Below are 70,849 nucleotides of genomic sequence, written 5' to 3' on the forward strand. Positions count from 1 at the left end.
CTACTCACAGAATGGACTAGAGTTCAATTTAAATCAGTCAATGGACAGAAAGACCAAGTAACACCGGGAGAAAAAGCACACAGTGAAAAGTCAGTTTAATAAAATCTTGTATGACAAATTATAGCAATTATCATAACTGGAATTCCTAAAACTAGAGAAGATTATGGGAAACATGGTAATTTTTGAAATGCGTAACATGTTTCTAAAAAGTAAATAAACCGTTTTATACACTCACTGGGAGAGCAAGAGACCAGTTGAACTGCAGAATGGGATGTGTTAGGAGCAGTCATTTAATGGCAGTAATACCCAAGCAATGGCATCAATTGAGACTTCAGGGAACAAAGAGGAGCCATTACAAAGTTGGACGGTTTTTATTCCTGCAGGCTTCTAACCATCTGGTCACCTCCCACCCTAGTTCTAGTGCAGGATGGCTGAGGACTCATTTATTGAGATAATTTCCTGCCCTGTCTTTTCTAAAGCGATGAACCAGGAACTGGACTCCCGAAAGATGTTGTTATGACAACATTCTCTTACCTTAATGTTTGTGTTTCCTGTGGGTGCCTTTTTTTTTTCATTTTTTGCCATTTTATGGCTAAGAGGCTTAGCTCTGGTTTCGGTGACATCACCATTCTAACAACATTTTCATGGAATCACAGAGCACGATGAGTTGCAAGGGACCCATCGGGATCATCAAATTAAGCACCTGGCCCTGCACAGGGCACCCCACCCTATGACTGAGAGCACTGTCCAAATCCTTGAATTCAGGTTGGTGCTGTGACCACTGCCCTGAGAAGCCCATTCCAGTTCAAAAATCACTCTGGGTGAAAAGCTTCCTGATATCCAAGCTAAACCTCCCCTGACTCAGCTTCATGATCTTTTCTCAAGCTCTGTCATTGGTCATCAGTGTACAGACTGGTACCTTCCCCTAACCTCCCCTCGAGAGGCTGAAGATTGCATTGAGATCTACCCTTAGTTTCTCCTTCTCCAGGCTGAACAAACAGAGTGCCCTCAGCAGCTCCTCATACACCTTCCCCTCTAGACCCTTCCCCATCCTTGTGGCCCTTCTTTGGACACTCCTCTACTAGCTCAATGTCTTTTTTATACTGTGGTGCCCAAAACTGCCCCCAGGACTTAAGGTGACGCTACCCCAGTACAGAGCAGAGCGACACAATCCCCTCCCTCACCCAGATGGCCTGATGCCCCCCATGGACATGGTTGGCCATCGTGGTTGCCAGAGTACACTGTTGAGTCATCAGCAAGCATGCTCAACTTTACTACACTCTTCAGTATTTTTTTTCCACTTGGAAACCTGAAAGGCTGTACCTGTGTGGGTTAGCAGCCAACAGGCTATAAGGAATTGTCAAAACCACACAAAAGTTAACAAGAGGCTTAAGGGGAAAGATGGAGCATAAGCACGATCAAGGGGAAGATTGCTGTAAGGCAGCAGAGCTGGTCACCATTACCCTCCCCTCGAACAGCCGCTGCTTGGTACAGGAAACACAACGCAGGGCTCAGGGTGTTTTGTTTGCTTGCTTGCTGACACAGGTTTTAATGTAATTCCCATGTACATTTTGATATGACAGTCTTACATAGATCTTTTGAGATACATGGGCATTATCCAGTTTTGCCTGTCACTGGCTTACTAAAGGCTTAAAGCAGAGAGCTAAGTCAGGGTTTTGCTTTGGCTAACTGTATCTTGCTGGGCAGGGCCTGAACTCAACCCACTGCCAATTCTGTTGGGATGCACAGCAACACAATTCTGTTGGGATGCACAGCAACATTTCTGCCTTCACTATAAACATTTATGCAAAGCTTCTAGCTAAAAATAAAATCTACATCAGTAAATAGTTGCCAAAATTTTTAGAAAGCTGTAGGTGATTGTGTACCATCAAACCCCAAAGCAAGCATGCTTATTCAATATTTCTGAATCTTCATGCACCATTGTTTGCATTTTAGGTAAAACACTTCAAAGTGAGACTCAGCATGGACGCCATAGAGCCTTGGACCAGGAAACAATGCCTGTTTTCACAAAAGTAGGTGTGCGGGCCAAGATACCTTATTATTTTCCTTAGGAACAAGCTGCCGACAAGAAACAGCTTTATGGTGCAAGGGTTTTTGAAAAGAGTAGTTTAAATCCGAGTATCTCAACAATGTAAAAAGATCCCAGATCCAAAATGCAGATCACTTACTCTAAAGTCCCCAGACTTGTGATGCAGAAACAATTGTGTGGTGGGTACTAAGAAATCTGCCATGCTCCTGTAGAAGCATGCCAAGAGTAGGGGGCGCAGCAACAGGTCTGTTCATTGATAAAACCCCCATAACCCTAAGGAGGAAAAAAGAAAACCAAATGCAAGAAGGCATGAGCAGACAATCCAGAGAGCTCAAGATGCAGTGGCACAGCTTATCATTAGCCCTTTTCAATTTCCACAAAAGCAATCACAGATGTTCCTTCAACTGGCTATCAGGAAAAGGGAAAGCACCGTCTGCCCCAACAGCATCAGTCTTCAGTGATGATTAACAACAGAACACAGGGGAAAACTTGTTCTTGACTGCCAGTGAAAAGTGTGTTTCATTAAAATAGAAGCAATATGGACTGTTTTACTATTTGAATACTAAATTTCAAAGTTGATTTTGTGCTATAGCCTGGGTTTCTGTTTTCAATTCATGCTACGTCAAATGCTTCTTCCCCTTTCATTTTCTTTTAGGTGATGCCATTTTAGATTGTTAACCTACAAAAGAGCAAGTATGCAAGTCAGAAATTATCTATCAGCAAACTATTTATAAAGGAAACAGAACAATTTGGGGAATTTAAAGTGAAAGTGACCTGGTGACTACCAAATTCCAACCTTGCTGAACAAGAATATACCATATGTTTCAATAAGAAAATAAAACTCAACTTTCACATAAAAGGCTCAAATGATTAAAAAACATCCAAAGCAAAAAAAAAAAAAAAACAAAAAAAAAAAAACAAACAAAAAAAACCACCCAAAAAAAAAAAACAAACCCCAAAACAAAAACAAACCACCAAAAAAAAGAGTTATGGTTACAGTAGGAGTATTTCAGAATTGCACACAGAAAACCACATTTTTGCTTTTATTTGTGGTGGAACAGAATACAATAACCTTCAGCCCAAACTACTCAAGGCTGGGAGTATTACCTTTTTCTTCATGCTGCAAGACTTCAGGAAATGGAGCAGGGACAGGAAGTGTTTTGAAGTTAAATTTTCTATTTAAGGCCATTAATTCAGCAAGATTTTTAAAAAATGTCCTCAACTTTAAGCATGAAGAGTTGCATTGACTTCAGTAAGATTATTCACATACAGTTAAGTCACGCAAGTGCTTAAATGGCTTGTTGAATCAAGCCATTAAATGAGAGCTGCTTTATTATACAGATTTATTTTAATGGCTGGCAGAACTCATTACATGAGCCTATTTTATTCTTCCAAGGGCTAACAGCTGTTTTGTCATTAACTTTTCTGAAGGTGTAACCTGTATGCCTCCTGCACTTTACTGTAGCCACAGAAACAAAAATTTTTAAGAAAAATTGTATGCAACATCTATTATATATAGTGGCTTAGCTCTCCCTTAAATAGTAACAGAAAAGAACAGTACAAAACAATAGTTTCACTTTTTTTAACACACAAGAGCATCTTATTGAAAAACTAAAATAAAAAAGTCTCACCACAATATAAATCCCCAAAAAATAATAATGAAATGGGAAGAAAAAAGGAGTTAGCAAAACGTCCTGCAGACTTTAAAGTCTCTTATCGCATTAAAAAAGCTTTTCTGGTGAACCACAATGTTTTGTTTCTTTCTGTTTACAAACCCACTAGACAGCAAACAATGGTGTCCACATCCACAACCTATGCTGGGATTAAATGGTAAAAACATAACCTGCCCCATCTAAAGTCCAAAAAGAACAAAGGGCAGCCAGTGAGCACAGGAGCTAGTGAGGACCGGGTTTCCCTGTGTAAAGGGGAGTAGGGGTTATAAAAGCAGAATTCAAGTTGGAACCATGTCAAAAAGTTCTATCTTGGAGACCTGCAAGACATGAACTATTGAAGAAACAGCCAAAAGGTCCCAATGAAAAGCTGTGACAAGCTGTAATGTGCCATTTTAATTACAAGGAAGAGGGGAAATGGTTGGGGGTGGTTGCATTTTATGTTTATGTTGTTTTGGGGTTGGATTTTTTTTTTTTTTTGCTCATCAATATGATGAGCTTTCAACGTCCCAAACCACATTCAGGTAGTTTCCAAGTCTGCTATTTTTTGTGTGGAATCTACTGATCCAGACCAAAAACCCATACAAACAGAACAGAGATGCACAGTTCTTAAGTCCTGGAGCTTTCTAAACCGCCTGAAAGAATTGCTGGCCTGGGGTATCCAGAGATGCCTGCAAGATGGTGTTCATAGCAGCCTTGCAAGCAGATTGGCTCACATCTGCTATGTGCTGCCAACGTTCTGCCCATCACCTTCATCATTAGGACCTGAAACAATAAAAGTAGTTCTTGGTCATAAGAAATATCTTTTGTTTCTTGCCTTGCAGTAAGAGACTCATCCCAAGTAGCCTACGTAAGTCTCAGATTCAGGTGTTCAATGAGAGATGAAAACTGTAGAATTCCTCCTCTCCCACCTTGCATATGGCCTTCTCCAGACTAAGATCTGTCTACTGTAGAATTTTATGTTCTTGACTAATCTAGTTCAGGAATCCCAGCAGCACCCAAAAACCTAAAAGCTCAGTTTCCAAGCTCTTCAATCTTCCCACTGCTTTTGTTCATATTCATTCCTCCCTTTTCCCCCTTCTTTGAATCAGGATGGAGGACTGTCAAAGGCTCTATGTTCTCAGCCACAAGAAAGCAAAGTACAGATGACTTCAAGTTGAGAGTACCAAAGGAAGCCTTCCTCAAACTGAGGACTAGTATTTTTCTTAAATTATGATCTCCTCATGCACAATAAAAAGCATTACACTCCTTCCATGCCCCTTTGTAAACCTTTTGCTTTCCAAACAGCTCCCTACTGAAAGGTCATTCTGGATGCTGTCTACTGATTCTGACTCAACTCAGGTTTCATGTGCAACTCCTGGCCATGAGTAAGGTAAAAATGAAACTCAGAACTACACTTAGAAAATGTAAATGATAAAAAGCACAGAAAACCTCTGCTAAACTGTGGCATATAACTCACAGGCAGCACAGGGGCCTTTTACCAGTTTGGAGAAGAAAAAAGGAGTAGTTGTGCTCAAAAAGGAAAGCCATGCAATAGTCCTACTCCATAGACATGCACAAAGAGCACAGACTGCCTTAAGAAATGACACAGAAGAATGCATGGTAAACAGGAAACACCATTGTCTTTTCTACTTACCACTTCCAACTGATCCTGAAGGTGCAATAACATCATCATCATCACTGTCTTCCTCATTTGACTGCGTTACCTCTGGCTCAGGGGCTACATTCTTGACTTCTTGCTCTTGTTCCACTCTACTGCGCAAGGCCAAGATCCGATGGTGCAATGCAGCATACAACTGCCCTGTATCTTTAGAGCTTGCCTGCATTTTTTAATATTCAGAAATAAGAAAAAGGTGCATGGAATTATAACACAATAAAACACTGCTGACATAATACTCAGCAGTCATGCCAAATTTCACAATATACTTTTTAGTTCTCTCATAAAGTATTTTTCAAACCAGTCAGAATGGGCTGTGCTACATGCAGCAGGACATTAGATATACAGAACTCTGGTGGTGAGAGTATATTCCTCAGCTTAGTTCCAACTTTCTTTGGCTAACATACCCAGTATTTGCTGATCTCATATAGCCTTCTTCACACAGAAATCACATAGCTTTCCTGACAGCTCCCAAAAGCTCATATTAAGAAGACCTTCAATTAAAATCTCGCAGATTTTTGCTGGCCTGTCAATAATTCAACTTCACACATTAGTTAATCATAATTAAGCCAACTGTTTCATAAGGAACTGGCATAAAATATCAATATGAGATATAATGAGAAAACTCAATGAACAGACAGGCAATTACTCAAAAATTTTTGAACAGTCTGTTTCAGAGGGAAGCATTTTTGACAACCTGACAAATTCTTTCATAAGAAATAGTTTCCCCAAATTCTTTAATAAAAAATAGCTTCCATCCACCCCACGTGACACTTGAATGTGTCAACTCTGTATCTGCAAAATTCCCCTGCAATAAACTGAAATGAAAAAGTAATTCCAAACAAGATACTTTCTATCAATACTAAAATCAAGAGTGAGTAACCTGATGACAGAAACTCAAAACTTTCAAAACTAGAAAAATATGGAGAAAAACTTACCCAATAATTTCATTTATTTTTCTTCATCAATGCATATTTGGTATCATTAAGTTCAATTCTGGGACTACAGATCCCAGGCCTACAAACCTAATGTCACAGGGAAAGCTGACCATTTGCTGATGCCCTCAGTTTCTGATCCCTAGGAACACTAATTCTTTTGCAAGACACTTGCTTTCTTACATCTTGTGTAAAATCAGTCTAAATCAAAAGAATGTTCTCAGACCTCCAAATAGGTTAGTGCTTCAGCAGGCATTAGGGAATGACCTTTCTCCCGTGCTGACTGTACGACCAGAGCTCAAGTGTTTTAGTAATTCTGATTGCGACTGCTGTTCCCCATTTAGTAAGCACAGAAACTACTTTCACTGTCCTGCTACTGCTTTAATACACTGCATCAAAGGAAAATCAAAGTTTAAATGTGTAAACCTTAAGTACTAATATATTGTTCTTTAGTGTTTCCTTTTCAGTGGGCACCTATTAATCCTCCCACAATGCAGACAATGACAGTTTTCCTGTGCTGAAAGTTCCACTAGATCTAATTTTAGTTAAACTACTGCATAAAATCTATTAAATAATGCCAATTTTTTTTTTAAATCAGAAAAGAATCTGCATGAAACACTAGAGTCTCAGTATGTGCGAAGCAGATCCCCATGACTCCATGGGCAATGCTTTGAACAACATGGCTTCCTAGGGCAGCCTTTGATGTGGCATTTGTTCACAGCCTGCAAGACTTTCTAGACAAGCAAATCTGCCAAGTGTCTTGCCTTTGGGGCAAGGGTGATGTTAAGACAGTGTAGGGTGCAAACAAAAATGGAATGCTACCTCAGCTACAGTTTAAGTGAGCACCAACTTTAGTATGATGGTTAAGACATAAACAGTACTCACTGATATAAGAAAAACTTTAACTCCTTGGTCCTCTGTATCCATGGCGGTGATCCGGATGCTCTTCTCACTGGCTTTATCGATCTGCATCTGAGCCCAGAGCTTGGTATTTAAGATTAACCTGAGACTCCCCTGAGTCCTCATCACTAAAGCCAAGTTAGAAGATCAGTTAGGTGGAAAAAGTCACATCAGGAAGTTCAAAACAGCCAAGACACTTATTACTGTACAAAGGTTTCAGTCTTTTTACAAATAAGCCCTCTTAGGCTTTTGTCACAACTGTAAATGAGAAGAATGTAGGCTTTGTGTGGGTTTTGGATGGGGTAGAGTTAACTTTCTTTCCAGTCACTGGTATGGAGCTTTATTTTGGGTTTGTGCTGAACATACAGTTGATATTATAGAGGTATTTTTGTTATTGCTGAGCAGTGCTTGCACAGAGCTAAGGTCTTTTCTGCTTTTCATACTACTACACTGATGAGGAGGATGGGAGTATGTAACACATTATGCTCACAGGTTGGAGACAGGTACAACAGAAATTACCGATGATCATGTGACAAATAGCTCGGTTTATTGTTCGGCGTCCCCTCTCACAGGGGGCTCCCACGCTTGGACAACGGACTGGTCGGGATCTCTGCACTGCCACTGCCTAGCTCCCTGACCAATTACATGTCTGCACTCAGGATTGAATGGCACTGGCTGGGATTTTTTGTTTGAGTTCAAATCTATCCTATCACTGCTCACCTAGGGATTTCTTTTCTCTAACCAACCAGTCAAGCTGAATTGAATCTCTGTTTATGGCCAGATTTATCAGTCCAGCTACATATCAGCTGTGACAGGTAGGTGGGAGGTTATGAGCAGGCACAGCTGGGACAGGTGACCCAAACTAACTAAAGGGATATTCCAGACCACAAAACACCATGCTCAGGATATAAAGCAGGGGGAAGAGGAGGAAGGGAGGATGTTTGGAGTGATGGTGTTTATCCTCCCAAGTCACCATTACACATGATGGGGTCCTGCTGCCCTGGAGATGGATGAACACCTGCTTGCCCACAGGAAGCAGTGAATTAATTTGTTTTGTTTGCAAATTGCATGCACCGCTTTTGCTTTCTTTTTTGAACTGCCTTTATCTCAACCCAGGAGTTTTCTAACTTCTATACACTTCCAGTTCTCTCCCTGATCCTGTTGGAAAGAGTGAGCAAGCAGCTGCAAGAGGCTTGGCTGCTGGCTGGGCTTAAACTGCAACAAGGCTATTGAAGATTATGAGTCATATCTAAAGCGATTTAGTCTGAAGCCTTATATGTTAATACATTAAAGTTCAGCAGTGGTATCTGAGCAGATAATCTCAGGCTAATGCACATTCCTGCCAGCCTGAACAATTGTGCACTATTCAAACAGACTTCCCTCATCACAAGCAACCCATCCAAAACAGCCAGATCTGAATGATGTTACCATAAATTTCCAGGAAAATATTCTAGTTACTAAATATGGCTTGCTTTTACTGGGGAAAAAGTAACTGGAACATCTGCTGCAATAGAAGGGTATGAAGATACTCTCTTTGGAGGCAGTATTCACTAACTGAAGCAAAAGAAAAGGTCCAAACTGCTTCTGAGTTTCTGGAGCTAATAGAAACTTAAATGAATGTTGCTGTGTGTCAAGGAAGAACCTTATGAAAATAGGATGACTGTCATCCAGTATCTCATTTCCCCTGGTTCCTCTTACCCAGCCGAGACTGTAATGTTCCATCATCTGTTGAGGCCATATCATTGAGTCTCAGGAGTCCTCGACCTCTTTCCACCCAAGACTGAGAGCTTTTATCAAATACAAACAGCTTGCACTGAATCTGTAACAGAAAATATGTCTATGGCATAGTGGTTGATTGAAGTAATAATATATTTCTTAGTCACCTACAGTTGAGTAAAAGATATTCAGATTTCATACTGGAATTTTTAATTGTTTATAGCTGTGGAAATCAAAAAAGTCATCCTCTCTTTTGCAATAAATTTCTCAAAATATGCTGTCTGTTTTCATCAAGTTTTACTAAAAGAAGTTATGTATTCTTAAAGAATAAGAGGGTTCAAGATCAAAACAACAAGTAATTTTCAGGTAATATATAAATTTTCACAGAGGAAACTTAATGTCATAGGAGACTGCCTTATATCAGTTAATTCTTTTAAAAGCCTTAGGTACACACTGCACCACTGAATATGTTATTTGTTGCTGGGAAGACTCAGTAAATATAATGAAAGCAAAGCAAAATTCTTCCTGTAAGGAAGCAAAGGATGGACAAACATGCTAGCTCATTATCGATTCATTATCAAAGCCTGAACAACACAAAGTCATTAATAACTGAGATTATTAACTGAGGGTTCAGACGTTATAAAATTCAAAAGGTCTATGTATTTTTTCCAACAGTAGGAATACTGAAGGATCTTGACATACAAGCTCCCTTTTTCTTCCATGCCAAACATCTCTATATCGCCCTCTCTAATCCAATTTTACTGTTACTGCTGAGGCTTTGTACCTCAAACCATCACTCCTCAAGCTCCCCACAGATGAGCATGCACTAAGTGGAAAAGATACTTCCATTTTCATTCCTTTCATTTCTCATCTTCTTCATGCCAAAACATCTAGCTCTTTATGTTTCTGCAACATTAACATAGTTCTGTCTGTACAAGTCCCATTTGGAATTTTAATGCATTACAATTCACAAGAAAAAAAGAATTAAAGTTAAGCAAGAGATCTGTTAAATTACAACATATTCAGGCAAGTCAGTCCTCTATTAAGTATGCAGCTGCCAAAAGTTGTAGTTTTTCTAAGTGAAACAGGATTCTTATCTCTTCAGTGTCTTGTTCAATTACATGAAGCACCCAGACATTTCTGAATTAAATAGAAACAGAGATGTACCAGAAGAACATTTAAAGACCATTTATGTCTGGTAAAAAGAAGTCCAAGAAGGTAAACATTATAGAGTACCATTTTTAAGGTAATACAAGATAGGCATTAGATACTGATAGTGCAACTGTTTGGTCTCAGAAGAATAGGGCATTGTGTCTGTAAGAATAAAAAAGTTATCCTTGAAAATAACACAATTCAAATGCTGAGAAACACACTATCTCAAGGAAAAAACTAAACTATAATTGGAGGACAAAGAGAGATGGGAAAAAATACATACACCACTTCATTTTATATGAAAACCCTGCATGTTTTTCTTAAGGATACACTAGAGTTAGTAAGTATAAAGTTAATTAATAACCACAATGTTAAATATATCTCTATTAAAATCAGCAGTCTAAGTCATGACCAAATATCCTTCTACAACATCACTAATTCAATTAACTATCTCAAATCAAATTCCTGAGTGTTTGTGATACAGTTTCTATTTCGCAAGAAACTAGACTGCTGGCATAAATAGTCCATTCCAAATTTTAGAAAATCTTCAGTAGTACAACAATTAAAGAACTTAAAATATTTAATTAATTTAAATTTTCTTCAAATAATTGTCTCACAGAAAATAGAAGCTTCTATGTGATGGATTCAGGAAAGTATGCTTAAGATACACCTGGATGGCCTATATGCTAAAATTTATTCATAAAGAAGAAATTAAAAAACAATGGATAACAAGTTAATAAATAAGGATCTGATATAAATATCTAAAGTTTGCATTTTAACACAAGAAAATACATTAGAGATATAGAGGAAGGCTGAATTGTAGGGAATCAGATGGTGTGCATTCACTGGACATCTGTTACGTGGGGTCAGAGACAGGGATGACACAAACTCTCAGAGATCCAGGAAACAACAGCAATGGTTTATTATGGAGGCCTGCTGATATAGGGGGTTTGAAACTTTCTGGTTTAAACAGCTGACTGGTTGGTATCTCTCTCTGCCCAGATCTCTGGCCAGCAGTGTGCTTGCATCTAAGCTTGGACAGGGTTGGCTGAGGATCCCCTGTGTAGATTTACATCCAACCTATCTGTGGACTTGTTACTGTGACAGACATCCATATGAATCCCCACAAACTCAAAGCTCCTCTATCCGTTTCTTACCTGTAACACGTTACTTTCAGCTTCCTCCCCAGTAATCACTTCTACCTTCGCTAATAAACACTTCCTTGCTGTTGCTTTAGTATAGGCTGCTGCAGACTCTGCCAGTGATTCTGAAATATTATTAGCTGAACAACATTTTGAGAGTCTGAGAATGATTATCATAAAATTTTGTAAGATATATAAAAGTCTACACAAGTACACGAGAACTGAGACCCTTTGAAACGTACAGAAAACAGACTTTAATAGAACACATTAAAAATTACGGAAATTTAAAGCAGAAGTTAAAGCTTGTCTTTTAATACTTGTTTTACAAGCATAAGGAACAAAACAGATACATTCTCAAGAAGTTTTGTCCATACATGCAATAGTTCAAAACCTTTGCATGGACACTTCCTTATCTGTACTGATACTCTTGCTAGCCATACAGCTGTGCCTACACATGGACAGTGCATTTAATTTTCTACTTCCATTTGGGCTTGCAAGCAGTTTACTGAAGAAAATCCATGGTTCCCAGAATTTCTGTAATATCTTGACAATTTGAAGTCATAGAATCCAGCAACCAGTTCTGAGTTCAAGCAACATGTGGGGCACCCACCCAATGCAACATACATTTGAATCTGGAATTCAGTCACTTGAAATGAAATAGAATTGTTTAAAAAAGTTTGCCACATTTCTCCCACGTTCTCTACCAAGTCCTACTACCAGTTCTGTTAATTCCCTCTAATTTTATTCCATTGAAGATACTCCCACAACCACAGACTGAGAATGAAAAAGAAAGTGCAGCCTGCACATGTTTACTATTAGAGGATCTACAGCATCCAGCAACTTCCACACCCAGCCTGTATCTTTGGTAACAGGAGACAGTAAAGGCAACATAAAAATCTTATGTTTTTGAAAAGTAACAGGACATTGAAAAATACAGTAATTTAAAAACGGATTAACTACCATTCCTAATATAGTATTTTGTTTTTCACCTTTTTCTGGCGTGGCCTCCTGAGAAGACGATTCAGACCCAGACTCTGTAGCAGCATTCTCCTTATTACTCTCTGTACTACCTTCATTTGATTTTGGTGGGCTCTATCACAGAAATAAAGAGGAGGTGAACAGAAGGGAGAAAACATACACTAATCCTGCTAAACAGGACTAGTGGTCAAGTACTGAGGGTAGCTCCAGTATTTATAAACCATATGGCAAAAAAAAGAATCTCATGGACAACACGCTTTCACAGTCAAAACTATCCTACTATCTTAGCCAAGGAACTGAATGGAGTGTGACCTAAAAACCAGATTGAATTATTTTCCCTGGAACTGATACCAAATTTCAACCTTTATTCTGAAGCTTTTTGACTTGCTTTGTTCAACATAGCAAATCAATTTCAGCTACAGCTACTCATGTCATAATTGACCGAACTCCTGCTTTGTAGTTAGACAGGTCTGAACATTCAGCACGGAATGTTTCCATTTTGTTGCAGCACAGGAATACAAACAACAGCAAAAAACAATGAGGTACTAGAAGTTATTCCTTAGGTTGGTACATCATGAACAGCATCTCCAGAATCGTACCTCAGTCCTGAGGCAGCTGCTTTACTGCTGAGCTTGAAATCCCATCTGGGGGGAGTCACATTACTGAACTGCTCTGAATTTTGAGGACAAACATAAAATACCCTCTAATACTTATACTCCAATAGCCATTTTAAAGCAACGAGCTGTGTCATAAAATGCTTGGGCACAAGAACCATGTGCACTACAGAGAGGACACTGAATCTCCTTACACTGAGAGCTTGAAAGGGAAACCCTGGAAAGTATTGCTGGGCAGACAATAGCTTATAATGAACTTCCTGTGCTGCACTCAAAGTAAGTTACCTTCAAAGGAAATGACTGAAAACACCCCATCATTAAGTGAGAAGTATAATTAAAGACTCTCAAAATTCCTGAGTGAGAATCCGTAACAAACTGCTGGCAAAATTACAACATATACATGGTGGATACTCACTAGGACTCGCTCACTCATGTTCTGTCCAAAAACAAACTTGTTGCTAGATGCATCTGCACTGTTCGTAGAGTTCTCTACACTGAAAAAAACCCAAGAAACAAGCCAGGTTTTACAAGATAGAAAATAATACCTTTTTTTATTTTCTACTAATAAAATTTCTCAGAAAGTGAGTAATTGTCACTGTCTTCAAGAAAGTAAGCACACAAACCTAGGTAAAAATTAATCCAACTTAACATGAGAGCACATTCTAGTTTTACAGAATGAGAATTCTCTCAGAATGACAACAAATTATTTTTTCTCTGTCAAAATCTTCCCCTTCAGATAACTACTAACATACAAAGCAATGCTGAATGCTAAGTGAGGGCTTATTGTCTAAACATGTAACATACTTTTTTTTAAACTGTATTCTACATGTACAGACTTGAACTATCACACATCTTTAGGTCAATTTTTTCAGAAACTGAACAAACAGAAACAAAAGCATTTGCAAGATCATAACTGAAGCAAAGGCAGCAGGGATAAGTAATGCCTTTTATCAGACTAGCTGCAACACCACAGACTCTCCAAGAAGTTTCACAATCAAATATCAGCCTTTACTTCTTCCTTGCAGAATCAACATCTTCCTCCCATTAGTATTTATATTAACAGATTTTAAATCTTATTTAAGAAGGACAGGAGTTTTATTCTTTTACAGACAAAAGACTTTAAAAGTCATTGTTCCTGTTCCTTCCCATCAGGCATACCTTATTAAGACACCAGCTTGCTCACAGAGTGAACATACAAAAGCAGACCATTCCAAATCAAGCCTACGTGCATTTCACCAAGTTTAGAAAATGGGGACTCGCATCTACATGATTCAAGTGAAACCAAACAAACCCTTAAATTGTACATGTAGAGTTGCTACTTCTGATTAAAGAGATTCCTAGAACGAAGGAGATCCTCAGTAGAAGATAATTTTACCTCCTAAGGGAATTAAATACCACAGTTCTGAACTCCAAATGTTGACGGGGAACTCAATGTGGCCTACCAATATCTGCCATGCCACCTAGCATATTTACAGTTTTTAAAGAATTTACAGTGTTACACAAAGGGAGGAGTTTCCTTTTACAAGTTGATTACCATAATGCTTTGCCATCTCATCAGAAAACCAGACCCAACTCCCCTTAGAGACAATATTGTTTTTAAGACAAGTTCAAACCTAGGTTTCTCGCAATTGACTCACCAAGCATAAATCTTCCCAAAGTAAAGACTCAAATAAAATGACAGTAGGTGTCACATGAGTTGAAAAATGCGAGAAAATATTCTGGTATTTGAAGGCCACATATTAGTAGTTATTGTCTGCCAAATCTGATTGAATAACTCTGACTGCGTCTATTGGAAAGACACTGATCTGGCATCAAGAGGGGAAAAGTGTTCTCCACCTCTCCAGTACAACATCTGAAAAGTTCAGCATCAAAAGTTCATTGACTGCAAAACAGCCTACTGCCTCCTTCATGGTGAACAACAGGATCTTAAAAATGCCAAATATAAAGACAAAGAAAGCATGTATTGGTGCTTTTCCTACAATTAATTCCTTGCCTCAATCTGAATTTCAGCTTATGCCAGGAGCAGAGATGTTGCTCTGCTTCATCACTCTTGGTGGGATTTCCCCTCACATTTTTCCATGAATTCACAGCTCTGCATCTTCTGTTTTCTTATTCTTTACACTACTTAAAATTTTTGACCACTACTAAGCCAGCACCTTCACAGAGATATGGATTTCATGTATCACTACCTTAGCCTCAAGTGAAGGCTGTCAGCTCAGAGGTCATTACTACATAAGACAGGATTAGCAGTTTTCTCCTGGCTGCTTCACTTTACCTATACATCACGTTTCTTCTGATGTTACTGATGTTACTGTTATTCTTTAGAAGTTCTCTCAAAAACCTCCCACAGTCAGGCTCCTACTTATTCATACAGGCCACTCTGAAAAGGTTACTATAATGGAAAAATTTTAACTATTCTTCCTTTTATCTGTATCTTATATGAAACCTACTGAACAACACGAATACAGTGCAGATCTCTGTTTCTGATCATTCATGAGAAGAATGTCACGCTTTTTGGTTTCATGCCTCTCATGTCATGCTTTTTGGTTTTCTGAAGAGGTGTTGGTGAGGATGTGGTCAAATAAATAATATCAAATGCATCTCCCTTGAAGAGATGATTGAGGATTCTCCCAGATCTGAAGATTGCCATCTCATTCTTCAGAAGTCTAGATTCTCACTGACCCAGTCTAAGCCCTGCATCCAATAAAGAGCAGAATCATACCGAATTTTCAATAAGGAAAATAAAGAGGGAGAACTGTTATATTGGTTTCCCTGTAGTCTCACCTGGAACTGATGTACTGTAGAAAATAGTTTGTTGCAGAAGGTATATCTGATGTCAGAAGGCCAGCAATCTGCACATCGGCAGTTTCATTGCTTTCATCTCCTAGCTAGAAAAAGAACAAGTATATATCAATAATTTTAATTACGAAATTTTCAACTCACTCTACCTACAGACAAAGTTCATCCACAAATGCTTTCTACAATAAAACAAGATATGTCTCAATATTACACTTTCTTTCAGCATGCAAGGAAACCTGAGCTAACCCATCTTCAAGAGGAGGTACAATCCAAGTCAGTTATTCTACGCACAAGTTTAAGCCCAGGCTCAGCCTATTTTTCCATCTTTTCTTTGAAGTCTTGGTAGCACGGGAACAGCTTAGGACCACATTTCAACTTCATTCTAACCCAAGAAGTAAGAGAAAACACCACATTCTACTGAGCTTTAGCTGTTACTCATGATTGCAGTAGATGCATTTTTTTCAAAAAAGCTTCTTATGTTACTTAACAGAATTCATTTATTAAATGTCCAAAGACTAGTTTTATTAAACAGACAACTCTGCTGTGTTCATGGTTCTTAATTTTACATATATTCATAAACTCTTAGTCAAGAGAACAAACATGTGTTTACCTTAACTCTATCTCGTAAATTTTGCCCAAAAACGAATGCTTGCTGTGCATTTAGCTCAACCTTCTCAGAGCAGTCATCATCTGAAGTATTGTTGGACTCCTTTTTCTGACATTCTGCTGTCTAAAGAAATGGAGAAAGGTAGCCAAAGAAGTTGAGTTTCTTTAAATAAAAACACCTTATGACAAGTGAGTCACACATTCATTTACAATGACAAGCCAATAACACTTTCAGATCCACAAGGGATGTTTTGCATTTAAATGTCTCTGTTGTTAAGTGTTCTTCTTAGCAAATCACAGAATAGTTAAGCTTCAAAGGAGTTTCTAACGAGCACCTGGTCCAAACTCCGTTCAAAGCAGCACCAACTTCAAAATTCTATTAAGCTACCCAAGATCTCATATCAAGTTTCAAAAACAATCCACGTGACAGTTTTACAGTTTGGTAGTCTGGCTCTGAATCACGATTTTAAAGGTTTAAGATTTTAGCTAAGGGTTAGAGCCAATTCATATTGAAGTTAGATACACCAACAATAGGTTAATAATTACTAGATGCTTAAGCTAAAGCTAATTGTTATATTACAAATAAGCTCACTTGTAGAAGGAAGTGGAGCAAGTGAACGATTATAGGAACATACTGAAACCAGCAGAACAATGCCCAGTGCCTGGACTCTATGTCAATCCATCATGAAGCAGGGGGCCGTGGATCGTGCCAGAGGGTCACAGAGACCTGACAAAGACCTTCCTGACTTCATTCCTGGGACCACTGACCCAGTTCAAGACCACCAACCCAATTCAAGAGAAGAACTGAAGGACTAATAATCTCATTTTAATACAAAGCAGGAATGGGAGGTGCTGGGGTTATGCATATATATTATTTTGGGAAATAAATAGAAGGCAAAAATCCTTGTGTGATGTGGTCGTGCATTTCAGGGACAACCCCCCCACCCCGTGCCACCCGCCGGCGTAATAAACATACTACTTTCAAACTTTAATTAGAGAGCCTTTGTCTGCGATTTTTGGTTTGAACAATTCAGTTCAATGTTCAACTACACTAAGTATGACAATTATGTCCTAAAACCCACCTGGAATCCCCTTCACACCACATCTGCCGCTTCTCACCTGTTTGACAGACACTTCCTTATTTTATTCTCATCTTGCACCACCTATCACTTGAGAGCTGAGAGCTCTCTCCAATTCGCCTGTCATAGTCCAAGCAGAACATACTCAGCTTTTTCATTCTCTCATCACTCCTCTTGTGCTCCAGTCACTAGTCACTTGAGTGATTTTTAAGTGTTTTTCATGTAGTGTCAAGCCCCAAACTACATATGGTATTCCTGATGCCATCTGCCAGTGGCACTAAAAGAGAAAGATCACTTCCTAAGCCTAATGGTCAGTATGTTGGAAGGCAGGGGCTCTTCAGCAGGATCTCAGCAGGTTGGAAAAACAAGCTGAGAAAAACTAGCTGATGGTTAGCAAATGCAAAGTTCTGTATCTGAGGTGAAAGAACCCATGTGTCACAAGGACTGAAGAGAGACTGTCTAGAAAGGAGCTGTGCAGACAAGTCTTGGAGATCCTGATACTGCATGAAAAATGTTGAGACAAGTTCTCACATACAGAATTTATTAGCAGATCTATAGGTGATAGTATTGCTTCTAAGGGTGACAGTCATTTTATTTTGGAAGAAGGGAGATCAAAAAGGGAAGGAAAAAGAAAAACTTCACGTTGGCCAGCCATAAAAACTAGTAATGAGTTCCCTAGACAGGCATCTTCCCCCTGAGTGTCCTCTCCAGTGGAGCAGGTGGTACTCCCTAATAACCAAGTTCCCATAGTAACTATATAGTTTTCTTCGTAATATGCTCAGACTTCCTGTGGTTTTGGGTTTTTTTCTACTTATGGTGCTGTTGATGCTGATGGAAGTGTGCCTTGCTGAGAGGCAACTGCTGTATGCAGGTCACTTCTGAGGCTTTGTGTGTGCATAGCGTTGGGTCTTCCCATCAGTGTTAAAAGCTATGGAGTAGGAAGTTAGGACAGAAGCAGGAAGGAGTGATTCCCATGCAGGTTGCAATTGTTTTCCAACACTACTTTAGAGTTTTGTAAGTGAAAGACTCTGAGTATAGTGGAACAAGAACTATGGTATGGGAATAATCAGGAAATGTGCCACCACGGCGTGTGCAGGGAGAAGTCACAAAGCCACTTGTGGAAAGCAGGTGGCAGAGGTGCAGAATAGAAAGTCCTTAGGAGAACAAAAAGCTCAAGAACCTTCAGGTGCTGTGCAGCAGTGATGAACAATAGATTGAACATGAATAAGTAGTGTATCCTTTTATTGATTAAGAGGACTTACGGGCTGCTTTACTAAAACTGCTTTCTCCTTCCCACAGTACAGTAGTATCCACAAACATAACAAGATTTATTCTACCTTGCCAGGTTGTTTGTGTATATGTTGAACAGTCCTTAGGAATGCCTCTAGTGATGGACACTTGTCAGACTTCCAATCACTGGCTGCTACCCTCAAAGCTCACTGCTTCAGCAAATTTATCACCCACTTTTAAATTCCACTCAAGCAGTAGAGCTCTCTCCATTTTGGCCATGACAATAATACTTCAGACCATACAAAGATTTTGCCTAAAGTCAAAATCAACAAGTAGGGCTCTCTGAAAAGCAAATAATCTCAGAGGATAAAAACTCATCAGGTTGGTCTCTGTTTTATCTATGCTGGCTGTTCTCAATCCCTTTAAGGTGCCTCATATCCTAGGACTCCTTCACTACAAAGGGAGAGGAAGGAGCTGAGCCATTTCTACTTTCTTGGAACTTCTTTCTTGCCATTTGTGGAAAGGTGTGCCATGCTTTCTTCTTTCCAAGTAACTGGGACCCACCACAGTACCACAACTCTCTGAGGACAGCTAGTGGTCTCACACAAGCACCCTTCAGCTCCCTGTCCTGAGCTCATTTTCTTCCCAGTACAACACTGGCACAACACTGTATTTTGGATCCAGGATGAGAATAATCTTCATCACACACTGGTATTTTGGTTGTGGCACAGTTGTGCACACCCCAAGTCAAGGACTTCTCTGTGTCTCATGCTCTGCCAGCAGGGAGTTGCACAAGAAGCTGGGCGGGGGGAGGGGAGCACAGCCAGGACAGTGACCCGAACTGGCCATTCAGATATTCCACACAATAAAACACCCTGCCCAGTGTGTAAACTGGAGGAGCTGCTGGTGAGGGGCTGATGGCTGCTGGGAGACAAGCTGGGCACAGATCAGCGGGTGCTGAGCACCTACACTGGACATCACTTCTTTTCTTTGTGTTTTATCTGTCTCTCTCCCCTTTTCATTACAATTATTATTATTATACTTAACTCTGTTTCAACACTTAAATAACTGTTCTTCTCTCAATCCACTAGCTTTACTTTTTTCCTGATTCTTCTCCCCATCCCAGCTGAGTAGAGGGACTGAAGAAGCGGCTCCATGGTACTTGGCTGCCAGCTGGGGTTAAACCATGACTCCTCCCTCTGCACCCATGGATACATCCTGTCTGGTCCTATGGACCAGTGTATGTCAAATTGTCTAACACAGTCCTTAATCAAATTTAGTGTAATGATTTGCTCTGTCAAGCTTCCCCTAAAAAGAGGATTTGGTAGACCTGACAGCAGACCTCTTCAGTAGAAAACAAGACAAAGGCATTGAGTACCTCAGATTTTTTTTCTTTTTTTTCACCACTAGGTTCCCCTTAACATTTTGCAGAAGGCCTACGATTTTCCTTCATTTTACCTTTGCTGCCAGTACCAGTGGAAGCCTTGCTTGCAGCTTTTCATTCCCCGTAATTCCCAATTCCAGCCAAATTTAGTCTCTCCCAGTTCTCCCACACATCCAGGCAATCCTTCTGTATAGTTCTCAGGCGTCTTGACTGCTTTCATGAGATACATGCACATTCTCTTTCTGGATTTAAGGAGCTCCCAAGCCCATACATGCTGGCCTCCTCCCAAACTTGCACAGTTTCAAGCGCTTTGGGATAAGTTATTCATTCTCATGTTTGTCCATGCAGGTAATGAGCTCTCATGAGCTCTGCTGTCCTTCAGAATCCTACCAACCAGCTCAATACTCAATAAACAACCTGAAGCCTGGTGAAGGTTCACTTTGATCTCCCTCTTGCTGGCTTCCCCTCTGATCTTTATCTATAAAGCCTTGACCAATTCAGTGCCTTCCCAAAACAAAGCCTCTGCATTCACACAGTTTCTTTTAGCATAGTGGAACCTATCCTTGTCTGTCTTTTCTTTCCAGCTTTATTTCCTAAAATATTTATGTCTGTCACCTTGAGTCTCCTTCTCGAACTTACCTTGTCTTCAGAGTCTGAACTTTTCAATGTTGCATCACTTGGTGATTCTGATGTGGCTGCAGAATCTGGAGGGATATTTACACCATTGGTGCCACTGCTGAGAACTGTAACACAGAAACAAAAAACCAAAAAAATATACGTGAATTCTCTAGATATTTAGACTGTCATAAAATTTTTCTTATGCAAATAGAATGTAGTTTTCTTGTTTAAGTCCATTAAACGTTGTCATGTAAACTAAAAATTTCCCATAGTACTTTGCAAGAGACATGAGGACCACAATTCAGCAATTCTTAGCAGAATCAAAATTCCAAATGCAGAAAACCCAGTCAGCAAATTAATCTATACAAATGTTGTAAAGACTTCAATACGTACAACTAATCTAATACTGTTCACAGCCAGCAGGGTTTGTCTTCAGATTGATCTACCTGCTCACATACTGAACTCTCACTGAAAATTTTACCCCAATACTAAGTCCTCTGTAGAGTCCAATCTGTGTCAGGAGGCATGTCAAGAAATCAAGCTAGGAATATTAGGTTCTATGCCAGACTCTGCATTAACTGAAGTTACTCCTGTTTCTGTTCAACTAAACTTCCACATAACAAACGGCATCGGGCTGGGGAAACATGGGGTTTAGGATAGAGGGACTTTAAACAGCTTTTCGCATCAACTTCCACACTTTTACCATGTCTATTTCCATCAGCTACATCAAATTCCATAATACAATAAACATTATATGAATGACCAAACTTAAAAATTAAAATTCTATGTTCAGAATTAAATTTGTACTTCAAAGCCCCAACAGCAAAATGGTCCCCAAGCCCAGAGGCACCTCTCACTGATTTAGGTACTTCATTGTTGATCAATTACCAGTAACAGCTTATTACACCATGGTCAATGCTGTCATTTGATATTGACTGCTACACCACACTCTTAAAATTCTTTTTATTTCAAAACTTAAGTATGGATTACACCAAAGTTAGAGGCCTGGCAACATCAGACAGTCACCCTACACAAGATCTGAAGGTTCTACTATGCTATCCTTCATGTAATACAGATACACTTACTATTTAAGATATTTCTTTTCTGAAAGGAGAAAACTAGAAAAACCAAGGTGGGTGTTGAGTAAAAGCAAGCCACCACATTAACCAAATTCAATGTTTTTGTTCTCTCTCCACTGTATTTAGAGAGCAAAAGCATTATTTACCCATCTGTGAGAAAGCTTTTGGCTGCGGTGCCTGTAGTACTGCTGGACGGAGCACACTTCGCTGCTGTTCCTTTGGTTTCTGGCTAGGGAGACCTGCAAGTGCAAAGTTTTTTCAAGAAGTATAAAGTTTTAAATTTGGAAAATTCAGCTTCATCTAATCTTCTCTAACTGCTTCCAACGGAACACACAATTAAAAACAGACACTAGAAAAGCTTCTACTTACTTCTTTTCCATCCCTCCTTACTCAGCTTCAAAAGAGAGTTAGACCCAAATAGGGAAGACTATTTCCTAGCCTAAAAAGACACTTTAAAATACATTGTCTACCTTATTCAGGAAAGCACAGAAAGAAAGTAATTCAGAAATAAAAGCCAATATGTAAGAGAATTCCAGTAAACCTATTTATGCACTGACATTTTATTCAACTACACATTACAAATCTTCTTTTCTCCTTCTAATAAAGTAATGTCCAGATAGTAGTAAAATATTTCTTTATCCGTGCAATCAATCAAACATATTGGTACTGTAATAGTTGTGTTGTGTCATTTAATAACCTTTAGGCTTTCTGAATTAACCTGGCCTCTTTGGTTGTTACAGTAAGATGCACAGCCCTACAACTCTAATACTGCTATGATTCAAAAAGCGAATTGACCTTAAACAACCTAATTAAAAAACCCCCGAACATTGTTACATCAACTCTAGAAGGTTATGGCAAGCCCAGAAAATTCAGTTTTCTGGGCTTGCCATAGGTCAAGAAGAACCCTTGATCCAATAAATACTGCAACAGAACTCACTCATAGCAATTAGTTCCATTTCAGGTCACCCATATTAAAAGGGCATGACATCAGATTATAAAGCTATCCAAAGTTCAAGCACTCATAAACTCAAAACAGCTTGTTCCTTTCTTAAATTTACCACTCTTTCTTCAAGTGAAATGAAGTTTCCATAGAGTGATGCAATAATAGCTTTCATTATCTATATAGTTTTGGGTTTGTTTTTTTCCCCCTCAAATTCCTAAGAAGCTGTAATACTATCATCTTTCTGATAGTGGCTGGGTCTACATCAGTAAACGGGAAACTCAGTCATAGCCAGCCTGTAGTGCAGAACAGGCGTGATCATGGACCTGCCACTTACACTGCCACCAAAAGCCAGGGAGAGCAGAAGTGGGCACTCTCTTGACACTTCCAGCTGCCCTGGCCTGGTCGCAGACTAAACACTCAGTAATGGCCAGAACTTGCTCAAGGCACTCGCTGAACACCCCTTTTCTTATGGTTTGCTACCAAAGGAATCAAATTCAATGTCTGGAGGATAACTCCAAGCACAAACAGAAGCTTGCTAAGCAGCAACAGCTGGGTGATGCACTTCAAACATGCACAGCTGAGCCAATGCAAAACATGGATGCATCCATATGCATTACACAATGGATATGGGCACAACCACCCCAGAGAAGACAAGATTATTTTTCTGCAGACACATAGGTATTGCCACCTTCTATTTACCACCTTCTATAGTTGATTGATGAAATTACTAACTAAATAAAATGCTTGAGCAGGTTTCTTTGTACTGTCGGAGTAAACAGTGAACTCACCTGCACTAGGTGCCTGACCATGGATAAGTATTGGTGGCTTCAGCCGGAATCCACTGCTCTTTTCCTCTGGAAATGAAATACAAAATTACAAGGACAAAGCTGTAACATATTAGAAACAGCCATTCAGTCATAGAATTGCTCAGGTTTTCCCCACTGTAACAACCCACAAGTTCTATAAATATGCAAAGTTATTAGGAGCTTTCCAAATAACAAATTCTCTTCTTCTGAAAGAAACCTGAATTTCCAGTGATCATCACAGCAAATATACACCTCAAAGAAACACATGGTATCACAAGCAAGAAGTTCAAAATTTTTTTCAGAAGAAACAGGAAAAAGACTGTGTTCACCAGAGAAATGGGGCTCCTTCTGTGAAGGACTTAACAAAGATAATAAAGGTTTTAAATGAGAATCAAACTAAAGAAATAACAATCAAAATTATGTCTGAACGTGACAGCTGCTAAGAAGTATCTAATTGCTAATGATCATAAACTAAGTTAAACTTAATTGCTTAATGTTAGTTTCTTGTAATAAGAAGTTTTTACTCATGCTTTTGTAGTATGAACATAAAAAACTCCTTTGCTCACACTCACTACAGTTATGGTTTTTAAATTAAATATCAAATCTCAAAAAAAATTATAAATCTACAGCTCTTAAAAACTGAGTTCCTTACAACTTACAAAGAATAATTATACTGTTTTCCTTTTAGGGGCTTAATATCTGTACTCAGAATAAGACAACTCAGCATCTTACAGTCTCACTGTGCTTGGTTATAAACATATGATATTGATGTGCAGAACAGGCATGATACCAACACAACCAAACCAGAACGATGGAGACTAACAAAATTAGCAGTTCTGTCAACACAGGGTTCACAGATCATTGCTGAACACATGACCATGCTTTATGCTTGGTTTGCTTTTCAATATAAAAGAACATTTTTCTGAAGTAGATATATGAAACTTTTCCAAAGGTTTTATTGTGAGGCTAGCAGGAAAGGGTCATACTGCAGTATTCTACCATCACTCCCAAAGCATTCAACAACTTTGATATTATTTTAATTACCTCCAGCAATGGTGATGTTGAACAACAAAGCGAGCAAGAGAACAGGTCTAAGATCAGAACCATCATCACTTCTGTTCTCACAGACAGGGTCTTACTTCTGAAGTACTTTAGATCACAACAAATTAACAACAGAAATATTTTTTCAAGAAAAATGCAGAAAAATGAGGAAGCTCACCTGGTTCTGAGTCAGAATTGCCTGCAGAGGGTTCACAAAAGCTTGATGGCATAAAGACATTGTTCTTTGTTACTGCAGTCAAGGAAAAAGAAAAAAAAAAAAGGGAAGTTGTGGATGTTGTTCTTTATTATAAACCAGTTCCCAGAATTCAAACTGAAGTATTTTTTCTAGTAATTTGTTTTACTTTGGTTTTGTTTCTTCTAAATTAAAACAGCATTACAGCCGAAGTAGCAAACAAGCCATTGCCCATAAAATCCTCCCAAGTGTCTCCTGAAATAGACAAAGAAAAAATTTCATTTTTTCTGAATCCTGTATAAATACAGGATTCCCAATCTGAACTGTATCTGAATTAGGAATTAGAAGTGGCGTTAGTATATATAATAGCATTGCAACATGTATAATACCATTTCCAAAGGCCCCTGAGCAGAGAGCAGAGAGGTGTGTAATGCCTGCTAGAGAGTAGGCATGAACATCTGCGCTCTGAGGGACCGCGCTGTTTTCACCAAGAAGCAACTTAGGTTTGAACTACCCTGCAAAGACAAAACTCCTACAGAAACAGAGAAGAGCACATCAGATACTATCAGATGTCACCTCAGCAGCATAATAGTCAACCAAAGGAAAAAAATATTTGAAAAAACAGGCAAAAGACAGCACCTCTTTTCCACCCTTTTCTGGGTCATAAAGAAGCAAACAATAGGGAGTTTGGTTGACACCCTGCCCAGCAGTTCTAGTACTTTTGGTATTACACAAAAATCATAATCCAGTTTATAAAATAGGACAATCAGAAGGAGACAGATTCTCTAACAGATAATTTTGCATGAAGTAAAGGATTGTAGTATTTACTGGCTTTTTTAGTTTTTATGCAGCTGTAGAAAAAGTTCAAGTATGTTGAAAAGAGAAAAGAAGCTCATCTCTGAACACCATTGTACTAAAAAATGTGCGACTTGCCTTTTATAATTAAGTCTGAAAATTTTTTTCTTTTTTCCTTAAATTCCACTTTCTCTCTTTTTACTATTGTCTGCCTTAAGCTTAAACATGACACAGTTTTCATGTAAGCAAAATTTCCCTATTCTTGAGAGAAACATAATCCCTCAAAAAAAAAAAAAAAAGAAAAGAAAAAAAAAAAAAGAAGGTGGGAAAGTAAAAGATTTTCTGGAAACCAAAGCCATTGAATAATGTGAACAATATTCAAAAAGGTCTTCATGAAACTTGCAATTCAAATCAAAGTTGTCACTGCTTGAGAACAACACACAGCAGATGAGAAGAAAGGTGTCAATAAATCACCACATCCTCTCAAAATTCATTAACTAAGCAGAGGCTTGAGAAAGGATACTGGACTCCTGGAATATCCAGTATTTAACCAAGGAAGAGTTGAGTAAATTGTTTTCCTCCACTTCCTAACAGATGTAAGCACAGAGATTCTAATCTTATACGACAAAGACATAGCGGAATGCAAGTGTTAAGAGACTGTGGGGAACCTGGTTATACACATACTATTATTCTCACAGAAAAATCTACAAAACCCTGCCTTCATTATTTTTGTGCATTCCTTTACTAAGAGTGGTTAGCAAACAGATAGCAGCAACACTGATCATCCAATTCACAGGATGACATCTGGAGACCCACTGAGCTGCCCAACAGAAAATTTGGATCTGAAAGAGAAGAGCTTCATCTCCTGACTAGCATTGGTGCATGAATTTAAAATGGTATGTCCATAAAGTATCAGAACTACATCTTGGATTTCACAGTCATTTATTTCTTTCAAATTAAAATCAAAACAACTAGGCTTTCACCTTTTAGTCACATCTCCAGATTGTGCTGCATAGGAGAGGAACTTTTTACTTCTTTCTCTCAAGGTATCTCATCTTCTTTGTTTCAACTTAAGACAGTAGAAATAAAGTAGCAGTCTTAAAATCTGCCTCAAACACTGACATAACTAAAATAACTGTTGACCAAAGCTAAAACCTTCATATGATCTGTGAGGAGAGATGGCACAAATCAAGACTGTTCCTGTGAGTGAACAAATATCAAACGCGACCATTCCCATGCAAGGGAACTGCATGAATTCACCCCAGTGAATTCACTGCCCCTACTGTGCACACACACAGGCTGTGGTCATTCTCTCTTGCATATGTCAGGTGCTTAAGAAGTGCACTGAATCCTCCCCATTTTAAAAGTAATGGGAGAAGAGAAAAGAGGACTAAAACATGAGTTGAGACTTGAAAAACTTCCCTGGCAGCAGAGTAACTAAGAAAAAGGTAGCACTTATATAAATTTGGAATGAAGCGACCTGATCACAACAAATCAAGAAGATTTCTGGTTAATTCTGCAATTTAAGAGCACAATAGTAAAAGGTAAAACTACCAATACACATAAACTTACAGATAGAAAACATTTTTAAAAACTATCTGTAAGCTCCTTTGGGCTTCATCAAATTTGCTAACATGAGTACATGGCTGCTGTGGTCTTAACCCAAAGCACAACAGACAGTAATAAGACTGCTTACGTGACTGGAAAAAGAATTTCTAGGTAGGAAAACTATCCCTTCATTTATAATAGCATAGCAGCATTTACCTGACTGAGAAGGAGGGAACTGATTCAAAGATGAAGTTCTCTCTCGTTTTACAGGTGGACAGTAGCTTCCATCCTCTCGATCAGATTCTGTAGAAAAAACTTTATTAGAGAAAGCGCAAAACATCCCAGCAAGACACACACTCATGGCTTTTAATTTTACAATAAAATCTCTTACCATCTCCATCTTCTGGACTTGATCCATCTGCAGATCTCTGAAATCAGATTACACTGATCAAAGAAAGATCACATACTGAACATTTCAGTCTCTTCTGTTTGATCCAAATGTTTTAAACATCAGTTAGGAGAATTTTTCTTTAATGTCAATGATACACACTCAACGCAATAACCTTCCGTGATTTATATGTCGGCATAGAGTTTCACACAGATACTATCAAAAGCAATTAATTCAAAATATTTCATTTACAAGTAAGATTCCTGAAGATTCCCAAGCACTAATATCTTTAGGGACTGTGTAACAATTACTTCAGTTACATTTTCTATATACTGAAAATTTGAAAATGACAGTTTTCAAAATTGGTTTCATTTTTAAAATATGAAGTTTCAAGCTCAACATAAACATACCCATTATTTGTGAGTTCATTCCAAAGCACTTTACCTAATTACTAAGTGACATTAATTCCTTCAACAAAATTATAGCATTAGAGGAATGCCTTTCAAAGCATGCTCTGTAAACCAGTATGACAGTATTTTTATTGGAATTAGCAATGGATAGTCCCCCTAACATGTTCCACAGTACCAGAACAAAAAAAGAAGCACCACAGGCTACCAACTATCATAGATATTTTAAAAAGGCTCTGAACAAAGGTTTTATGTATTTTCTGAGGATTACTATGGCTCCTTCCTCCTATCTCTCTGCCAGTTCCTCAACTAATATAATCTCCTTTGCTCCTCCAAAAAAAATAACCCCATGACAGATTCCTTTCACTATCGAAGGTGATCACGGCTGCATCACATCTTCATCTCACTACAAAACATCTTAGAACAACTGAATTGCTTAGGTAGGCAAGTCTAAGTGATCCATCAGAACTGCCATGCCCAATGCTAAAACGTGTCCACAAGTGCCACATCCACACATCTTACAAATCCCTGCAGGGAAGATGGCTCCACCACTGCCATGGGCAGCCTGTTCCATGGCTGCACAAACCTTTTGTGGAACATGCTTTTCCTAATATCCAATCTAAATGTTCAACTTGAGGCCATACCCTTCTGTCCTGTAACTTGTTACCTGGAAGAACAGACCAACCCCCCACCTTGGCTACACCATCCTTTCAGACAGCTCTGACATACTGGACCATCTGCCCAGTCCAACACCACCCTTTCATCCCACTCCTGCCCCAGGACATGCAGATGGCCACCTCCCCTTCACTCAGTCTTACTTCAGAGATTGGCTGATAAATGGAAGAATGGCAGCTCATGGGCAGAGCCCACTGATGCCCCAAAACTCCTTCTCCACCATGACTTGGCCCACTTGGACACTGAGAGCAGGCAGACACACAGAAAGATTGCACAAATCTGCACAGGACTGATATGTGAGGCATACCATGGGTGTAAGAATATCAGAAAGTTAAAAAACTTTCTATTTAGCATTGCATACATTTAGAACCCAGATAATACTGTACTATCAGTACTCTATTAAACACTAATTAAAAACACACTGCACTGTGTCTATTTAATTACCTTTAAGGGCTTTTCTGTATTATGTTCATAGCTACCTCACTAGCACCCTAATTGAGTACTTTTGAAACTTTTAGCATAAGGAATAAGAAGCTACTGACAGGTGTGTGTGAATGCAGGGAGTTGCATTCCAGAACTATCAGCCCAGCCATGTCAATACTGCACTTGATGATCCATGGCTCTTTCCACATAATTAGTCAAGTAGTCCATGGTACTACCAGAAAGTGGTCTTATTAGTCACTGACCTTGCCAACACACAATACTTTCCCAAAAGATAAGGCTAAAATGGAAAACCATGATATCATGTATTTCAACAATCAGCATCTGAACTCAAAATTGTTCCATTTTGATCATAAAGTGTTGACACATACAAAAGCAATTTGTTTCCACTTTTATCAAAAATCCTGAAAGTGAAAAGAAAACACTTGGTGGTAAAAAATTTGCATGACTGGAACTGTAATCTCTATATGCAAAAAATCCTTAAAAATAAACAAATTATTTCCACCTGAATGTCAAAAACTTAACATATGCTTCATTCTCAATGCTCAAGTAAAACATTCAAAAGTCAAACCCATATGATTTGAGGCTTGTGCCTCAAATAATCTTATTGTAATTTTGTAACTGACAAGCACAACTCATGTACCATCACCATGTTTAGTGGGTAACAGGCATCAATATCCAAAACCAACTCTGTACTCTACTGAGGGCAAAGCAGAACAGAAAATCTGCTCCAAGTTATTTCCATGCTTCCTAGCCCAAGAGTTTTGGGAGATTAAAGCTGTGTGCCTGTGGTCAAATAGATGCCAGGTAGATTCCGTGGGGGTACACAGATCTACTGTATTAGCATAAGCTTCACTTTTCTATGAAACCACAGATAAAGTAAGTCACCACTGCAGTCAGAATTACATACCAGTGCTGCTTCAGAGGAAGCTGGGTACACTAGACAAAAAGCAGGGGTTTATATATGCATGACAAACCCGACAGACTGGAAAAGCAGCAAATTACATTTAGTGACAATGAACAGCAGTCCAGTCTCTCCATTTTACACTTCTCAACCTACTCAGTCTGTACTTTACAGCAACAGTAAGCTTTAAAATAATGATTTAAATAAGTACCCCACAAAATGGAAACAAAAGCAAGGACCAGCTCATACTGTAAGAAACCACTAAGGTAATTAAATTTATCTCCATTCAGTTCTTTGGAATAGATGCTGATGAGACACAAACTTGTAACAGCAAAATCCAACCTAGAATTTTCTCATTGAAGAGCAGAAGCCACTTTTCACTTATTCCCTCTGTCCCCAGCTTTCAGAAATCCAGCTAGAGAAAAGTTACATATATGCCTCTATTTATAGAGGCTCCTACAATTAAGACACGCTTCTAGTTAAGGAAATTAGTTTCATAAAGGCTACCAACTGCTTCTTAAGAGCATACGTCACAGATGTTAACTAAATACAAACATTGATTCGTCACACAATTGTTACATCAAGCTAAGAGAAGAACTTCAAAACTTTAAATTGTTGGTTTTTGCTTATTTACACTAGTGAGGAGAAACAGGGAGAGGAAGGGAGAATTTGGCTAAAGCAGAAAAGGTCAATGCAATTCAGGAAAAGCTCTAGGAGCTTCTAGTGTTTATCTTTGAAACACTTCTAGTGTTTATCTTTGAAAATGCATTTTAAGATGCAAAAATCATATAAAATGGACTTCAAAGCACCGTAGTGCAAGTCTTCAGTCCAGACACTCTGCACATACACAGGCATTATTGAACTGCCATGATTTGCTTAAAAGCTGTTCCAGAACCTTTTAATCAGCAGTCTTGCTGGGACGGTCATGTGCTGTGGGAGGTTGGTGTGGGATAGCAAAGAGTTAGGACATAACCATCAGCTCTGCAAGGGGCTGTACCTACGGCCACACCAAATTCATGCCATTCCAGAAATATCTGTGAATGTGCATACAAACAAGTAAACAAGAAATATGCAGTGTCTCTTCTTCTGTCTTAACTCATCCATCTTCCCAGGGCCTGAGAAGACTGCATGAAAACTGACTCTCCAATGAGCCAGTACAAGCACTCTTAAGATGCATCAATCTCCTCTAGATTTCAAGGTAAAGGATGATTTTGCTGTAAGACACTCGAATAATTTGAAGAGTACTTGCTAATGCATGCCAGTCCCATGCCCATACTGAGCACCATACAATTCAGTACATTTAACTGAATTGAATCAAGAAGAATGCTGTAACAGATGTTTTGTACAGCCACTAATTTCTGCATATGATCTCCAACAGCATTCATGGGTTTTAAATTTCTTTCAGAACACAGTTAACTGGGGTAAGATTTTCTGCTCTCTAAGAACAAGACGAAGATAACCACTTTCTGCGTTCCTGAAAGTCTGGTTAACACCATTCTCTTGGATAGTTCTAGTAACTGCAATTTCAAATGACAGAAAACTGAGATAAAAGTCTGTGATTATGTTTGATAGGAAAGATGTGTGATAACATCGTTACAAAGAATTCCATGGGTGAGGGTATGGGTGTTAATGTCTTTGAAATTGGTCTTAATGTCTCCCCTAACTTCAAGCAGCAGGTTTGTTATGGAGCCCAGACAGCCCAACTCCTGAAACAGACAAGTGGAGGACTCAGCACAAGCCTGAACTTAGGAACTTTGGGGTAAAATGACACTTTGAAGGGGGAATATGCAATAGGCAGTTCGGGAAGGCTCTACCTTCCTAGTACTTCAGACAATGGGGAAAGGAAGAGGGCAACATGCAACCGGGAGTTTGGGATTAAAAGAGAAGGCTGCACCCTCCAGAACCTCAAGAAAGAAAACTTGGTGGGAACGTGTGGCCAGGGGACTCTCTCCTTTTTTATTCAAATAAAGTTGCAGGACTCCTTTGTCTCCTTTATGGACATTGGTTTTTCAGAGCGTGATTTTCCGCACATGCTTACCAGCTATATTTTAAAATATTAAGTCTCGAAAATGTCAAGCTTCAAAAAAGAAAGAGTTCTGCAGTTAATCAAGCAACAGTCTGAACATTGAGAGGTGCTTAACCTACAGCTATTAGCACCTTATCATGACAATCCACTCAGTACTAGGTTTATTTGAAATGGCCAATTCTTGGACAAAAACTCAAAACCAACCAGTGCAAGAAAAGGGTCCAGGTATTGGGTGAAGCAGCCTTAACAAAGCTTGAGCAAAGAGCACGTGCCTAGGGTGTGATGCCAGAATGAACAGTGACACTCATCTGTACCAAGAAAACATGGTCCACCAACCAGAAAGATTAGGAACACTTAAAGTTGCTCTGAAAGACTGTATGGTAGGAGTCATTTAGTCATCCAGTCTTTCAGAAAAGATTTTGCCACATCACCTGAAGAAAAATCAAATTATGAGCACTGACAGCTTTTCCACAAGATACTGATTTTGCCCCTAATCCAAAACTCTGCTACGATGATTAGTGCTTTTAGTCTGTTAAATACCTTAAGGGTCGGCACGACATATCCAGTGGAAGCTGCATTACCTTCTCACTTGGTCAAGCTGCAGCATATCATGGCCCACAGAGGGAACAAAGAGTCCTCCTCTCACTGCTTGAAGCAAATCCATCAAATATAGACCCACTTTCTAGTTTATTTAGAAGTGCTCTTGCCCTTAGCAAACACACAGTTTACACTTTAAATTTTAAAATACTTTAGGTGTCTTCTACAGTTACGCTACACTACTAGGGAGACTCACAAATTTCATTACTTCTAATTGGAACAAGGGTTTAGAGAAGACTAACATTTGAAATCAAAGAACCAGACAGACTGTGATTTGCACTACCTACACTGAACAGTAACGGATTCCACCTAATGGAAGGGACTTTTTCCTCTAATCCCCTCAGCAGCAGAAGTACTTGGTAGATTGACACTTACCCCTGCCAGTTCTTGTTGAATAGGAGCAAGCTGGGCTTCAGAAGCAGGACTCAGGGTAGCACTGACTGAGGCCACAGCAGGAGCAGGGTGCTCAGAGTCGCACTCACCAGCTGGTTCTATGTGACCCAGACCATGGTAGGGGGGCTCAACCTCTCCCTGGGGGTCCTCGCCTGAATCCGACAAAGCTTTTTGCTCTGCAGGGGACTGTGAGCAGAAAAGACAACGTCCCTTCAATGCAAGGCTGCAACATGAGATTGGTCGTCCTAGCGAGAGGATCCATTTGTTTAATTTTCACTGTTTTCACAGTAGGGCAGAAGAAGCTGCTTATTCCTGAGACACCAATTAAAATACATAGAAACTCTGTAACAGAACGTGCTGACAGAATTAGTTCCCATCCTTGAGAAAAGCCTTAGCTGGAGCAAATGCACTCTTTTGAAAGTTACCAAAATCATCTGTGTCCCCAGCAAAGAGGATTTTGCCAGCCACAGGCTTGTTGGGGTTTAACCCCTCCCCTCTCTCAAGGACTAAAGGACAGTTGATAACTTTCACCTTCAGATTCAGATATAAAAATTAGACAATTACTCTAAATAAGTGTCCTCCACTGCCTCTTCAGCCCACTTTTGAGGGAGGTGAGGTTGGTTATAAAATTCTCACAGAAATTAATTATTTTAACATTCACACAAGACACAGGATCCTTTCATATTTATATGACAGTGAATTATCTGAAAAGCAACACCAATGTTTTTTTCATAAATTAGCAAGTTTCAATCTAATTCAAGGAGGGACGTGACTGGATAACTAGTGCACCCTAATGGGGTTTGGTGTTTGCTGAACTTCTGCCACAGACTTTTCATTCCTTCACATCATTTAATGTTGCACATCCCTGCCTGTACAACAAAAGCTAGCATTATCATATTCTGTACACATCAGAAGAACAAACAAGTTATAAAAAGGCTTTGAGCACAAACAACTGTATTGTGATTAAGGACTGAATTCTAGTCCATGGATAACATGCAGGCCAAGGATGTGCACTTGCAATCTGTGGCCTGTGCTTCCCAGCATCTTATGGTGAAGTACCTGAAGAATTATGCAGTAAGGAAAAATGGCACTCAAAAGGACACAACCTCAGTTTGCTCCCAGAAAACACTTGGTAGAATGAAGAAACTAAAAATGCTCATCGTTGCCTCGGTCTGTGCAAGAAAGTAAGCAAAAGTCTGAAAAATAAACAGCAGTACTTAAGAGTCAAGTTCTTCAAGTAACACTTGCCCTGTCATGGTAACTTAAGCCAGTGATACATGAAATTTTATTACGCAAGAAATAACTATAATTAAGGTTCAAAATAGTAAAAATATATTTATGGGGATATTACTATGGATATCAGGTAAAAGTTCAGGGTGCTGGGTTTTTGTACTGTCAAAGTTATCTAACATTTTAATATTTAGCTGTAAATAACAGACCCAAACACTAGCTTAAAACCCCACAGAATGAGAAGAGTTAAAGAAACATTTTTTCACCAAATATTTAATAAAATCTAGCAGTCTAGCCACCTATCCTTACCTTTTTGTCTGGGGAGAACAGGAGGAAAGGCTACCTGGAACTGGGCAAAGGACTTAAAATATATGTAAAAAAAGAGCCTTACCAGAAATTTATACTGACTTCTAGGTACAGTTTAGAAAATTGCACGTAATGAAGAAGAGGCAAGAACATGCAATGCACACTTGTGCTAAGCACTTAAAATTGGAAATGACAAAATATTTTGCAAATAATTGATATCACCACAGTCTAGAATATCCTAAAGTAGTCTAAGTAAACATCCAACAGATTTTAATAACTCCTGTAATAGTTGAACTGCTTGCTGTCAAGCATTTTTAAAAGTGGAAATAAGTATAAATCTGACTTCTATCCTAAGCAAGACTGGAATATCTGCTTCAAGACCCACAAAACAAAGAAAAACAACTATTGCAAATCACCACTTCTATGAAGAAAAATCTGAATCCAATATAAGAATTTCATGGCCAATATATAATTATATTTTTAAAAATTAAATTATATTAGAAAAAGTATATTAATCAAAAACTACTGTAAATTTCAGAATTATGTGAATAGTATATGGTTTAAGTCAGGGAAGACAAGACCAACAAAGACTCAAGGATCAAACCAGAACTGCTCCAGGCAGATTTTGTACAGCCTGATTTTTGCTCTCAAAAAAGCATATCCAAAGGAAACTGTGAACTCTTTAAATTAATTTTAATCCTTGGTCATGCATACTATTCAAAGTGTTTCCTAGTCTGTTAGCTTCATGAATTCTGATCTAAGCTCTTTCTGGAAGTTCTTTGGAGCTTGTGAACAGCTCACCCTCTTCATTTTTGCTGGAATATTTTGCCTGAGAAATGTGTCACTCCTTGAGCCTCCTCTCTCTAGAGAAAGCATTCATTATAAAATACAGTTCTAGGGAGAACTTGACAGAAGCCAGTTCCTGCCTCTTAAACACTATGGCAAAGATCAAGGGAGAGTTGAATAATATTAGGAAGCCACCTACACAAATTCACCTTGCTCAACCAGATCAAACAACTTCTATTTTTTTTAAACTAAAAATAACACACCCAGACTAAATACATCTATTTGGAGATTTGGCTTCCTCTGTATTGCAGAAAATAAAGAGAGACATGAAGGAATAATTAAAAGCTAAGACTCACATGATACCACAGTCACCACATATAGGCAAGGAAATCATATTATTTTTCAATAAAGACTGGAACAAGCACTCTTGGGCCAGCTCTTCCTCCCATTTCTGAGTTGAGTTATTTGCAACCCCCTTCCTCATTTTCCTCACCCTAGCACCTCTATCCAATGGCCTAAAAAGACTACTCTCAGTATATCTTTTCACATTTTTTACCTCCTTAGAGCCAAGGACAACTCTTGCCTATATGCCTAACAGCCTTTATCAGCCTCTCTATATTCCTCCAAGCTTTTTCTACACAACTGTCTCTCCAAATACCTTCTCATGACTGTTCTTTTAAGTACAGCAACATATTCAAAATTATGACCTCTTAAGCACAAATTTTAACTCCTTAAGTATAGTATGGACTTATAATACAGTTGCACTGGATATCCATGCTAACAATGCTGAGACAGACTGGGAAAGGGAATGGTCAGCCTCTCTGTACACAAATTACTTCACAGTTCTCTCTCTGTCACTATCCTAAACCTGTAAGTCATGGCCACAGCATGAAGAATCTTTTCTGGTCATTTGCCTCCCCAAATCACCAAAACCCAAGCATTTCCAAATAACACTGCATCAAAGCAAGACTTCAACTAACCCCTACTTTACATATCTTAAAAAAAAAAAAATTAACTCATGATTTTGCTCTCCAGGCTACCTGGGAATGCCATCTTCCAATCACATCCATCAGTTTTACAACTCTACACCTAGTTTTAAGACTCCATAGTTAAGACCATGATGACAGCTTGAACAATTTAACAACATAAGCCCTTATTTACTCCAGAAGCTTTGCATTTAGGACCCCCAGTTACCTGTACCACTTTGGTATGGAACATGACCCAAGTTTCACATAACTTACCTTCTTTCAGAGTCAATCTTAAAAGGCCATCATTATCAACTCACATATGGAAAGCAGTACACTGATCAAAACTAGTTATACAACAAACTAAAGTGCTCTTTTCTATATTCTACCAATATTCCAGCACAGGCTGGTGGAGGGAGGAGGACAAGGTGCAAGCTACATCATAAACAATGGTGTTTTCAAGTGCACAAGTTTTTTAAATCTGAGCGGCGAATCTACCTTTTCCTATACATGTGACTAAGGAGGTCATATGTGATGACAATGGTGATGGTGATGGTCCTGTGAGATGACTATGAGTAACGACCAGTTTACCAACAGTTCATACTAGCAGAACAAACGACACTATTTTAAAAACATTTTTGGACAAAGCGTTTCTTTATGCTACTACTGATTTAATTTGTTTGAGCTAATATAATTGCTTAAAAATGTGTCAATCCAAAAATGACAGAATGCTTTCACCTCAGAAATGCATGTTAAAAGTTAACTTCAGAAAATCACCTAAAGTAATCTATGGCCAGAAACACCATTGTCATGAAATGGTTTTATGGCAGAAGCTAAAATCAGTTTCAGATCAGAAACACCAAAGTGTCTAATATTAAACACAGATATAAGTTGTATCCATCAATTTAAATATTTAATTCAAAAAGGGCTATGAAAAACACAGCTTAGCTCATAAAGAAGTTATTTGGAGTAACAGAAATACTCCATGCCTAACATAGTGAGGTTCAGACTTTGTACTGCTTTCAGATCTCAGCAGTTTGAGCCTTAAGCTGATGCAATTTTCCAACTCGTATCAGCCTTAGGAACTCTGCTTGTCAGAAACACGAATAGCAGTGCTACTATTCAGATATTTGCAAGATTATATTTCACACTTTGTAAAAATAGTTCTCAAATAGTTAAGGAGATATAAAAATCATGATAATGCAGACCCACTCATATTTAGTAACTACAAATTTGACGTCCACCATTGACATCTAAATTGAAAACCAGGACAGACTAATCCTATCTTTTCACAGAAATCACAGAATTATGAGGTTGGAAGAGACCCTTCAAGATCATCAAGTCCAACTCATGCCCTAACACCTCAACTAAACCATTGCACTGAGTGCCACATCCAGTCTTTTTTTAAACACATCCAGGGATGGCCACTCCACCACCTCCCCAGGCAGATCATTTCAGAACTTTATCACCCTTTCTGTAGAAAGCTTTTTCCTAATATCCAACCTAAATTTCCCTTGGCGCAGCTTCAGACTGTGTCCTCTGGTCCTGTTAGTTGCTGCCTGGTGAAAGAGACCAACCCCCACCTGACTATAACCACCTTGCAGGAAGCTGTAGAGAGTGATAAGGTCACCTCTGAGTCCCTTTTTCTCCAGGCTAAACACCCCCAGCTCCCTCAGTCATTCCTCATAGGACTTGTGTTCCAAGCCCCTTACCAGCCTTGTTGCCCTTCTCTGGACATGCTCAAGTGTCTTTAATTGCAAAAAAAAATTCAAACCTCCTTCTATAAAATAACATTAAGGGGCAGCATTATGAACACTATGCATTTTTTGTCCCCTCTAAATAAACATGTCAAATTGCAAGGTCTGATGTTTTATTCAAGTGTATATATCCCTAGCTGGAAGATGCAGTTAAAGAATTAGTTTCCAGACTGGTATGAATTTTGTCCTAGAACATCCTGAATATTTTCCAATTTCTAGTGGAGAAAAAGATCATAAAACCATATAATTGTTCAGGTTGAAAAACTTCTCCAAGATCAGAGTCAAACCATTCCCTCAACACTACCAAGTCTACCAGCAGCCCACATCCCCAAGTGCCACATCCACACAGCTTTTAATTCCCTGTAGGGATGGGGACTCCACCACTGTCCTGGGTAACTGTGACAGGGCTGAACAGCCCTTTCAGTGAAGAAATTCCCAATATCCAACCTAAAACACCCCAGCACAGCTTGAGGTCATTTCCTCTCATCCTGTGCCTTGCTCCCTGCTAGCAGAGCCTGACCCCCACCTGGCTCCACCCTCCTGTCCGGGAGTTGTAGAGAGCGAGGTCTCCTCTGAGCCTCCCTCTCTCCAGGCTGAGCCCCTACAGCTGCTCCTTATCAGCCTTGTATTCCAGACCTTTCCCCAGCTCTGTTCCCTTCTCTGAACATGCTCCAGCCCTTCAGTGACTTTCTTGTCATGAGGGGCCTAAAACTGAAGCCAGGATTTGAAATGCCTCAGCAGTGCCCAGTCCTGCTGGCCACACTGCGGCTGGTACAGGCCAGGTGCCACTGGCCCTCTTGGTTACCTGGGCACACCTGGGCTCACGTTCAGCCACTGCTGACCAGGACCAACAGGTCCTTCTCTACCAGGCAGCTTTCCACAGCCACTCTGCTCCAAGCCTCAAATGTTCCGTGGTGTTGCTATGACCCAAATGTCAGACACCTACCAAGCACAAACTTAAGTCAGGATTTCTAGAAAAAGAACATTGTTTAACTTAATAGTTGACACTACTGTTAGTTCCAGAAAAACCAGTAAGAGCACTGAATTATATCAACCCAGCTGTACTACTGAGAGGATCTGCAGACGCTGCAATTAAATAATTCTGCTTAGGACATCCAGGTTTATGTGGAAAAATAGTAGACAAACATATATAACTATCACAGACAGTTAACTGAATACACAATGCAGTGCTTTTTCTTCCCCTCAGCTTATTGTCAGACTGCTGTGTCAGCACTAAAAAGCCTCCACTAACACTTCTGCTTACAGAAAAAAGTGACGTGACTAGATAGACATTTTGCTAAATTAAAATTATAATTTACATTGAGAAATTACATATTCAAGTAGTGTGTTGTTTGACAACTATTTTGAAGTTACTTTTGCATTTTCTTCAAAACATTGCTGAAGGAAAAACTCCTCTGTTTACAGGATTTCCCTGATAACTTTAAGGAGGATAGTCTTTAGCGGTAGGCAATGCATTTAACCAAGCATCTTTTACAGAAACAGTAATGGAGTTTACCCTTCTTGGGAACACCTAGCTATTAAGTCTTTCTGAAAATACTGTGATAGATCTCAACCAGTATGTAACTTGATGCATTTTTCCTTAATTAAGTTGATTGAAACTGGCCTGAATGCTAGGTTCTGATATATACAGCATAGTATATATGCTGTTACTTTGGGCTCACAGCATCATGTTCTGACTATACTACTTCTATATCTATACTACAAAAAACAACTACTGGCACAAGCAACAAGCTCTTCATCCAATCAAACTGCAAGAAACACAGCACTGATACTTCTACAAGTCCTTCTGTGCAGTGCCAACTACACCACAATAAAAGCTACTAAAATTATTACCCACTTCAAAAATCCTACATCTCCATACAACACACAGTTTAGCATAAGCATTTATGTCTGTTACTACTCTGAAAATTGGCAACTAACTGACAGATGCTGCCACTAGACTCTCGGATCTGTTTCAAGGACCAGGCCCTATTCCCCACCCAAGCCAGACTTACTCCATGCCCAAAGCAACAGTGGCTAGCCCCAATAATAGCACCACCACCACTTGGCATTTAAATAAATGTATAACTTATTTCTAACTCATGTGCCTTCAAGATGCTGAGAAACCCACAGACTCTCTACCAAACAAAGCCAGACTTTCTGTCTGTGCCGAGGCAGAGGTGGTCCTGAATACAGCTATCTGTTCAGCATCACCTCAGCATCCTCAGAGGCAGCTGGGCAGATTAAAATCAGAGATGTCTCTCTCTGGATCATCTCTGCTAGTCCCAAAACACATTATCCCTTTAATTAATATATTTTTACAAATATTTTATTGACACCCATCAGAGCGCAACAGAACTGTCTCACAGCCCAGTGCAGGACTTTGCACAGCTTAATGCTGAAGGCATGCAGTATGGAGGCTGCTGAAGGGGTGCAGAAGCAAAGTGCATCATGAAGGAACTTCTGAGTACAAGAGCTGCTATCTTGGCATGTAAAGAGCAGGCCAGGTAAAAAGGACACAGGACCATGTCACTCTGCCTGGACTGCACACTGCTATGATCACCACCATGGTAAAGGACACCTGCAGAGAACACTCACCATGATGCAGCTCGTAAGGGACTTCAGAACAGCCTAAGCAACAGTGGGTGACTGGGAGCTGTTTCCTAAAAGGAAACATGATCAAAATTGGTAGTGCAAACACTACCACTCCTTCATTCCACAGTATATGTAAACAGTCACTGTAAAATATGTAATTAAAAGAATGTCTTGAAAGTACTTACTCTCTAGCAGATTTAATTTGATTAGCTAATACTAGGAGGACAGCAGACTTAAATCCTTTCCAAGCTGAAAAACTATTTCAAGCTCCTGCTGAGGAATATGCCTATTGAACCTGTGAGAAAGCTTCAGTCTGGTACTTGTTCTAAACTAAAGAAAAGCTATCATCTGAAAAATGATTCAGTATTTCAATTCAAACATTTCTGACTCCACAAACAACAAAGCAATCCAGTGATCCGACAGAAAGCGTATCACATACTTCTCTTGGTTCCCACCATCTTCAACAGAAACCTGAATAACCTTGATTTTTTTCCCACATAAATCTTACTAGCTTTTACTATTAACCAGACAGAATTAAATACCATATTGAGATGCAGGAACAGAACTACCATTTCCCAAGGTAACTAGACACTTCACAGCATACAAACCAAAGATATGAGAGACATTTAAGTACCCTGAGGTAAAAAGCAATAATCTGGAGCAGTTGTCTTTGCTTTATCTTAACCCTATTATCAGAAAAACAAATTTTGTAGCTTTGTCATGCTAAGTGCATCAGCACTCCTCTGACTCATGTTCAAGATACACCTTCACCATACTTTTTCTTCCACATTGGTCCATCTTCTGTCTGAAGAGCGACCCACAACTGTGAAACCACCATACATCTTCCCACTTTTAGCCCCTCAGTACCTGCCTGCCCTATGCCCATTAATGATATTAATGCTCTATTAGCCACCTTCAGCTTCACAACAATACAAAGGCTAATCACCATGGAAGGAAGGAGTCAGGGCTAAGAACAAAACCAAAAAAAGGTACCAATATCTCCTTACCTTCTGTGCTTTATCCTTTTGAAATACAAAGACAGGTGGGGCAATGGCAGGTTTTTCTGTAAAAAAAGAAATCATTGGAGTTTTTTCCAAGCACATTCATATTGACAATTATGAAAATGTTATGTTCTATGATGCTTTTAGCAACAATGAATCCCTAGCCATTACACATATTGTTTCTACCAGCTCCTGGTAACAGATGTTTATAAGGACTTGATCTTCAAAAGTAAAAAGGGGGAGCGTGTGTGATAAAGCAGAGGTGAGAATTCCTGAGCATTCAACAAACTGATGCATCTTATCTGTGAGTTATATTTTAAGAGAAGCTGCACACACACTAGGCAGTCAGCAGCCCTCCTGTATGTTTGTATATAAAGATGAGTACAATATTTCAGCTGTCTTTCAGTCTGGAAATGGCATTTACAGAGAGCTAGATTTGCAAAGAAATCAAATAAATAAGTTCCACCTTTGCAATTTTCCAGTCTTATAAACAAGTTTAGACACCTAAGAAAACTAGAGCTTTTAAAGCTTTCAGAGCTTGAAAGGCTAGCATAAAAGAAAAAGGAAATATAAAGCTATCAAGAGCTACCTTGCACCAAAAAAAAGAACAGTATCACAAAATCTTGCAGTCTCAGTAAAGTACTTGGATCACCATATAAGGAAAAAGGGATGAAACTGTCAATTTGGGAACTGCTATATTAGATCAGTTTGGCTGAAAAAGTAAAACTTTAGTCGACGTACACAAAATTATGAAAATTATTACCAGAACTGTGCATTTAATTGCGAGGGTAGAAGAGCCTCTATTTTTTAGATGGATCTTTCTATATTTTAGATGGATCACTACAAGACTGATCTAGCAAGACTGGCATAATTTGCTCTACAAAAAGTAAAATTAATCAAGAAACTAAGTTACTTATGACATCATTTTGCCTGATATCTTTTCCCTTTATTTTTTAAGTTCATCTATCCAGCAAATAATGCTGAATCTTAAAAATGCTTATTAATAAGAGCACTGTGCAGACAATTCATTTCAGAAGTGAAAACAATAGAGACCCTTACATGTAATACCTGTCCCAAAACCCAGAGTGTGTTGAAACAAGACAGGGATCCATTTTCATTTCCTGCGCCTCAGTATAAACTGCCTGTAGGGGGCTTCACTGAGACAACAGCCAAGCTTTTAAACCCTGACTTCAACGTGAGTTATTTTTTAATACCATGTGGTATACTTGTCTTAGGTTGGAAATGCTGGTGTGTATTCTATTCCTATTTGCTAGAAGTGGTGCAGTTATCTTTTGTTAATTGGGTAGTTTTCTTTATCTTTTCCACAACCAATCCTCCCTCGGGGAGATATCTTCTGTTAATGGGCCATTGAGTCTCACTGCATGACTGATAAAAATTACATCATCCCATTGTGAGGTGTGCCACCCAGAGGGACGAGCAAAGCATTCCTCTCTGGAAATAATCAGAAATTTGGAAGACCATAGTCAGCCTTTTCCACCGGATTCCCAGAGGAAAACCAGGCCCATCTACACCACCACTGGATCTTCAGAGGAAAACACAGGATCACAGCTCCAACAGAACCACACCAGCCACTGCAGGACAACTGCATCCACCATTTAATGGGACTGCTACCAACACCCTGACCCACAGGGTTTTGGGTTGTATCCTGACTCAGTGTTGTTTTGTATTACTGTACTGTTTCTTTTCTTCTATTTTTTACAATTTTCTTTCTTAATAAAGAACTGTTATTCCTGTATCTTTGCCTGAGAGCTCCTTAATTTCAAAATTATAACAACGTGGAGGGAGGGGGTTTACAGTTTCCATTTCAGGGGAAGCTCATGCCTTCTTTAGCAGACACCTGTCTTTTCAGACCAAGACAATACTTCAGTGCTCATTAGTGCTACTGCCACAGCAGCATGCCCTCTGCCAAACCAATGAGTAGGGACATCCCCCAGAATGTGGGACTTGATTGTCATGCACACCTTACAAGAGACTCCTACACCAAATTCCACAAATACCAAGGAGAACTGAACAAAATCTACTTGTCTCTCTAGTGCATAACATGGGACTGAAGTAATGAGAGAGAGCAAAGATAAACAGATTCAACAACAATGCAGAGTGCAGAGAAGAGCACTCTGGGACAGCTGGCAAAAGATGGAATGAGTAGCCAGAGAAATTGATGCAAAGTAACACAAAATACAAAATGGAGTCCAGTGATTGAAAACTAAGCACTCAGGAAAAAAGAAGACAGATGTCAGAAACAGCAGAAAGCTCACAGGAAAAAAATAACTTGATGAAAGAACAAAAGCGAGTGAAAAACCTCCAAATATTTGAGATTGTGTCCAGCTATGATAAATGAGAATAGCAAAAGGATCTAATAAAGCAAACTATGGCCAGGTCTGTCAGTCAACCTGAAAAAGGGAACACTGGTGCAACATCTGATAGTCTTTGTCCACTGAAGGAACACAGTCATCCAGTATTCAAGGTCCAAGAATCTCACTACTGCTCTTGCTGACTGTGAGACCAACTGACAGCATCAGGAGCAACGATGAGACAACAGGCGCTCACAGCTAACAACTGTACCAGCGCTTAGTCAGGAACAGACACAGGGAACACCTGCCCATTTGTGTCCTTTCTGAAGTCTGCAACAATACCACAGTGCTGAACACATCTCCCTGATTCTAGCCCAAGGCAAGAAGGGATCACTAATTTGCCTCATCTGACCACCTTCATTAAATAGAGCCTATTTTGTTAAGCCTTATTTAAATTTTGGGTAAACATTTTCATTGAAGGGAACAAAAGCAAAGTAATACTGCCCTCAATCATCCCTTTCTGCATCAATTTTTTTCTGTAAAAAAATTCTAGTATCAAATTTCCCATTCAAATGCCCAGCTCCAGATTTTGGTTCCTATTTCTAGTTATGTTTTCAAATGCATTTACATAGAGCTCTCTAGCATTTAATGTTTTTCATACAAAAGCACTTACACATACCATCAGTTGTTTCCATCAACTGAAGAACCCCCATATCAGCTTTTATTTTTGCAGATCAGAAATGCAGATGTTAGGTAGTTCTTTGGTTTTTCCAGTCAAGTGCTGATTCAAAACAAGAATTCCACTGTTATCTGTACTAGTCAACATTTGGCCAGACGGTCACGTTCTCAAGATTTTGTTACACCAGGATGTCTGAAGGATGACCTATGATAAAACAGATCTGCCAGGTCCACTAAACTGTCAGCAACTTAAAAAGAAAATAAAGGAAAGGAAGGAAATATATACGAAGGAAAAAACCTCTACCTTTAAACTTCAGGTAGAATGCATGTAAGAGAACATGAGATCTCCTTCACCAACAGATGAGCAGTCAGAACACACAGTTCTTAAAAACTGAGGATTAGGCTTGGGGTTTTTTTCTTCAGAAAAGCAGACAGAAACACGGCAAAACAAAGATCTGGAGAAATGTCAATTTTCTAACCAAGCCAGTCTTGATAAAGGTATTCAGATGAAGTCCAAGCATGTAAGAAGGAAAGCAAAACTTCAGTAATTAGCATCAGAGATAGTACCTCTCCAATCTCAAGATCTGGAACTATACAAACCTGAATAGTTATAGGCTGTCAAATCAAATTGAATCCACAACTAAAAACCAACTGAATCCACAGAACTCCTTCCTGCAGTTTATTCACTCTGCAGATATTTTAACCTGCATGAACAATTATAAAAACCTCAAGAGCTGGATTTCACAGGCTAAATTAAATTTCTTTAACATATTTTACCATCAAGTCATTAACTATTGATAAATGCCCTATGCGCTGTGAGAAAAGCATGTACTATTAAATCTGCTGAGCTTCCTTCACAAGCTGTGGAAATCAAAATGCAGAAACAGAAAATACTCCATAGCTCATGCAGAGATATCCTCTTCAAGTCATATATACTATTTGAGATTTTTAACCTAGATACGTGACCACTAGTAGCTGTAGCAAACTCTCCCTTGTCAACCATATTTCCCACAGCTAAACAAAACATTCACTCACATGATGCACCTCTAGCAGCCACAGTGTCAGACCTTTATTGCAGCATGAAATGACTCATAGAAAAAAAATCCAAGGGGTCAGGGGCAGCAAGAAGCTTCTGTAGGCACATTGGTGATAAGAGAAAGGCTGGGGAAAACGTGGGCCCTCTCCAGCAAGAAACAGGAGACCTGGTTTCCATGGATATTGAGGTACTCAATGGTGTTTCTGACTCCATCTTCACCAAGAAGTGCTCCAAACCAAGTTATAAAAGGGGAAAGCAGCAGGGACGGGCAGAATGAAGGACCACGTGCGATAGGAAAACAGGCTTGAGACCATCTAAGGAAGGTGAAGGTGCACAAGTCCATGGGAACTGATGAAATGCATCCAATGAGTCCTAAGGGAGCTGTCAGAGGAAGCGGCCAAGCCAGTCTCCATTCATCGAGAAGTTGTGGCCATCTGAGGAAGTTCCCAGTGACTGGAAAAGGGGAAACATAACCCCCATTTACAAAAAGGAAGAAAAGGCAGGCTTGGGGCACTACAGCTGGGAAGCCTCACTTCTGCACCTGGCAAGATCATAGAGCAGACTCCATGACCCTCCACCCGGGAACTCTGCTAAGGCACATGGAAAATAAGGCAGTGATTGCAGAGTCAACACGGCATCACGTAAAGCAAACCACACCAGTCAAATTTGGTTCTATGATTGTCTTACAGTGTTGGTGGACAAGGGAAGAACAACTGACAGTCTGCCTAGACTTGTGCAAAATGTTTGACACTGTCCTGAAGGAGATCCCTTGTCTCTAAATTGGACAGATGGACCTCTCCCTGGATAAGGAATTTGCTGGTGGCTGCACTCAGACTTGCAGTCAACAGCTCGATGTCCAAGTGGATACCAAGTCTGGGACCAGCACTGCTTAATATCTATTTTGGTGACATGAACAGTGGGATTGAGGGCACTCAGGAAGTCTGCCAATGACACCAAGTTGCGTGGTGCAGCTGATATGCTGGAGGGAAGGAATGCCATCTGGACAGGCTGGAGAGGTGACACTATGTAAACCATATGAACTTCTACAAGGCCAAGTGCAACTCCTGCACGTGTCAGGGCAATCCCAAGAACAAACACAGGCTGAGGGGAGAAAGGATTGAGAAAAGGCCTGGGGAGAAGGACTTGTGGGTGCAGGTGGATAAGAAGCTCAACGTGCCCCAACCACAGGCATTGGCACACAGAAACCCACCCTGTGCTGGCCTCATTGCCCAGCATGGGCAGGAGGGGATTCTGCCCTCTACCCCGCTCAGGTGAGATCCCACCTGCAGAGCTGCTTCCAGCCCTGGGGAACAACAACAGGAGGATGTGGAGCTGCTGAAGCAAGTCCAGAGGAGGCCACAGAGATGCTCCAAGGGCTGGAGCCCCTCTGCTCTGGGAACAGGCAGGGAGAGCTGGGGGTGTTTAGCCTGCTCTGGAGAGACCTTAGAGCCTGGTCCAGAACCTAAAGGCGCTCCACAGCAGAGGGACTTTGGATAAGGAGGAATGGCTTAAAACTGACAGAAGGTAAATTTAGATGAGATACAAGGAAAAATTTTTTTACGGCAATGGTGGTGAGGCCCTGGCACAGGCTGCTTCATGGACCTGTGGATGGCAACCCTGGCAACATTCAAGGCCAGACTGGATGAGGTCTGGAGCAATCTGGTGTAGTGGAAGGTGTCCGTGAACAATGGGGATGGGGGGAGGGGGAGATGTCTTCAAAGGTCTCTTCCAACCCAAACTATGGATTTTCATGAAAATAGAAATAAACACCTGCAGGAGTGTGTATCTCTGTAGAGTTCTCAGGCTCACAGAGTATATCTCATGGCACAGCAGTGACAAGGGCCAAAAAAGCAGTCATTTTCTTCACTGCTGAGCCTATTTTGCCTCTACCATAAGGATACAGCATAAATCAGGTTGGAGGTCTCTAGTCCAATCTCCTGCTTCAATTAGGTCAATTATGATGTCAGACCAGGTTAATCAGGTTATTCAGTCTGGTCTTAACATCCAAGGACAGAGACTGAGCAGCCTCCCAGGGTAATCTCTTCTCTACTGCTTGACTGTACCTATGGTGAAAAAAACCTACCATCACCACAGAACCCAACCTTTCCCCTATTTCCAGTCTGAACATCTTATTCCACCTCTCACGTTTTGTCTTTGTTCTCTCAACATACACCACTCTGATGGGCCTGGGTCTGTCTCTCTAACAACTTCTTCACAGACCTGGACAAGCTCCAGATGTGCCTCTCTGAAGACTTCTTTCCTCTAGGCTGAACACGCCCAGTCTCCTCACAGGATATGCAACCCAGATCACCAAATGTCTTGACAATTCAGGTTAATCTTTAAATTTCAGAGGGAACCATGGCATGAAAATAACTTTCCAGACCTCACCAGATCTGCTGTAGCCATGTTATTAAGACAAGAATTTATTTTTAAAGCTAAGAATGACAATGTTTCAAATGCTTTTTCTTTTTAAATTTACTCCAAATTACATTTAGAAATGGAATAGTGCCTGATGACACGGAAAACTACATAAGGCAGGGAAAAAAAAAATCTACAGAGCAAATTCTTGGCAAGCAAGCCCATGCTTCAATTTCAAGAAGCACTCTTCGACACCAGAAGCATACAAGTTGGGAATAGCTACTCCAACTGTAACTCTTTGTAATATATCACCTGAGAGAAAAAGTGTACCGGTGAATCATGAACAAGAGTTAAAAAGAACAGCAATTAGACTGTTACCTGACTTAAAATAGTCATAGTGGTAATTTGTCACTTGTGAAACACTTATCTAAAAGTCAAGAAAATAAAAATTCAAACTTAGGTTTAATTATGCTTATTGGAACATTGCAGGCCACGAAAAAATGTTCTTGGGAATTTTTTTCACCATTTACATTACAAAGAGCAGAATAATCGTGCTAAATGTAACATATGAAGAGATATAGATGACTTGCAGCATTAAAAAATTCAAAAGGTGTTGATAACACAAGATTCTCTTCCAATAGCCAACAACAGACTCAAAACAAAGAGCAAGCTGCCACTAAGAGCTTATCTGCAGAAAGACCTCCACAAGCAAAATCCAGCCATGACAGAAACAAGAAACACAACTGGATAATTTATGGCAAATCTTCACAAGAGATGTCATGTGAATAGAACTGACATGGTGAAAAGAGATACTTTTGCAAACGTTACAAGTCAGAAAAGAAAAAAAGTAGCTTATTTTCATATCAGAGGGAAAAGCCATGAGGGAGGGCAACTATTTGGTAATGTAGATAAAATATATACAAAGAATTCAAAAAAGTGTTCACAAGAAGTATTAAAGCATTCAGATAGCCCTGTCTTGTCAATTAAATAGCTCTTTATGGTGTCTGGATGTGAATTATTTGGGCATGTCACTCAGCCTAACTTTGTACCCACTAATCCATCTGAAGTCACCATAGGGAAAAAAATCTTGTTTCTAGAGTCTGCAGACAGTCAGTGGTGAATGACACATTTTCTCTCAAAGTAACAGCAGATCTTCCTCTGTCCAAAAGCTACCATAAGACAAGTAGCATAAACAATCAGGGTAACCCCAACCCGTCACCCCCAACACCAAAACAGCACAGAAGCAATGTCAGCATCCTACAAGTCCGGTAAAGAAATTATACTGAAGAGTCTAAAAGGAACTACTTCAGTTTGCTCACCTTCTGTGCTTTCATAAAATCATAAAATATGCTGAGTTGCAAGGGACTCATTAGGAACACTGAGTCCAACTCCTGGCCCTGCAAAGGTGTCCTGGGGCGACAACACTGGAAAAAGAGTGAGGCTCCAGAACTGCTGCAGTACATCAATGATATCATTGTGTGGGTGAACACAGCAGCAGAAATGCTTGAGAAAGGAGAGAAAATCATCCAGATTCTCCTGAAAGCTGGTTTTGCCATCAAGAAGAGCAAAGTCAAGGAACCTGCTCAAGTGATCCAGTTCCTGGGGGTAAAGTGGCAAGATGGACGGTGTCAGATTCCCACTGAGATCATCAACAAGATCACTGCGATGTCTCCAACAAGCAGCAAGAGGGAAACATAAGCTTTCCCAGGCGCCATAGGTTTTTGGAGAATGCACATTTCTGAGTACAGCCAGATTGTGACCCTCTCTACCTGGTCAACCACAAGGAGAACAAATTCCAGTGGGGCCCTGAGCAGCAACAAGCCTTTGCCAAGATCAAACAGGAGATTGCTCATGAGGTAGCCCTCGGCCCAGTCACGACAGGACCAGAAAGGTGAAGAACGTGCACTACTCTGCAGCCAGGGGCTATGGTCTGTCCTGAAGCCTTTGGCAGAAGATGCCTGGTGAGACTCGAGGTCAATCACTAGGATTTTGGAGTCGAAGCTACAGAGGGTCTGAAGCCAACAGAGAAAGAAATTTTAGCAGCCTATGAAGGAGTCCAGGCTGCCTCAGAGGTGACTGGCACTGAAGCACAACTCCTCCTGGCATCCTGACTAGCGGTGTTGGGTTGGGTGTTCACAGCAAAGGTTCCCTCTACCCACCACGTCACACGGAGCATCACACAGCACACCCATACTGGAAAACTGAATAGCCCTGTGATTTTGGAGATAATTACAAATTGGCCTGAAGGTGAAAACTTTGGTGTCACTGACAAAGAAGAACAAGAGCAAGTCTCACGTGCTGAAGAAGCTCCACCATACAACCAATTGCCAGTAGAAGCAACACGTTACATTCTTTTTACTGATGGTTCTTGTTGCATTGTAGGGATGAAACAAAAGCAGAAAGCAGCGGATAGAGCCCAACACAACAGCCTGCAGAAGCTACTGAAGGAGAAGTGGATCAAGTCAACTTGCTGAACTCAAAGCTGTTCAACTGGCCCTGGAAATTGCTGAAAGCTGAGAAGTGGCCAAAGCTCTACCTCTACACTGGATGGCAACCAATGCTCTGTGGGTTTGGCTGGAAAAGTGGAAAAAGGCTAATTGGCAGCGTAAGTGAAAACCAATTTGGGTGGGTGAAGAGTGGAAAGACATTGCTACCAGGAGAGAGAAACTAACTGTGAAAATCAGTCATATCCCATATCCCCAAGAGTCGAGCTAATGAGGAGCACCAAAACAATCAGCACATAGACCAGGCTGCAAAGATAGAGGTGTCAAAGATAGACTTAGATTGGCAGCACAAGGGGGAGTTGTTCCTAGCTCAATGAGCTCATGATGCTTCGAGTCATCAGGGCAGAGATGCCACCTATAAGTGGGCATGAGACCGAGGGGTGGATCTAACCGTGGACAGTATTTCTCAGGTTATCCACAACTGTGAGATGTGTGCTGCCATCAAACAGGCCAAAGGAGTGAAGCCCCTGGTATGGTGGGTGATGGTCCAAGTAAAGTATGGGGAGGCCTGGCAGATTGACTACACCCCACTGCCCCAGACACGCCAGGGCAAGCACTAGGTGCTCACAATGGTAGGAGCCACCACTGGATGGTTGGAAACCCACCCTGTGTCTCATGCTACAGCCCAGAACACCATCCTGGGCCTGGAAAAGCAAGTCCTGTAGAGGCATGGCACCCCTGAGAGGACTGAGTCAGACAAGGGGACTCATTTCAAGAACAGCCTTATCAACACCTGGGCTAGGGAACATGGCATTGAGTGGGTGTACCATATCCCCTACCATGCACCAGCTGCAGGCAAAGTGGAAAAGTACAATGGACTTTTAAAAATCACCTTGAAAGCACTGGGTGTGGGATCTTTCAAAAACTGGGAGCAGCATCTAGCAAAAGCCACCTGGTTAGTTAACACCTGAGGCTTCATTAACCAAGCAGGCCCTATCCAACCTGAACCTCTGCCCTTGCATACAGTAGACAAAGTCCCAGTGGCACACGTCAGAGGTTTATTAGGAAAGACAGTTTGGATGAATTCTGCCTTGAGTACAGAGAAACCCATTTGTGGGATTGTCTTTGCTCAGGGACCAGGTTACACACGGTAGATAATGCAAAAAGATGGAACAACACGACACGTACCTCAAGGAGATCTGACTGTTGGGTGAGAACTAGGAGTAAATATCACTGTCATTGTATATAGCTGTATATTGTGTATATAAATGTACGTGTTGAGTTAGAATATAGATTAGCTTTGGTAGTAAGCTGACGATATGGGGATAAGGGGTGAAATGTCCAGAGGTGACTTTATGATGCTTGTATCCCTATTAGTCTGTTTAGCCCAGAAATAAATTCTGCACCATTAAGACTGGTTCCAAGAGCAAAGCAGGGGAGAGAAGAAACACAGAGTTTGTTATCAGAAATCGCACTTGCTCCCCTACATCCTTCTCCTGGACTGTGTTGTCTGCAGCACGGACAGAGCTCTCCTTTGCTTTTAGTCAGTTTTTAGCTCACTGAGGCAAATTCACTGGACCGTGGTTTTTCTTTTTCCTGGAACTGTTTAAACCTGCTCTGGACTGAACACCCAGAAGAGCACCAGCAGGTCACACCTGTGGCCCACCAGGGCCTGGGCCGCAGCATTTCCACCACCAGAGGAATGATAAGAGACTGAGTGAGCCAAGCTACAGCCCATAAAGGGGACTTTCTGAGTTTGTCATCGCTTCAGAGTGGCAAGAGGTTTTACTGTTTAATATTGCTCAGTTTTTGTGCTGGTGAATGCTTTGCCTGTTAAATAAGCAGGGTTTTTTCTACTTTCCTCCAAGGAAATACTTTCATAAACCAGTTGGGGGAGGGGCCGCTTGAATCTGCTTTCTAGAGGAACCCTTTGGTGGTTTTCTCCCAAATCTGCCCTAAACCGGAACAACAGGGCACTCCGAAAAGGCCACCATATGATAGAGCATTGTCCAAACACTTCTTGAACTCAGGCTTGGTGCTGTGACCAGTGCCCTGAGATGCCTTATATGCTCAACATCCCTCTGGGTGGAAAACCTTTTCCTGGTATCCAAGCTAAACCTCCCCTGACTCAGCTCCATGCTGCTTCCTCAGGCTCTCTCATTGGCCATGAGAGTGTACAGACCGGTACCTGCCTCTCATGAGGAGGCTGAAGACTGCATTGAGGTCTCCCCTCAGTCTCCTCCAGGCTGAACAAACAGAGTGCCCTCAGCAGCTCCTCATACACCTTCCCCTCTAGACCCTTCCCCATCCTTGTGGCCCTTCTTTGGACACTCCTCTACTAGCTCAATGTCTTTTTTATACTGTGGTGCCCAAAACTGCCCCCAGAACTCAAGGTGAGGCTGCTCCAGAGCAGAGCAGAGAGACACAATCCCCTCCCTCACTCAGCTGGCCTGATGCCCCTAAGGACACGGTTGGCCCTCCTGGCTCCAGGGCACTGCTGACTCAGATCCAACCTGCCATCAGCCAGAACCCCCAGGTCCCTTCCTGCACCACCGCTCTCGAGCCTCTAATTAATTAAAGGCAGTTACATACAGTAAACATGTTATGATTTTGAACTGTATACTCAGCAATTTCATAAAGCCAAGTAAGTTGCAGACACCTCCTGAAAGGAAAATGTTAACACATCCATCAAATTTTAGCCCTGAGAAAAATCTGTATCACCTTTCAGCCACTGAGAAGATTAAGTAATTCATTCCCCACACAAGGGAAGTCTGTTGTCTTAAAAATGCAGCTTCAGCAGTAAGTTATAGACAAGCAAATTACTAGTTATGTTTTAGCCACAAGTTAATGAGAAAAGCATTCCAGTTCCCATAAATATATAGGACCAACACGAAGGTGCTAGTTCTCTTTGGTATTCTAGCTGGATTGTCTGAAAACTGACACTTCACACATGTGGCAGTGAAGTACCAAAGACTCCAAAGAAAGTTTCTAAGAACATTCAGTAACTACTTAATACAATAGTACCAATAACAATTGTGCTTACCAGACTAAACCCCTGCTTTTCAATTATCACCCTCACAATGACAGTCCCCAAAACCTTTATTACCATGTCAGTAAATCTTTGCAGCAAAGTCGATCAAACTTCACAGAGCTACAGAGAAGCTACTCTCTCCTCCTCTTCATTAGCTCCACATTTATCAACTCATCTCCCACCATGACAGGCAATGCCAAGACCAGGATCTGCTCCTAGGAAACTTCACAGTATAAACTTCTTCAGAAAGTGTCACTAGGACTATGTCATCTTTCAGCCCCCTTCTGTGCAGTAGAGGACCCCCTTAAACCAATAACCTTCTCTTGTCAAGATACAGTTGGTCATCACTCCAATATAAAGAGGCAGGGGAGCAGTTTCACCAACTCACTAGAAACAAAGCAAAGACAAGTGGATGAAAACTATTTGAGGAACAATAAGAATGACAAAAAATGAAGTCATTATTAGAGAGAATGCTTGTAGCTCTGAAAAAAACGCATCAGAAAGATCATCCATTAAAATAGTTCAAAGTTACAAAGGACATTGGTAGAATGGTTACTTGGAGGCAGTACTGACAGCTCAGCAGTGATTTAAGAAATTCAATGGTTTAAGAGAGATATCAGAACCTAGAAGGTAAAGGTACCTAATATACTGTTGGAATCAGAAACATCAATCAATGAATTTAAAGATGGGTGTCATGGTAAAAGTTACAGGTTAGAAGAGCTTTATATTAGTAAGATGAGAGGACACAAGCCACACAAATCTCAGCACTTTTCAAGGCCAGGAAAAGGTTTGCTGCAGTAATCAAACAGGTAAAAATCTTGAGTTTCACTTGCATGAACAGACAGTAAAAGCTGTCTGTCCACTGGGCTATTTAAACACACCAAACAAAAAACGTCTGCAAGAATGACTGAAATCTCATTCTAGGTACTTGTGTCAACTATGTGTCAAAGAATAATTAGTTCACACCTAAGAACAAAGTATGACTGAGACAGCACTGTTGTACAGATCAATCAAGATTCAGGAACATTAAGAACTTCGCTGTAATCACACTTTTTTGTGAACATGAACATTATCGGTACCAAAATACTTACTTCACATATTTAGATTAAAATACCTGAGCACAAGAAAGTAAAGCATTCACCTAAACAATGGAAAAATAAAACTTGTTGAAGAATGTGTTGAAGAATGAGGATAAAACAGTCACCTGAGAAGATCCTTGCCATGGCAGAGACTGCAAATAAGCCAAGTAGAAAGACTACAGAATTCTCCGAGTTTCAGCAGAAAGATGCTAATTCCAGGAAGTGCATGTACTTCCACTGTTATGCAAAGAACACACACCTCAAAAATGGCACTGAAAGGAACAAAACTAGCAACAGACAATGATATTAGAATGAGGAGACAACAGTTCCAAAGTAAGCTTATCTTACTTCATCTGAAGAAAGACTGTATCACATTCTTATTGCAAGAAGAAATTGAATGACAATTGAATGACAGCAACAGATGACAACGCTGGAAAGACAGGCGAGTATAAACTAAAGAGGTTTACAGGTGAGGCAAGTCTCTGGAGGCAGGAAAGGAGCACAAAGATGGGATCAAACTCCCCCTTGCCATCCTAGACAGTCTACAAGACCCTGCAGAAAAAGTAGAGATAGAAACATATGACAAGTCATCATCAAAAGATGTAATAAATATTGGTAAACTGTTGAGCTTAATGCTCCCCAGCAGAAAGGGGCGGTAAAGTGAGGGAATTGCATGACTTAAGATAGCTACTGCCAAGCTTCTCATTTTAAGAGAACAAAAGAACCCATTAAAATTTATTATAACGTCATTATAATGGCAGTATACAAATTAAGTACTGATGTTAAGTTTCTCACAAATAGTCATTACAGATTTGGCTACTACTATTCTTGAGACCACTTATGCCTCCTCAGGCACTGACAACTCACCTTGAGTCTGGAAACCAACAGCCCAAGCCATGCCACATCACAGGATTTGTTAACTTAAGTGTAATTGTATTTTTAGCTGTTTGTAGGCTTCATCTTCAAAGGCTGCACCTACAACATTTATTTGCTTCCTGTTGTTTAACGCTAATATGAGAACAACAATTAACACTGAGTTCCAAAGTAAGAAACAGTCCTGAAAGAAGGGGCCTCACATACATTTTCATTCACCTCCTGCTGGGCATTTCTTTTCCTGTTCCATTAGCTGAGAGGAATGATGAGATACAACAGAGACAGCTAGGCAAACTGGCTTTTGCCAAAACAGAGAGACATATGTCATTCCTAAAGGCAAAATACAGATACCCACTGCCACTTAAAACACCACCGTACGCACCTTGGGGCAGAATACCCAAATACTGCAGTATTGCAGCCCAGGTTCTTCTAATGCTCTTCAGAAAAAATGGAAGCCACTTTACTAGCCCACCTCTGATGTTTTCAGCTCCAAAAAATACAATGCATCTACTAGGATACCCTGCCTTGTTTTATATAGGCCTTCAATCAATCCTTGAACTAAACAAAGTATTAACATGATTGTAAGCAAAGGAAAGATTTACAGTAATACGAAAGCAGTGGACAATAACTTCAAAAGGCAAGTGGACAAGGCGGGGCACAAAGCGGCTCAGAGCCGGGGCCAAGACACAGCGCTCGCTACCGCGCTCCAGGGGCCATGCCCAACGCCGGGCCCACTGTCCGCCTCCAGAGAGCACCGGCCCCAGGACACCGGCCTCGGGAATCGCCGCATCGCGAACCCAGAGCCACCAACCCGCGGGAGGCACCTAAGGACGAAGGCCCCAGCCTGGCTTCGTCCGCCCGCGCCTCGCGGACAGCGCGGTGGCCCAACCAAGGCGCTCCCTTTGTCCGGCCGCTCGCCCCACTAGGGCCGGGACGGCCGCGGGGAGGTGGCGCTCCCGAACTGGCCCCTGAACGTGGATCGCAGGGCCAGGCCGAGCTGGGCTAGACGAAGCTCACGGCGGCGCAGAGCCGCCGTGGGCCAGAGCAACGACACCTGCAACTCCCGCCTACCTTCGTTCGCCAGGTCCGCCATTTTACTTCCTCAGCCGCGCCCACAATGCATCGCGCGGCCGGACGACACCGCTCACCGCGGGCCGCGCGCGGCGCGCACGCTCCGATTTACGGCCGCTACGGGAGGGCGCTGCGCGTGCGCGGAGCCGTCCCTAGCGGAGCCGTCCCTAGCGGAGCCGTCCCTAGCGGAGCCGTCCCTAGCGGAGCCGTCCCTAGCGGAGCCGGGGGCTCTGCGCGGTGCCCTGTCGGTTCTGCAGCTCCGGGCAGCCGGTGTGGGCAGCGTCCCCGCGGGCCGACTCGTTATGGGGCCCCCGTTGGCCCGGTCGCTCCCTGCTGCCCGCGCACCGTATGTACCGCGGCGGTCGGAGCGGGGCCAGTTGCTCGCGCGTCTCCGTCCCGTGCGCGGCCTTGCCGTCTGCACTTCCCGCGGCTGCGGAGCCCAGGCGGGCAGGCCATGAGCTGCTCCTGGTGCCACGTCCTGCGCTCAACAGCAGCTGGCATAGGGCGTAGGAATTAGCAATTAGTGATTTTCATCTTACCCCTAGTGATTGCTTCAAGGTTCATTTAACAGCAGCATGCACAGTGCCCTTCATTTGACTACGTCCCTCACAAGCTATCACACTAGCGTAAGGCAGAATCCAAAGGCCAGGCTCCTGATTGCTTTTGCAAGTATCATGAAATGAAACCATCTGGTTTACCTGCTAGGAGAATTGCCCATCAGGAATATAACAGCAAAATGGACAAAACTTCTTACAAATAAATGAATGGCACTAATTAAAAACAAAACAAAAAAAAAAAAAAAAAAAAAACCAAAAAAAAAACCAACCCCACCAGAGTAATCACAGAAGGATTTGACTTCCAAGGAACCTTAAAGTCCATCTCATTCCCCTCATTTCCATAGACAGGGACACCTTTCTCTAGACCAGGCAGCTCCACACCACATGCAACCTGACCTTGAACACCCAGGGATGGGTCAACCACATCTCTGGGCAGGCTGTGCCAGGGCTTCACTGGTCTACCAGCCAAGAATTTCTTGGCAATATCCCACCTAACCCTGCCCTCTTGCAGTGGGAAGCCATTCCCCGTTGTCCTGTCATTCTAGATTCCTGTCCAAAGTCTTTCCAGCTTTCTTGAAGCCACTTAAGTTACTGGACCAGGCTCTAAGGTCTCTCCTCAGCCTTGTCTTTTTCAGGCTAAACACCCCCAGCTCTCCCTGCCTGTTCCCAGAGCAGAGGGGCTCCAGCCCTTGGAGCATCTCTGTGGCCTCCTCTGGACTTGCTTCAGCAGCTCCACATCCTCCTGTTGTTGTTCCCCAGGGCTGGAAGCAGCTCTGCAGGTGGGATCTCACCTGAGCGGGGTAGAGGGCAGAATCCCCTCCTGCCCATGCTGGGCAATGAGGCCAGCACAGGGTGGGTTTCTGTGTGCCAATGCCTGTGGTTGGGGCACGTTGAGCTTCTTATCCACCTGCACCCACAAGTCCTTCTCCCCAGGCCTTTTCTCAATCCTTTCTCCCCTCAGCCTGTGTTTGTTCTTGGGATTGCCCTGACACGTGCAGGAGTTGCACTTGGCCTTGTAGAAGTTCATATGGTTTACATAGTGTCACCTCTCCAGCCTGTCCAAGTCTTTCTGCATGCTATCCCTTCCCTCCAGCATGTTGATCACAGCACACAGGATACCTATTTTTAAATACAAAATACCTGTCTGTAAGTAAATGTCCATCTTCAGCATATTATGGAATATTTCCATCAATCAGGCAATACTCTTTCGAGTTTTATGATTGTGTTATGTTTGCCCAATTATCCCATCATAAAAAGGCCAAACAATATTAAAAGTAGTAACAATTTTAATTAAATAGTTTAGAAAATATATAAACAAGGGATAATTTGGTTCAAATAATAGCACATAAGCAAAAACAACCGCGGGGTACGGAGGGCAGGGTTCAATGACCCTTGCCACTTCACGTACGAGCTTGCCAAGTGAAAGTCACCCCTTATATGCCATGTGTCAATGCCATCTCCTCCTATTTTCGGTTCATCCCTTTTCTGTCTCCACCCTCATTACCACCCTTATCACGCATGCGCCACCACTGGGTTTGGTGGTCACACAAGTGTTTGGGGGTCGTCACTGATGAAGGCTCTGTAGTCTTCTTTGTTGTCCTTTAATTCACCTTTGGGTTACACATGCACACCAAGCCAGCACAATGTAAGCCAAGACTAACGTATGAGTGTATCTACATATCAAGGCAATAAGTTCCTTATAATTAGCATTTTCTGGGACCGAACCAGGTTCTTTGGTCATTTTTAGCAACTGTATCTTCAGCTTCTTTCCTGTGGTCCTTGAAAACATCTGCTGGGAAGGGGGGTGGGTGGAGCCCCTCCTTTCCCTCTCTTCTTTGGCATTACCACTTTTAGCTATTAACTATTTTATTATTCTCAAATATTAATTACTGTATCAATATTGATTACTGTTTCAATTTTTATCAGCACGAATCATACCTATTTATCACAATTGCTAGTGCAAGCTGCATTACCAGTTGAATTTGCAAGACAGTGGGCACAAGAAATCCACATGTTTTCTAAGGTGTGTTAGGGACAAATTCTTGCCACACTTGCTAGACAGGCCATCTATTTCAACTGGACACCCAGCTGTATCTGGTATTCATGACCAAGAGAGGAACATTTGGGGACATGTCATGTTCATTGTAACAATCATGAAATTGTGGCATTCAGGGTTCTGAGAGGAGTAACAAAGATAAATGGCAGACTGCAGCCCCTTCAAGAGAATGACTTTGGGTTATTCAAGTGAAGTGAGATTCTGTGAGAGTTAGCTCTGAAGGGCAAAGGAGCTCAAAAGAGCTGGCAGTTTGTTAAGGACTTCCTCCAAGCACGAGAACAGTCTGCCCCAGCAATCAGAGGAGTAAGTAAATGTGTTGGGAGACAAACTTGGTAAACATAGAACTTGTGAATGAATACAAAAAAACTATACATGGAATGGAAACAAGGACAGACTACTGAAGCGGAATATAGGAATACTTCCTCAGCATGCAGAGATGGTGTGAGGAAATCCAAAGGTCAACTAGAGTTGACACTGCCAAGGGACTTCAAAAGCTTTCCTAGTCTTACTTTCCACCAAGGAAATCCTTTCTTTCCACCAAGTCAGTTTCACCAAGCTCAGGTCTCTGAGCTTCGAGACAGGATTCAGAGAGAAGATCGAGTAAAAGATCTCTTGAGAACTCTCAGCCCAGCTGAGTTCATGGGATCCAGTGGGCTGTGTGGGAGGGAGCTGAAAGCTGGCTGATGTTACTGAACAGACACTCCATCAGCTTTAAAAGGTCCTGGAGATCAGTGAAGACCACGTCTGTATTCCAGGGGCACTTATGCAGCAGGAGGCTCTGTTTAAACTCTCACTCTCCAGCTACCAAGGCAGAAGGAAAATACCATTAAGAGTCTTGCTTTTCACCTGAGATGGGTCCTGTCATGCTTCCCTGGCTTAAATAAACTTACCACTAGTCAATAAGCTACATGGTCCTGAAGAAGTCATCCCTGTTTTCCCTGAGCGTAGAGCTCCAGCCATGGAATCCACAGATATCTGGGGCTGCAGCATTTTTCATTTGATCCCAGATGACTTAAAGCTGATTTTAGCATATGCTCTGATCATGACCTGAGACTTTGAATAGCTTTGCAAGATTTTTTTATTTTATGCATATCCACTGGGAGCTTACAGGGCTGGACATTAGTGCTGGCAGCTGCATGATGTCTGCATGCAGCCTGTGTGTGGTTCTAGACCTTGTCTGTGCCTTTTCCCTGGAACCTTTGGTGCAGACAATTTGCAAAGAATTTAACCAAAAGAATTAGCATGCTTTTATTCACACAAGAACTGTAATTTTCAGGGATATGCAGCATGGCTCCATGTCTTTATGGAATTAAGTTCCTTTCTCAAAGCAGACATGTCCTACAAACTGAGCCAAACACTGGTCTTGAAAAGTGAGAGTCAGAGTAAGTACTTATTATGTGTCTAAAAAAACCACAATTACTTAAGTACTTATTCTGATACAGATATCCATTACAGAAAATTTCATTTTAGAACATTAAAACCTATAAGAAACTGTGAACATGCTATTATAATGAAAATGTTGGGCAACTTTAATTATAGGAATTGCTGTCCTGTGCTTCTCTAATGAATGTGTGGTACCAGCATAGTGAATGATGTGACCTATTTAAGGGGAGTGTTTTAGAAATAATGTACCTCAGAAAGTTGCATACACTGAAGAATCAGCAGGTCACAGTGTGTTCTCTATACATGTTCTAATTAGAGCCCATACTTCTCAGAATCATTAACATAAGAGAGGAAAATTAACAGTTTTATCCTAACAGTGTTGTGAGGTTTCTGATTGTGATTTAATTTACCTTCAAGTAAATCTGTAGTAATACCAGGATAGATGCGATTCTAGCAATTTATTATTTCAATAAAAAGTAAACTCCACCTATACCAACTTCACAGTTCTTGTGACTTTTAGAAATTAATTACAAGAGTTATCTGTACCCTATGAGCTTGTCAACTTGCTGATATAACTAGAATCTATTTTGGGTGCATGCCATTAAGATACTATAAATGCCATACTTTCTGATTAGTACTATTGTTAGGTCAGTATTTCTAAGGGGACATGGCCTAAAAGTCACTATGACTTTGACAAATTAAATATTTTTCCATAGCTGAGCTCTCAAAAAAAAAAAAAAAAAAAAAAAAACCAAAAAAAACAAAACAAAAAAAAATCCACCAAAAAAACCCACACAAAAAACCAAACAAACACAACAAAAGAAAAACAAATGAACAAACAAACAAACAAAAAAAACCACAAAAGCAAAAAGCCACCATCTCACAAAGAAAACTCCATCCAAAACCAACCCACTTTGTTTGAAGACTTTCTGCTTCTGAGAGCATCATTTGGATGGACTCAGACTCTGGAGCATTCACAGTTGTTCCATAGCGTGACAGTGGCATTTCGATCCATTGTCATAAGCATTCATCAGCAAAAAAAGAAACAGATGCTCTAGAGTGAAGACAGCACCACAGGTAATCGCTGTCTCATTTCTAGCTTTATTGCTCTATCAGTGTCCTGGACAAGAAGGCAGATTCTAGATGCTCACACCATGTAGGTCAGTTAATATACTGTCTTGTCTGCTTCTGGTAGCAGACCTGGATCAAGCAGAAAGTTGTACCTGAGGACTCCAGAGGTCCATTCTACCAACATCTCTATGATTTTCAGCAGTACAGTTATGCTCATTAATTGGGAAATATATCCAGGACTCTGTAAGTTAGGTTCTGCTGGAGTTGATTCAGTTGAAACCTATTTTTTAACTTGTTTCTGAACTGATGAAGTTATTTCTCAGATAACTCATTCTTTCCAGCATGGGGGAGCTGGCAAGGACAAGCAACCTTAAGAGGAATAGGGCTTCCTTTTTGAGCAGCAGCATGGATTTATGTCACACTCAACTAACCAATGTCACATGCTTTCCCAGTTGCCAGACCATTTCTGTGGGTCTTCTGTGGGTCCACTTCTGCCTATTTTATTAAGGTCCTACTCTCTCTTGTGGCACCTCACACCTCCTGAGACATCATGACCCTGAGCCAGAAACTTCTATATTAATGTCACTGGGTGACTGAGCTGTGGCCAAACCATGTATTTTCAAGCACTTGTTTGCTGGAAATTGCAAGAATAAAGAAAATACATCTGTTAACCTGTTTTCAGGCAACATGCAATGTGAAGCCAGTGGTTCATCCCTGAAAACTAATAGTTGCATGTAATCCTAACCCAAAATTAATCGGGGTGGGGTCGCCACGCATCCCATGTCTGAGGGTCTTTAACAACATGACAGTGATGTTGATTACTACCATTAATGTTTTCAGAGGTTCTAACTCAGCAGGGGATTTCTTATGGAGCATTTGTTTCCTTCTTTGTAAAGACTGAATCATAATTTTTTCCCTGAGGAAAGAGAGCCATCAATCTTCCTCCAACTGTAAGGAAAGACATCATCTTGTGACAGTTTTGAGGAACCAACCAGCTACACAGTCTAGATCTTGTTTTTACTCTGGCATCTAGTACAGTTTCAGAAGGTTTTCAGGTTGTTATTAAATTCAGTTCCTTCTAGTATCCTCATCTTCAAGGATTTACAATAATTTCAGTGTGAAAACTCACAGGTAAAATACTTGCTAAAATGGAATGATCAATATGTCCTGTGAATGAATTGATTCATGAGTGAAGCTACTTACATGCTCAACACACTCTAGAACTCAATCTGGCTTTATAAAAATAGGGGAATATTTGCAGGCTTACTCAGCTTTTCCAGGAATTGTATGCAATTTCAACTGCAGATCTTATAACAGCATGGGCCAAGGCACCACTGACAAAAGGGAAGGTTTTTTTCTGTTAAACCCTTTGTACGTAACCAAGAGCCCAGCTGAGTGAAACTTCAAAATTCCAATGATGTCCCGCTGGCACACAACTCTGCTCATTCAGACATCACTTAAAGGCTGCTCAAAAAATCAGCCTGGTGTCCTTAGGCCATGGCACAGCCCTCCTCCCTGGCTGTGGTGGGATCTCCAGCACCCACTAGATGGTGATCTGGGATAACAAGAAGGAAGCTTATGAGGCCCTGAGAGCAAAGGATTGTTCGACGTGAGGGACTGAAGGAATTTGTCAAAACACAAGACCTAGGGCCAAAGGGCTAAAAACACTACAATAGAGTCATTAAAGTGACCTTCCTGATGTTTTTTCTCAGAGGAAGCAAGCTGGGTTCTTACAAGTTGTGGCTTGCTTCTCGCAAAATGCATCTGTACAAGGGCAACTAAGTCCACTTACAAATACAAAGAAATGCCTTAGAAGCATTCATAGTCTAAGGTTCACTTCTCTAATTCTTGCAATGTCAGTGCCGCTCCTGAGCTGTGACTCTCCAGGCACACTGGCCCAGGACTCTAGAACCTGAAAGCATGAGCAAGGCTGTCAGTAATTAGAGCTATTCATGGCCTGAACTAAAAAGCTGAGAAATCTCTCTCACCACCCTGCATTGCTGGGAAACCCTGGCAGTCTGACCCTGTTCTTGGTACAACCTAAGAGCTGAAATACAAACAGCATCTTCTTCTGCAGACATCAGAGTATGCAAGAAAATGGAGAGCTGCACTCCCATTCCCTGCCATGTTGGAGAATTTTGCTCAGAAATGGCTTATAGAGTTTTGTTCAGACATGCCATAATCATATACAGCTGATGGAAAAGTAAAAGGCAGCTGTGAGGAGCAAATTCTCACAGCCTGTTTCTGTAAACAGCTAAGTTCTCAGGCAGTCTTCTCATAACAGGTAAACATTCTGTCCTTGGCTGTTTTGGGAACAGACATGGAGGTTTTGAGAACCATTCATATCAGGGTGAAAACACAAATCTTGGTTTCAATAACAAACCACAGGTATTGAAAACAAAAGGAGGGGTTAATGTGTGGTCTGTAGCCTATGATGAGCTCGGGTTTTGCAATATGTATGAACTTAATTAACACGGTTATAAAAAGTGCCTGATAGATCAATAAATTGGAGTTCGATGCTGATCAAAGGATGGGTCGTCTCCCTTCGCTTTCTACACTGCCAGGACTTGGAAGCATTTTTTTTGCTAGGACTTTGTTTTCTTCAAGTGAGTTTCCACTGGTGGAACAGTACTGGTATATGGACTGAGTTGGTATATTCACTGAGGTGACGAATCTCCATCCTTGGAGAGTTTAAAATTGGACTGGATCAAGTTCAACTGAATAACCTGATCTAACTTTGCAGACAGCTTTGTTTCAAGCAGGAACTTAAAGTATAAAGTGTCTTGCCCTATCTATACCTTTATATGATTTTGTGATATATTTGATTTCTTTCACTCTTAAAATATTCTTTGAAAAGAACTGTGCAAGTAGAAGGGGAAGAGGAGATGGACACTTATAACTGCAACTCTTTTTCCATTTAAATAGGATAAATGTGCAAAAACACGTGAGAGCACATTTGTGGTGTCTGATCTTACTGCATGCACATAGCCCCAGCCTCCAGAGACTGGTGGCTTATATTTACTGGAACATTCTTCCTTCTGAATATAACCACTAGATGGGGAAGCAAGCACTGGATTTTTCACAATTTCTTACTGAAAAATTGTACTTCCATGGTTTTACCTATGCTTGTACAATTCACTGTGTTCTCGCCTCTCTGTTTAGCATGTCTGACTGGGTACCTGCTTGAGTACCTTGTGTTGTAGCACCCAACCTCAGGATTTCGGCCTATCAGCATTTAAAGAAGGCTCTACACAAGACCACAGAAGAAAGACCCTTAATCTGGAGGTGTATAGTTGTAGAATCACAGACAGGTTAGAGTTAGTAGGGACCTTAAAGCCCATTTCATTCCATCCTGTGCCAGGCAGAGACTTTCCATTAGAGCAGGTTTCTCCAAGCCCCATCCCACCTGGACTTGAACACTTCCAGAGATGGGGCAGTCACAGATTCTCTGGGCAACCTGTGCCAGGGCCTCTTCACTCTCACATGAAAGAATTTCCTCCTAATGACTCTGCATTATCTAAATCTCTCCTCTTTTAGTTTAAAACTATTCTCCCTGTCCTATCACTATCTGCCTGTGTAAAAAATCACTCTCCCTCTTCTTACAAGCTCCCTTTAAGCACTGAAAGGCTGCAGTTGAGGTCACCCCAGGGCCTTCTCATCTGAGAAGGTTATGAGGCAGCCAGTATATTTCAGCTTGAGCTTGTGCCTCCAAAGAGGGACCCTGAACAGCACAATTCCTAGGCTTTTATCCGCTCACAGTCTGTGCACCTGACCTTCACATGCTTTTCACATGCTCTGTACATGCCCCTTGGTCCAATGGCAATTTATGATCTGGGGTCTTCTAACACCTCGTTGGATTCTTTCCTCATGTCCATGTGACCAGACCATTAACTGCTCTTCTCTTCCAGCTTGGGGTAACCTTGGGGCGCTCCAGAGTCTCAGCTCTTATCTGAAGATCTCCAGATCTTTACCTCCTCCCCTGCTCAGCTGTTTATGTTTATGGAGTTCATTTACAGCTCACCTCAAAGTCAAGCTTTGAGCAGGGCCCACTCATGCTAAACTGTAAGCAAGTTACAATTAAACTTCAAGCTACACAATTAATTTCTAATATTCTATAAATAAACTTTACTTCTCAACAGACCACATACCTCTGGCTGTGGACTCCAGTCAATTTCTTAGCCACCTATCCTGGTTTCAGATAGTGCAGGGTTAATTTTTTGCAGTAGCCAAGAGGGAGTGTGGCTAAGGTCCGGATGTTACTCGACACAAAAGAGACACAGTCTCTGTCTTGTCCAGGGAGAAGGGGTTTCTCCCAGCCAAGAAAACATGGTGGACAAAATGGTCTGATAGGGGTTTTTCTGGGGGGCTTGCCATGTAAATAATTTATTTTTCTTGTACCTTTTGTTAGTAATATTGTTGCTGTTAATTTTCTTATCTCACTGCTGTTTCCAGTAAATTGTTCTTATGTCAACCCATGATCTTTGTCTTTTGAGCCTCCAGTTGGAGGGCAGTGGAGGGGAAGCAGCACATAGTGTCAGCAGGAGTACTAAACTGGAGAATACTATTCTTAAACCACAACACCACCAAACAGTCCACTCTTCAAATCCATGTCTTCCCAGTTTAGAGATAAGAATACCATGTGGGACCATGTCACAAGCTTTACAGAAGTCTAGGTGGACAAAATTGGTCATCTTCCCTTGACAATTGTTGCAGTAGCATCATAGAAGGCCACCACAGTGGTCAGGCACAACTTGCCCTTGGTGAAGCTGTTCTGGCTGTCTCGGGTCAACTCCTTGTCCTGTATGTGTCTTAATATTGCTTCCATGAAGATCTGCTCCAGTCCCTTCTGTATCAGGGACCGAAGATGTGTCTAAGCCTGCCATATTTGGTCCGCTGTTATGTACATTAACAAGCTAATGTAGAAGAAGACCTTATTTTTAGTTAGTAAGACTTTAACCTTCAGAAATGAAACTATGTATTGGTCACCTGGCAGGGGAATTCAACTTGTGAAAGGGGAATAGTATAGAATAAAGCCATTGCTGGCCTGGAGGTGTTATCATGGCCTGTTGTGACCTCATCTCACAAACACTGGCCCCACATGAGATGATGTTGAAACTGGCCACTCCTGGGGTGGAGGGGAGAGGAAGACATGATGCATTCTGATTTCATCCAGGGGATGCCCTGAAGGTGCGCTGCCTCCCTACCCCTCCCACTCAGGAGCCATACTCCATCTCCTTCTCCTGTTCAGCAGCTTCTCTAGAATCCAGGGGCCAGCATGTATTAATTGCTAGTGCAACTAATAAAATTAATTTGCTTTGCAATTCTGAGTGCATCTTGAGTTTTTTGTGCACGCGCATCCTCCCTAACTTGTAACTCCTTCCCAGGCACAGAGGTGACAGTCACTGGTACATAGTTCCATGGGTCAAGACAGAGTTAATGTTCTTGCAGTAGCTATGAGGAGGCAGAGCCTGGAGCTGTGTGGGTGTGACCAGGTTGTCATTCTGTCAGGGGAGGTGGGGTGAAGTGGGGGATTCTAATTTTTGAGAAAGAAGGGGTCAAAAGGTGGTAGGCCCAGGGGCCATTTTCCTCATTGTCTCAGAACCATGCAGCACCTGCTGGGTTGGTTGGTTGGTCCCTGAGCACTTTTTTAAATGTAAATCACCCTCTTTTTGTATACTTTTGTTATTAAAATTGTTGCTGTTATTGTTCATGTTCTCATCACATTACTGTTTCCAGTAAATTGCTGTCTCTGACTTTTGTTTCTCTCTTATGGGAGGGGTGAAAGGAGGTTGTAAGGCTGTATAAGGCTGAATTTCCAGTTGGACTTAAAAACATGACACCTTTTAAAAAATAGGATTGATGTTTTCCTTTTTCCAATCACTGGGACTTCACCTGACTACCATTTTCAAATAGGATGGAGAATGGCTTGGCAACTACATCAGCCCTCAGGATCTTAGGATGCATCTAATCAGGCTCCATAGATTTGTGCCTATTTAGTTCCATCAGGTGGTCACAGACCTGCTCTTGCTGATGGTGGGAGGGAGGGCTGTGGTCCCCCAACCTTCACTGAGAGGTTTAGCAACTTTGGAGAGGTAGGAAGTCCAATGGCCAATGGAGTCTGAGGGCAAGGTTGTGCATGGGTCAAGTCTCTGCAGGTTGTGCAGCAGAAGAATGACTTACAGGGAAATTATTAAACAGACAGGCTTGCTGATAACACCTTCAAACAATCAATACCTTGGGTCTCTTCAATCTTTACCTTTATTATGTTTTTAAAGATCCTTCAGCATCCTGGAACATAACAAAAGCAGTTGAGGCCTGTCTTAGCTTCAATCTAGTACTTAAAAAATATCATCAACTACAATTTGGAAAATTGGAATTGCAGACTCTGGACATTTAAAACTGTGGTGCATATTAAGGAGGAAATAAAAGTTTGGGGGGATGGTTGTCATGCGCATCATGATCAGTGCCTGTCCCAAAGGCTCTTGCTAGTTTGGGTTATCCAGTGTGACTTTTGCCACAAGTTTGTGATTACTTAGAATATTTTCTTGGGAAATCACTGAGTATTGAATTCCATCTTGTATTCTAAATGGCATCTTTTTAGACTTGAGATGTCAGAGAAACATCTGAAGCAAGCAGAGCATGAAGCACACAAATGAAGCCATCTGACTTGAATGGGGATCTGCTCATTCAGTTATGGCTCCATCTCAGGAACAGTGTTTCTTCCTCTGGCCATGCTGAGCAGGGCACTCACTACACCTTTGTCAACAAGGGCACTAGACCTATGCTAGCCATGAACTAGAGCAACCCTGACCCCTCTGAGGACCCTCCCTGAGCAGCTGCAATTCATCACAGGCTTCCCATGTGTTTTTACTTTTCCAGTATGAATTCAAAGACACTCTTCCTTGGTTAACACCATGGCGGGCTTAGCCTCTGGGGGCAATAGGCATGGACACAGCAGCTTTCTGCTCAGCTGAAGTGGACAGGCTACACACATGCTCTCACAGCAGGAAGCATGAAGGGTCAGGGTGCTGGAAATGCTGAGGTCAGGGTGTGGGGGATGATCCCAAGGTACCAGGATGGCAGCATACCTGCCCTAATTTCTCAAATCAATTTTCTTTATGGCCACTTGAGAAGGCTAGTGCAGAGAGCCCAGATAACTTTTCAGAAGGCTACCTTGACACTGCTCTTGCTACCACTTACACCAGCACATCTTATCTTCAGGAAGATTACACAGTAGGCACTGTGCAAGAGATGCAATGGGATATCAGCATGTCAGAGCTGTACAGGAAAGAAATATGGTCAGTAATGAAAATCCTGCAGTGATATAGACAAGCAACAACACCAGCCTCACTGACAGATTGGGACCAGCTCCAGCTCCCTGCCTCTAAAACTTTACTCTGGGGCCAAGCAGAGGCCTAGCAGCAACATACCACCTGGAATAATGCAGGCATCTTGCACCACTCAGAGTAGATGGCACCAAGTATTCCTGGCCAATTTATACCCTGTACTCCTGTACTGGAAACTTAAGAAACCAACAATTCTACATTTGCCACCTCTGCCAGAAAACAGCACATTACAGGGAGCTGAACTGGACAGTCCTCTGCAACTTGCCCTTGAAGAGGGGTCTGCCAGTGTAAGCAGAGGGGTCATTGCATGGAGCCCCCTCAGCACCAAAAGCCCCTTAGCTCCACTGAAGCTTCCAAAAGGCTCTGAAAGATGGAATAGACTTCCCTAGGGGAGGAGCTGCAGGGTTAGACAGCACAGCTTTTTGCATTCCTGTCTGGGACTAAGAGTGGGGAGAGTGTTTGTAACCATAATGACTAATTCTCCAGCAAAAATACCTTGATCTCTGCAGTTCAGTGAATATCACAAATACCCAAATTGTTACATGCTTTGCATATCTGTGCCCATAGCAGCCACACTCCTTGCTCCCATTGCCACACATGGATGGGGTGTCACTTCCCATGCTGGATGTGATCAGTGATCTGTTTCCTTCTGCATCATGTTTGCTGGGTGCCATCTCAGAAGGTGAGTTACCCTTTTTCCAAGCTAAGTGCTCATGTGCAAACTGAAATGAGAAAGTGCTAGGGGGGACAACAGGAACTTTCAGATGTGAGATTTATGCAGAGGAGGCAACTGTCTCTGTACAACAAAAAGTTTCCTGAAATATGAAAACATGAATTTTGATGTAAACAAAACCTAAAGGGAACACTTTTGCTGCTCATTTTTAATTTAAAAAAAAAAAAGCTTTCAGGACCTTTAAAGTTTGATGTAAACACACTCAAAATGTACTGTCATCCTCCTTCCTCAGCTTTGCCAAACAACCTTATTCAGACTTTCACAGCAACATTGTACAAATCCAGTATCAGTATCCCGCAGTCAAACTTTTCATGTTTCAAAGCAGAATAAGTGAGCATTTTCTACAAAGATTATTCTGATTATTCTTGCCATTCTGCTGATGAGATCCATCAGCTTCCAGCAGATGAGAGCCACAACAAATGTGTCTATGACAACTGGCCCATGCTATTGATACTTGTTTATTTCTAGAGCCAGAAAGGAAATGTTGCAAGTGGAAAATTAGGCATCTAAGATGCAGGGCAGTGGTGAACCTTCCTCAGGTATTGTTCTTCTTTGCAAAGCAGCATTGCTGACTGCCTTGTACCTCATGGGCCTAAAATAATTAGAAATACAAAACTGCTGAATTGAGCCTATGTAGCCATTTCTTCCTTGCTTGTGATCCTGATGGAGGTAGGAAGGCTGCAGATGATATGGCTATAATAGTGAAGGCAGGCTATGAAAAGTGCAGAGTAACATGGCAGATTGTTTCATTGGCTTTCACCCACAGTCAAGTCTGTGGAAATTGGTTCCTCCAAATTGGCAGAGAAGAAATTGTGTGTAAAATCTCGCTATGAAAAGCCAGTGTCCATAAAAGAGACAGAGGAGTGTTAAAAACGCCAATCACTCATTTTTAAAATTTTAAAAGTTTAATAGTAATAAAATGGTTGTAAAAATAATAATGTAATTAGAGTAATAATAATTTGGACAATTTGGATTAGGACAATATAAGACAATAGAAACAAGAGCTATGGACAGTCCAGGTACCTTTTTCCGGGCAGCATAAGCCCAGAAAAGGGCCCACGTTAACAGAGGATTAACCCTTAAAAACAATAACCTGTTGCATATTCATACATCTCATATATGATACATAAATTCCATTCAAACACAGGATTCTGCCTGGTCATCATCAGCTTCTTCCTCTTAATTCTAACCAGAGTCATCATGGCTGAGCAAGGAGGGAAGAAGTTCATTTCTCCTGATAAAAGAGCAATAAATTCTCTTTCTCTGAAAGATTTAGGTGTCCTGTGGCTGCTATCTCCCTGTGAGTCCTTTCTTTAAAAAAATATCTTACATAGCATAGTTTCTATTTTAACATTTTGTTATAACCCAAATCTATATTTAACACACTACTTAATAAAATTAATACAGCATAACTT

The 70,849-nt window shown here is 41.0% G+C and overlaps 1 protein-coding gene across 3 annotated transcripts; it reads right to left on the minus strand.

Annotated features, from left to right (window-relative positions):
* Positions 1–3,065: 3,065 nt before the first annotated feature.
* On the minus strand, positions 3,066–56,372 carry RANBP3 (RAN binding protein 3). Of its 3 annotated transcripts, XM_059489665.1 has the most exons (18): positions 54,470–54,503; positions 41,413–41,468; positions 32,749–32,952; positions 27,327–27,363; positions 27,152–27,238; positions 24,578–24,649; positions 23,341–23,406; positions 21,756–21,848; positions 20,552–20,655; positions 16,224–16,343; positions 15,599–15,702; positions 13,230–13,308; positions 12,212–12,314; positions 11,238–11,362; positions 8,911–9,031; positions 7,198–7,340; positions 5,357–5,540; positions 3,066–4,485 (listed from the first exon to the last, which is right to left on the minus strand). In XM_059489665.1, exons 1-18 carry the CDS (start codon positions 54,486–54,488, stop codon positions 4,442–4,444), a joined length of 1,761 nt encoding a protein of 586 aa, XP_059345648.1. In that variant the 5' UTR covers positions 54,489–54,503; the 3' UTR covers positions 3,066–4,441. The 3 variants fall into 3 exon arrangements, with proteins under 3 accessions (XP_059345648.1, XP_059345649.1, XP_059345650.1); XM_059489666.1 differs by lacking the exons at positions 32,749–32,952; positions 54,470–54,503 and adding an exon at positions 56,289–56,372; XM_059489667.1 differs by lacking the exons at positions 32,749–32,952; positions 54,470–54,503 and adding an exon at positions 40,409–40,473.
* Positions 56,373–70,849: the final 14,477 nt, after the last annotated feature.

This window comes from Ammospiza nelsoni, chromosome 27 (genome assembly GCF_027579445.1).
Source record: "Ammospiza nelsoni isolate bAmmNel1 chromosome 27, bAmmNel1.pri, whole genome shotgun sequence".
NCBI lineage: Eukaryota > Metazoa > Chordata > Aves > Passeriformes > Passerellidae > Ammospiza > Ammospiza nelsoni.

Coding starts and splice junctions, on each gene's coding strand:
- RANBP3 (XM_059489665.1), bottom strand. Junction 27,364..32,748: donor TTCAACAAGAACTGGCAGGG/GTAAGTGTCAAT, acceptor ATCTGATTTCAG/AGATCTGCAGATGGATCAAG. Junction 27,239..27,326: donor AAGTCCAGAAGATGGAGATG/GTAAGAGATTTT, acceptor TTTTTTCTACAG/AATCTGATCGAGAGGATGGA.